Source organism: Volvox carteri (assembly GCF_000143455.1).
Source record: "Volvox carteri f. nagariensis unplaced genomic scaffold VOLCAscaffold_72, whole genome shotgun sequence".
NCBI classification, from domain to species: domain Eukaryota; kingdom Viridiplantae; phylum Chlorophyta; class Chlorophyceae; order Chlamydomonadales; family Volvocaceae; genus Volvox; species Volvox carteri.
Genome location: NW_003307615.1, coordinates 579,964 through 647,652, shown reverse-complemented (window position 1 = coordinate 647,652; position 67,689 = coordinate 579,964). Strand labels below are relative to the sequence as shown.

General features: G+C 56.9%; 7 protein-coding genes across 7 annotated transcripts in view; 2 read left to right on the top strand and 5 right to left on the bottom strand.

The window, feature by feature from the left end:
- Positions 1-21,615, bottom strand: part of VOLCADRAFT_119676 (uncharacterized protein) — a gene marked incomplete at both ends in the record, with an annotated part of 24,516 nt that extends 2,901 nt beyond the window's left edge. The window contains 31 exons of the mRNA XM_002957308.1: positions 1-1,141; positions 1,497-2,558; positions 2,776-3,681; positions 3,905-4,162; positions 4,590-4,750; positions 5,049-5,202; positions 5,396-5,458; positions 5,705-5,878; positions 6,203-6,367; positions 6,745-6,924; positions 7,106-9,019; positions 9,366-9,458; positions 9,682-9,759; positions 10,031-10,183; positions 10,604-10,747; positions 11,500-11,580; positions 11,931-12,002; positions 12,458-12,574; positions 12,778-13,470; positions 13,563-13,688; positions 14,127-14,234; positions 14,353-14,436; positions 14,807-14,851; positions 15,036-15,179; positions 15,432-16,781; positions 18,795-18,965; positions 19,485-19,598; positions 19,880-19,980; positions 20,524-20,602; positions 21,123-21,277; positions 21,580-21,615. The exon at positions 1-1,141 is cut by the window's left edge and continues 1,823 nt beyond it. Coding sequence (XP_002957354.1) covers positions 1-1,141; positions 1,497-2,558; positions 2,776-3,681; positions 3,905-4,162; positions 4,590-4,750; positions 5,049-5,202; positions 5,396-5,458; positions 5,705-5,878; positions 6,203-6,367; positions 6,745-6,924; positions 7,106-9,019; positions 9,366-9,458; positions 9,682-9,759; positions 10,031-10,183; positions 10,604-10,747; positions 11,500-11,580; positions 11,931-12,002; positions 12,458-12,574; positions 12,778-13,470; positions 13,563-13,688; positions 14,127-14,234; positions 14,353-14,436; positions 14,807-14,851; positions 15,036-15,179; positions 15,432-16,781; positions 18,795-18,965; positions 19,485-19,598; positions 19,880-19,980; positions 20,524-20,602; positions 21,123-21,277; positions 21,580-21,613 — 10,120 coding nt within the window. The remainder of the gene's footprint in view (positions 1,142-1,496; positions 2,559-2,775; positions 3,682-3,904; positions 4,163-4,589; positions 4,751-5,048; positions 5,203-5,395; positions 5,459-5,704; positions 5,879-6,202; positions 6,368-6,744; positions 6,925-7,105; positions 9,020-9,365; positions 9,459-9,681; positions 9,760-10,030; positions 10,184-10,603; positions 10,748-11,499; positions 11,581-11,930; positions 12,003-12,457; positions 12,575-12,777; positions 13,471-13,562; positions 13,689-14,126; positions 14,235-14,352; positions 14,437-14,806; positions 14,852-15,035; positions 15,180-15,431; positions 16,782-18,794; positions 18,966-19,484; positions 19,599-19,879; positions 19,981-20,523; positions 20,603-21,122; positions 21,278-21,579) is intronic.
- A 6,864-nt stretch (positions 21,616-28,479) lies between these two features.
- On the top strand, positions 28,480-28,707 carry VOLCADRAFT_36100 (uncharacterized protein; the record flags this gene model as incomplete). Its single annotated transcript, XM_002957347.1, has 1 exon — positions 28,480-28,707. A coding segment is annotated over one exon (228 nt), but the record flags the coding sequence as incomplete, so codon positions are not given.
- A 2,393-nt stretch (positions 28,708-31,100) lies between these two features.
- On the top strand, positions 31,101-34,202 carry VOLCADRAFT_68128 (uncharacterized protein; the record flags this gene model as incomplete). Its single annotated transcript, XM_002957346.1, has 6 exons — positions 31,101-31,184; positions 31,606-31,690; positions 32,165-32,305; positions 32,951-33,087; positions 33,335-33,433; positions 33,846-34,202. 6 exons carry the CDS (start codon positions 31,101-31,103, stop codon positions 34,200-34,202), a joined length of 903 nt encoding a protein of 300 aa, XP_002957392.1.
- A 4,534-nt stretch (positions 34,203-38,736) lies between these two features.
- VOLCADRAFT_107656 (uncharacterized protein) lies at positions 38,737-40,760 on the bottom strand. The gene is made up of 4 exons (XM_002957307.1): positions 40,565-40,760; positions 40,274-40,358; positions 39,941-40,107; positions 38,737-39,396 (listed from the first exon to the last, which is right to left on the bottom strand). The coding sequence occupies exons 1-4, from the start codon at positions 40,682-40,684 to the stop codon at positions 39,160-39,162; spliced, it is 609 nt and encodes a 202-aa protein (XP_002957353.1). The 5' UTR covers positions 40,685-40,760; the 3' UTR covers positions 38,737-39,159.
- A 5,144-nt stretch (positions 40,761-45,904) lies between these two features.
- VOLCADRAFT_107655 (uncharacterized protein) lies at positions 45,905-47,531 on the bottom strand. The gene is made up of 4 exons (XM_002957306.1): positions 47,360-47,531; positions 47,053-47,137; positions 46,735-46,901; positions 45,905-46,233 (listed from the first exon to the last, which is right to left on the bottom strand). Exons 1-4 carry the CDS (start codon positions 47,477-47,479, stop codon positions 45,997-45,999), a joined length of 609 nt encoding a protein of 202 aa, XP_002957352.1. The 5' UTR covers positions 47,480-47,531; the 3' UTR covers positions 45,905-45,996.
- Positions 47,532-49,889: 2,358 nt separating this feature from the next.
- Positions 49,890-53,087, bottom strand: VOLCADRAFT_107653 (uncharacterized protein). The gene is made up of 4 exons (XM_002957305.1): positions 52,916-53,087; positions 52,609-52,693; positions 52,291-52,457; positions 49,890-50,557 (listed from the first exon to the last, which is right to left on the bottom strand). Exons 1-4 carry the CDS (start codon positions 53,033-53,035, stop codon positions 50,321-50,323), a joined length of 609 nt encoding a protein of 202 aa, XP_002957351.1. The 5' UTR covers positions 53,036-53,087; the 3' UTR covers positions 49,890-50,320.
- Positions 53,088-56,401: 3,314 nt separating this feature from the next.
- On the bottom strand, positions 56,402-58,375 carry VOLCADRAFT_107652 (uncharacterized protein). Its single transcript, XM_002957304.1, has 4 exons — positions 58,204-58,375; positions 57,924-58,008; positions 57,139-57,305; positions 56,402-56,673 (listed from the first exon to the last, which is right to left on the bottom strand). The coding sequence occupies exons 1-4, from the start codon at positions 58,321-58,323 to the stop codon at positions 56,437-56,439; spliced, it is 609 nt and encodes a 202-aa protein (XP_002957350.1). The 5' UTR covers positions 58,324-58,375; the 3' UTR covers positions 56,402-56,436.
- Positions 58,376-67,689: the final 9,314 nt, after the last annotated feature.

The following is a 67,689-nucleotide window of genomic DNA, read 5'->3' as shown; positions in this document are numbered from 1 at the left end:
AGCCGTTATCACTGGATCTTGTCAAAGGAGCGGCAGTCGAAGTTCCCGCGGACGGCATGGAAAATCCGCGGAAAGCAGGCGTGTCGTCAGGAACGCCGACCCGGGCTGCGGGCCTGGTGACATTCACTGCTGACGCGTCGGACACTGCAGCTGCGGCTGCAGCTGCCGCAGAAGGCTGATGCAGAGGCTGGAGCTGTGACCGCCCGGACCGCGAGCCGCTCTGCATAGTATCCAAGGACGTCTGATGTCTTTCCCCAGCGCAGGAGGTGCCGCCTGGGCAGGGTTGAGCTGCTGCACCTGGCAAAGCGGGCTCTTCAGGCAAGACCTGGGCGGATACTGAAGGCCGAGAGTCAGCAAGCGGTCTGCGCCTGTCCGTCTGCGGGTGTACAGTAGCGCTGGCAACGGCTTCTCCACCGGCCGGGATGGTAGCAGCCGGCACTGCCGCTAGCCCGCTCGAGGTCCCCAGAGGCGCTGGCTCCCTGGGCCACAATATTCCCACCAACGCCTCCGCGCCTGCCGCCAGCGCTGCCGCAAGGTTCTCCTTGTGATCCACATTGCCAGGCCGGGGATACGAGTTCCCCTGCTTGCCAGCTCCCTGGTTGCCGGCATTGCCTGCCACAGCCAGGTCGGCGTCGGCGTCCAAGCCGTAGCTGTGAATGCTCACCGTGCCGGACCCGCCGCCGCCAGACTCGGTCCGAGACGGGGGCGGGGGCGGGAGCGGGGGCGAGGCTGGGTCCGCAGCGGCTATGAGGCGCCGCGCTTGCACAATCTTACCCCAGGTCGCTTCTAGCTGCCGCCGGTGCTGCGACAGCGCTGCCTCCATGTCGGCGGTCTCTCGCCCTCCCGCCTCTGCCACGACGGCTTCCAACTGCGCCACCAGCTTTAACGCGTCGCCCAGCACTGGGACCAGGTGTTCCAGTGCCGCCGCCGCCGCCGGGCTGCGCAGGAAGCCGTCGGTCCCCATGCCAAGGCTGCCGGGCCCGCCGCTAAGGGCGTCGCCAGCGCTGGGCGGCCAGGGGCCTGATCCGGGTGCCACTGCGTCGCGGTCTCCAAATCCGGACTCTGTCAATAACATCTCGTCCAGGACCTGGTTTATGGCCGGTAGGCGCTGGCAGTGGCGGGCCACCTCGTCGAGTAGGTCCTGACAAACGGCAAGGAACGAGCAGAGGCGAAGAGTAAGACGCGCTTTGTCCCAAAAGACGTGAGGGGAAATTATCTGCAGCCTCAGGAAATGTCAAGGACGTGGAGAGCAAGTGAATTGGTGCTTTACCGCAAGTGTATCACCGATGAGGCGCGCACAGGAACAACTCAGCGTTTGGCAACATACAGAGATAATGCAACCGGCCGTATAGCACCAGGTCACGGCGCTCGATTCGCCCGAAAGCCATCAGGTGGTGAAGACACTCGCCCTCGCCCGGTTAGGCTCCGTAATCATGTGGGCAACCTATTCCCGATCGTCTGTAAGAACCACCTCACGGACGCGAACTTCCTTGTACCTGTAACTGGGTAGGCGCCTCGTCGCCTAGTGGGCCATGGTGATGCGCCTGTTGCACTGCCAATGAAGCGTGTGGCAGAGTCGCTTGCTGGTGCGATTGCGCCAGTGGCGAAGGTGGTCCGGTATGGGAGGGGGACAACGATGGTGACGATGCTGCTGAACTCTCCCGCGATTGCACTGCAGAAGAACACAGCTGCCCTGGATTAGCCGGGACCTCGGCCGGTGGAGCAGTACCAGCAGGCAGCAACTCCACGGATGGGCGGCTAAGGTGAAGCTGCATATGGCGTCTGGAGCCGTTCGCATACGCAGCTTCGACAGCTGCAGCAGCGGCTGGGTCGATTTCATGAAGTCCGTCCATGCAGGCCGCAGAACCACCAATACTTGAGAGTGACGCAACCGGAACAACGTCATGACCGCTGCCGCCGCCACTGGGATTCGAGCCTCCCCCGCTGGAGATTACCGGTGTGGAAGCCTTGGATGTGGCGAAGCTGCCCCAGCCACTACCTGTCCCACTTCCCGCCATGCCTTTTCCGTTGCAGGAGGACTCCTCTTCACGGTTCGCTACAGCAGCCACCGCCGGCCGCTGTTCCGCCCCGCCGTTGGAGGCTGAGAGCCAGCCCGCGTCTATCACTCCCTGGCCGCCGCGCAAGCTCGTCACGCCGAGCTCCAAGCCACCTCCGGATCCAGTTCCTCGGGATCCGTCGTGTTCAATGTCTGTACCCGTGTCCCACCCAGACCCTCTGCCGGCGCCTGTGGCCCTGCGCTCGGCGGCGGAAGTGGAAGCAATGCCGCCCTCGCTACTGTCGCGCCGCCTGCCGTAACCAACATCCAGTGCTGCCCCTGAGCTGCCGGCGGTGGTGGCTGCACTACCGCCGCCGCTGCTGTCGCGTCGCCTGCCGTAGCTGACGTCCTGGGTTGCCGCGGAGTGCTGGAGCTCGAATACTCGCGCCTGGCAGACTCGCAGCTGGCAGCGAAGTCGGTCGGACTCCTGCTGCTCCTGAGATAATTGCTGCTCGTGCATTCGTGCGGCGGAACGGGCAGCCTCAAGTCGGCGCTCTGCGGCCTGCGAGACGGACACGGGGAGGCACAGAGGATTAGCGGTATGAGACTTGCGCAAACCATGGACCATTAAGTACCGCGTTATGCTTGCACTGGTCGGATGAGAGGTAATGTTGGTGTACAGCTGCGAAGCGTTGTTCAGGGCAGCTTACGTCAAAGCACAGACAGCGTATCTTGGTATTGCCAAAGGATACCCAGCGTCCCCGCCCCTTCGCTCATACCATTAGGTCCTGCTGCAACTCCTCGCACCGCTCCTTGGCCTGAAGCAGCTCCTGGCTTGCCATCCGTGCGGTGTCCTGCGCCTCCGCCAACGCGCCACGAGCCTCCACCAGCTGCTGCCGTAACAGCATTGCCGCGCCGCGCTCCTCCTGAGCCTCCGCCAGTGCACCGCGCGCTTCCAACAGCTGCTGCCGCAGCTGCGCCCCTGCGCCGCGCTCTGACTGCAATTCACATTCCGCCGTCAGCGCCCGCTCCTCCGCCTGTCTGAGCCCATCCCGTGCTGCCTGTAATTGTGTCTCCAGCGTCTGCACAGCCTCAAACTGTGAATCTGCAAACTCACGCGCAGCTTGCACTTCCGCCAGATGCCGTGCCGAATCCAGCTCTGCCGCCTTCGCTGCTGCCAATGCCGCATCCTTCGCTGCAAGTGCCTCGGCCCTTGCCGTCTCTGCCTCCGCCCGTGCCTCTATCGCGGCATTCTCCTGCCTGCGCGCCTCCACGAGCTGCCGTGCTGCCTCGTCCCGCGCCTTCCCCACCTCCGCCTCCGCGTCCGTCAGCCGTTGCAGCGCGTCCACCTCGCGCGCCTCCGCCGCCTCAACGCGCTGATGTGCCTGCTGCAGCTCAACCAGCGCCTCTTGGAGCTGCTGTTCTGCGTCGCGCAGCATTGTCCGTAGCCCATCCACTTCCTGCTGCTGCTGCCGTAGCTGGCCTTGCCGCTGCAGCAGCTGCTCCTGCAGCGCCTGTGCCCAGCGGTTGGCGGCGATCAGCTGCTCGGCGGTCTCTCTGGCAGCAACCTCTTGAGCGTCCTTCAGCTCCTGCAGGGCCGCTTCGTGGCGCTGCTGCAGGTCCTGCAGCTGATGTACATCGTGTTCGTGCTGCTCCCGCATCCGCGCCTCCATTTCCACCAGACGCTGGAAGCAGCGGACAGGGCAGGTGTGCGCATAAGGAATAGTCAGGAGAGGTCGGAAGGAAGGCGTTGCGGGGACGCGGGTTGCACGAGGACTTTCCTGATAGCGCTGTCCAACTTCAGGGGACTTAGGGCGCGCAACTACACAATTACCAACTGGTAAACTGGATATAACAGAATTGGTGTACTATTACCTAAGCCGAACGGCCAACACTGTCTTCACCTACCCTGGCCTCCTTGTCGCGCTCATCCACGGCGTTGATCACCCGCTGTTCCGCTGCCAACGCCTCCGCCTGTGCAGCGTCCCGCTGCACCTCCACGGCTCGCACCGCCTGGGATATGGCCGTTTGCATGCGCCCCTCAGTCGCCTGCGCCTGCTGCTCCGCTTCCACCCTCGCGCGACGCTCGTCATCCAGCGCATGCTGCACCGCCTCGAGCTGCTGTCGCAGTGACCCGCATGCGGTCAGGAAGCATTCCTTGTCGCCCTGTTGCTCGTGGGAAAGGCACACGAGTGGCAAGACGGGCAAATTGTCAGAATGCGTGCAGGGGCTCAGGGCATTGAACCTTGAGTGTGCACGGGAATTCCTAAGAAGAGCTGCAGCCTCAAGCTATTCTTGCGGACAAAATGTAACCAGGTTTCAATATTTATGCAATGTTGTATACAGTGTCTTCTGACAGTGTCTACGGCACGGAGCTCAACTCGGGACGGTAAAGCGGCGTCAGTGTGCCGGGACTCCAGTAGTGCAGGCACCAACCCGCAATGAACATTGTTGACGCAGACATGTAGCTGCTTCTGATGCGGACAGGCGGACGCAAAGGCTATTGGAGCCAGGAGGGATGATGCATGATACATGATCAGTCGTCGCGACCTTTTCCAGCCACGCAACGCATCTGCCGTAAGCTCGCACGCACCTGCAGCGCCGTCACCCGGGTCTCCAGCAGTTCTCGCTCCTGGCCAAGCCGCCGCACCTGCTCCTCCAGCCGTTGCTTCACCGTCGCGACTTCCTGTGCACCTGCGTGGACACGAAGTCGTGGCGCCATTTCGGCTCTGATTGCGGTGCTACGGCCTACATCTCCAGGGTGTGCGGTGTGCACGGGGGCTCACAGCAGAAGACGCCATTTTAGCGCTTCTCAGCCTGCGCTGCTACGCCTGTATAACCTGCGCTTCTCGGTCCTGGCGCGCGAACGCTGCGGCTCTAGCCGCGCAGCTGTCGAGCAACTTCGGCATCTTTGATTCCAGGCAATATGTTCCACGGTCCCTCATCCCCTGGCTTCCATTGAATGGAGGCCCCATGCCCTGGCCCAACCTTGTCTCCGACAATTAGCGTGAAGTGTTTCTTGACTAGCTTCATAATTACACGTCCCAGGTACCTTGTTCCCGCAGTTTCCGGAGCTCAGAGTCCGCGGCCTTGCAGCGTGCCGTCAGCCGGCCGATCGCCTGGTGCTGTGCTGCAGCGAAGGACTGCATGAGCTGACGGAACTCCCCGGCTTCACTCCTCAGCTCGGAGACAGCACGCCGGGTGGCCTGCAGGAAGGTGCAGAACCGGGGCTTAAGAGGTACGAAATAGGGGGAAAAGTGGATGGCGGACAATTATTTACAAAAGGGAATGCAAATTGGAGCAACCTGGACACGCAGGGCAAACGCATGGGTGAGGTACGGAGGTACGGAGCCCAAGTAATTGAGTAGGATAAGCCAGGAAGCATTATACCACACGTACCTGCACGTGGTCATGTTCTCGAATGGTCCATAAACCAAACGCTCGCTCCGTCGCCGCCAGTACCTTTTTAGGTGAGGGGCCACGGGTTAGTGGTTACGATGGTTTCAGTCCAGACCAAAAAAACTGCAGGGCAACAAGGATCCGCTACGCACCGCGGGGAAGCGAGCAGACCGGAAGGACTTGGACCTGGTGCTGTTCTTAGGGTCCACCGTCTGAAACCGCTACCCCACCTGTTCCCAGCAGGCCCCGCGGCCACCCATCCCTCAGCAAATTTCCTCCATTCTCTCTCGTTCCCCCTCCCATCCGCACCGATTTTGCAAAGTTGGCTAGGTCAGCCAAGTCCATGTGCTGCCGCATGTCATCCAGCAGCTGGCGAACTTGGAGCTGGAAGCTGCGCAGTCGTCGCCGCAGCACCTGTGCCTCCCGCTGCAGCGCCTGTTGCTGTGCCCGAGCGTCTACCAACTGGGAGGACAGCTGGGAGGCCTTGATGTCCCGAAGGAGGAAACAGGGAATGTGGAGGGAAAAACGTAGGGTGCGATCAAAGACGAGATGGCCACCCTTAGTTCGTTGGAGTTAAGCTAGTTGGGTGGAGAGCCAACGCTTGATCCGCAGGAAGCCGGTGGGAGGGGTGGGCAGTGGCACATCAGGCAGCACAAATAAGTAGATTATTGTGGTAGATTGGGCCCCAATGGAATGACGGCACACGTAGTGTTGGTTTACTGCGGCTTTCCGATGGTGGTGGGCCCCCGGGATGGAGGAAGCCAGGGGAAAACGGACCCACAGGCATCCCGCCTGCGCTGCATGTACCTGTGCCAGTGCGGCGTCTGCCGCGTTCCGGACAGTCGCTACCTCTGCCGCGTGAGCCTCCGCCTGTTGCAGCAGCTGCGACCTGAGCTCCTCCATCTGCTTTGCCGCCGCAGCGACCTCGTCCCGCGCTGCCGCGAGCTGTGCGGCTAAGGTAGCTGCGGCTGCCTGCAGAAGTAGGAAGCGAGCAAATGAAACTGTTTACCTTGACCCGGGGCCCTCGGCCGGGCAGACGCAAACGTGCGAAATGGCAAGGGGACATAACTTGGCTGTGCAGGGGTGCTAGGGGCTTGACCACTTGAGTCCCGCCGTGGACGACAGGGCGTGCATATGCAGCTGCCTCTGGTCCGCAGCTCTTCTTGGTCGCGCGGGCGGACGGACGGATGCCCTCAGGTATAATGGCGGGCATTCGTTCCGTTCTATCCGTTGGCTGCATCCGGCACTGTCGGATTGTAAGGTCAACAACCAATTGAATGGATTCCGCGGTGGGTGATGCGACAGAGCGACGTGTGGTTACGTCGTAGCGCACGGCCTTCCTCGCGTACCTGTTGTTGCTCCCACTCCTTAAGCCGAATGGGGTCCTGGAGCCCGGCTGCCAACCCGCTGGTGCCCTCCGGGCCCTCGCCGCCATGCCGCGGCAGCCCCTGCGCTTCCGCCTCCACTGTCAGGCGGGCAATATGCTGTCGGTGGCGCATGGCCCGTGCTAGTGCGTCCGCCAGCTCGTCCTGAATTCATCAATGAGATGAGCATATTCGTTAAGCAAAAAGCGGGTAAGAGGTAGCATGCGTGTTGACGTGGGCATCCAGGTTGCGCTAAGCAATCTAAGCTCCTAACGATTCGACCTTAAAGGGGTAGGAAGCTTGGCCCACGTATTGCAGCTTAAAGCCCTTCAGCCTTGTCACTTACCGCCAAGTCCTGATCCTGTCGCCGTGGCGCGCCTGCCAGGAGGAGTTGAGCCCTGGAGGCGGCCCCGTGGAGCAGCAGAATCACCGCATCGGCGCGGCGGGCCGCCTCTAGACACCTTGCCTCCCGGGACCGAGCCATCTGCGCTTCAAGGGTCAGCTGCTGTACGCGCATTCGCAGCGCCTCGGATACTGCATCGCTGGTTACGGCGGGCGCAGCGGATCTGGCTGGCCTGCCGCTGCTGCTGCCGATGCCACCAACGTTGCCAAACCCGCGCCAGCCGTCTCGGCTGCCTGGAGTGCGGCGGGCTCGGCGATCAGACCTGCCGCGCGGGCTGTCGCACAGCTCGCCAGCACTGCTGCTTGTGCCGCTGCTGCAGCTGACGGTGCGGTGCGCACTGCCACGCCGCCGCCGGCTAATGCCTCGACTCACTGCACGTCGAGTGTCGTGCCTGCCTCCGTCATCGTCATCATCACTGTACGAGCATGATCCGGGCTCAGTGTCGTACGGGCGCTGGCTGCCAGGGATACAGTGCGTGCGCTGCCCCCTGCGCTTGGGCCCCCTGCGTCCCGGCTGCTGGTCAAAATTGAAATTCAGATCCGGATCCAGGCCCATATCAAAATCCAGGACAGAATCCAGGTCTAGACCCCGGCCGATGTCCAGGTCTGACCCGAAGCCTAGGTCCCTTTCTGCAGATGAGCCGCGGCGGCGCCGCGACGAAGTCCTACATTGGTCCCGCCCTAGACTACGAGTGCGCTGGTGTCGACGAACGCGCTTAGCTGCTGAGTCGTAGTCTACCCCGCCTTGTTGCCGCTGCAGGAGGCGCTGTAGCTGCTGCTGGCGCCCACGCAAAGCACAATCCTCCAGCTTTCTCCGGTACACTAGCACTTCAGCCCGGGCCCCCTGCAGACTCCGTCGTAGCGCCTGAACCTCACCATCTACCGCATGTTTGGTGTCCAGCGACGCCGGGGAAGCAGCGCTCTGCTGGTAGTGACTGGGGTGGTGCTGCTGTGGCGGTTGTGGCGGCGGCGGCAGAGTTGTTGCTTGCTTTTGTTGTGAAGACAATGCAGCGGCGAGCTGTTCCCTTAGGCCATTGAGAATTGCCGGCATCGAGGCCGCGGCGTTCTGGCCCGCAGTGGCTGCCGCGGCCGCGGCCACAGTTGCTGCGGCTGCGGCGGTTACAGCCGCTGCAGTAAAAGATGGTGATGACGACGCCTCGTGGGTGGGAGACAGGGCCGTCGCCATGGGTGATGGCAACCAGGGCCGCTGGAGGGGTGATGCCAGCGGCGCACACACACGGGCTCCTGGCGGCGGGCCCCCAACCATGGCCGCGGCAGCGGCGACGGCGTCTAGGGTATGAGGGGGCAAACCGAGTTGCCCGAGGACCGCAAATACGCCCTGTAGCTGTTCGGCGCGGCTGCGTGCGCTATCCGCCTGACGCCGCGCCTCCTGCAGCTGCCGTTCCAGCTGCAGGTTTGCCGCCCGCCGCTCTTCGCAGCGGCGCTCCATCTCTGCCACACGTGCCCGCAGCTCCGCAACCTCTCCCTCCGACGGTGCACGCGCTGCCGCGCCCTCCAGCTCCCGTGCACGAGCTCGTGCCTCCGCTAGAGCTGCGTCCGCCTGCGTCTCCATCCGCCGCCGCACCTCCTCTGCCTGTGCCTCCATCCGCCGCCGCGCGTCCTCTGCCTGAGCCAGGCGCAGCTGAAGCTCCTTTTCTGCCTCCTCGTGTGCGCGCTTGAGGGCCGCCTCGGCTGCCGTGTGCTCCGCCGCCAGGGCGGCGGCGGCGCGGGCCTCCACCGCGGCGACGGCCGCCTGGTGGTTGGCCGCAAGCTGCGAAGCATAGACCTGCAGAGCGCTCTCTACACGGCCGGGGACGCTGGCGCGAATGGCCTCCAGCTCCTCCTGCAGCCGAGCGACCTGCGTCATCGCAGTACCCCACGAAGTCCTACGACACTTACAGCATTACGTGCATATGTGAAGATGCCTGACCTGTACGCGTCTGGGGGAAGCACTCACGAAGAAGTGAAGACACAAAAACATGGGCTGAGGAGGCTCTCGGCGCCTGGCCTTCCGGGCGGCGTGTTGGATCCTTGCCCGTTGGTAAGGGTGTCGTGCTTAAGGCCCAGGAAACAAAGGCTACTGGCTACATCAAGGCTGCTGAAAGCGCGGTCCCCGACGGCTTGCACCAGCACGGCGCTCTTACGGCCGACAGAGCGCCAGCGCCAGGAGCACGGGCTCCTGCGCAGGCGAACTCGGCACCCACCTGCTGCTCGCGGTGCGCCTGCGCCCGCTCCAGCGCCTTCGCGTGCTTCTTCTCCTGCTTTTCCATCCGCTGTTGGACCTTGATAACCATGTCCTGCACGGTCGAATATGATACATGTTGATACATGCAATACCTTCGTCTCAAGGTGAAGCGCATCGTTTGTCACCCCTAGCAATGAGAACATCGAGATCCCCTCGGCATCTGCTGAACAGTAAATGTAAAATGAACAGTACCGCCTTCGTTGAGGGCGTTGGACTGTGGAAAGAAGGGGTTTCACCCCCACGCAAAGGTTGGATGCGGCTATCGCTTCACATACCTGCAGCTCTGCAGCCGTGGTCACCAGCTTGTCCCGCTCCTGGGAGACCTGCTCCAGGGAGCTGCACAGAGAGCGGATCTGCAAGCCACCGTATTGGGGATGGGGTGGGGAAAGAAACTGCAGATTCCAGAACGCCAACAACTCATCTGAATGGAGAAGAGTGCTACGGTGAAGGCGCGGATGGAGCAGGAGGAGGAATGAGGTTAGCTGATGCCCTTCCTGTGGCCCAAAGAGCCCAGATCGGAAAGCTTCTCGTTAACCGACCAAGGCGACGTGCGAAGCCCCGTGTTTCCATATGCCCCAGGAACCCATGAATCCCCATGAAAGCACATTCGTGGGCCGGCCTGACCTCGCTGCTGCGGCTCTCCAGCAAGCCTGTGATCCGCTCCACCTCCCGTCGTGTCGACTCCAGCTGCACCTCCAACTCGTTCGTAAGCGCCTCGTTGGCGACGTTGGTGGCGCTTTGAACCTCAAGTAGCTTTGCTGCCGCGTCCTGCTGCACCTGCAGCACTCCAGGGAACAGCATGGGCAGGTGGGGTTCAACCCGTGTTGGTTTACGCCTCTATCCGATACATGCCAACGACCGCTTCGTGTCCACGGTGGCAAGATGCATTCGTACACTGGCTTGATGGGTGAGTGGGTTGCAGGGAGCTATGTGACCTAGCAGTTTTGGTACCCTTTTGGATGCGTCGATCCGCTGCCTTGGTAGATACGGTTCCATATGTTGTCCATATGGAGTACCTATCCCTAGCATTGGGATAAAAGCAGTGTCGGCCGCTAACATGTAGCCTGCGCACCACTGTTTTCCCACTACTAAAGCTGTCCGCCTGCATACAGGAATAGTTATGCATACTAGTACCCCATAACTGCATGCCCCCGCGCCAGCCCCTCACGGCCCCGCAACCACCCGGGCCCCACCTACCCGCTGCACAGCGCCTGAAAGCTGCTGCCGGTGAGCCTCCTGCGCCTGTCGGAGGGCCTCATCTACACGCTCCTGCACACGCCTTGGCGCCTCCTCTAGCCGTGCCTCGGCAGCCGCCAGGCGGGAAGCATTTTCGGAGGCCACCTGCCATGGACACGATCACCATGGAGCGACAAGCATGCGGGCTAAGGCATGGAGCGCTGCACTGTGAACACAGGGCATGAGTGTAGAATCAGTTCTGTCCTCGCCTTACAGATAGGTGGATTCTAGATAGGTGGAAAGCCTCCTGGAGTGACCTGTCGAGAAAGGACTGTAGGAAGACAAGCAGGCTGCTAGCCCATGACGCATCCTGCGGATTGGCCCCTTTCAATGCATGCACACTGCGCTTTTCATCATGCCAACACGGACAACGCATACGCAAACTCCTATGAAGTAGTTAGTATTTTGATGTATGGTACATCCGCTCGGCTGGTTGCGATTACAAGTATGGAGGAACAATGTTGTTGGCTGTGGCGCCAGGGCAGACCTTGCTGGGCGCAGTGCAATCCTGGCGCCAGGAGAACCTTTCTGGCCACGACCGCACCTGCATCGCCCGGCGTGTGGCTTCACGCGCGTCCTCCGCGACTTGTTGCAGCCGCTCAATCTGTGCTGACCGCACATATTCACGGAAGCGATGCCTTGCGTAAGAGCCACAGGGTTTCCTTAGGTAATGATGCGCGCAGGGTAGGACGGTGGACAACAACCGTGGCTTGCGGCAAGCCAAGCCCAAATGAAGGAAGCGAGGCTAGAAGAAACGGGAAGGCCTCCTGGGCTAGGCAGATGAGAATGCTATTGGAGTTGTCTTCAGGCCGAGCTTCCCATATGCATGGCGGTACCCGGAATCATCATGACCATACCTCCTGGTTGCGGGCTTGCAGCTTCTGTGCCGCCTCTTGCTGTACTGCGGCTGCCGCGGCTTGGGCTGCGGCCAGTGCAGCCTGTCCAAAAGCATTCACGGCGGAGCAGGGGATGCAGCTTAGCGGGGTGTGCCCGGAAGACGCACGAGCAGGATACGACAGCATCAGCCTCGCCTGCCCTTGGCTAGTGTACTTGCGAACTTATACCGCGTGGCAGCGCGCCAAGACGCCTGTGTGATTTCCCCGCTGCGCGGTGCGTCGGTGCAACAGGTGATGAAGGTAAATCAATATTCCATCATGGGCTGCAAACCCCTGTCGTAAATGATGTCAAGCCTTTCCAGCGCCAAAGCGCAAGACGTGGTGACCTTGAGACTGGCAATTGCGGCAACGATTGCTCGGCTCCCTGCCCTCTCCCCAAATCGCCACCTCACCTGCCCCGTCTGGAGCTGGGAGTCTCGTTCCCCCACGGCTGTCCGCAGGCTTTGAATCTGCAGTTCCAGATCCTGGCGCGCCACGGTGGTGGGGCCGTTACACAAGGGGGAGCTTGCTGTTATATAATTTGGAACTGACTTTGTGTTAGACAGCACGCCGAATACCTCCTTTAGTCTTCACAGACTCGTGACTAAGGCCTGTTGCGCGGCGGCCACATGCTAGTTGCCGCGGACGGAACCGAACCGGACTAGTCTGGGACAGCCCAGACAGCGAGCAAGCCGGTATCTCGCATGCCAACGGACTTGGATTAGCCAGCAAGGGAACAAGGGCAATAGAAACGTCCCATGTGCACAGGTGCCATGCTAACCCAGCTATGCTAACCCAACGTGGACTTTTCTCCTTATTGCCCCAAACCGTTCCGCGAATTCGTCGGACCCCATAGACCCTAGCCAGCCAGTATGCACGGACAAGTTGGTGAAGCCCTGAATAATGCGGAATAAGCTCCTCTGTGGCCGGAGCCACGCACCTGCAGCTGTGCGGCCTTCGCTGCCGCCGCTGTCGCTGCCTCAACACGCTTGGCCTCCACTTCAGCGAGCTGCGCCCCCAGGCTCCGCACTTCAGCCGCCCTGCGGCTAAGTGCGTCCTGCAACCATGTGCGACGGCATTCATCGCACAACAAGGTCTATGTTTCCCGCACACATACATGTGCATGTACACATCTACATATAAATATGTAATTTATACACACACATATACATACATTCAGCATTCAAGCACGGCGTAAGATAAGAGAGTGGCACGAGGTGAACGTCGCGATCCCGCCATATGGCCACCAGTCCCCCTCACCTCTGCTTCAGCTAGCTGCTTCACGTGTCGAACACGGTGCTCTTCCACCTCTGCCGCTTGCTTCTTGCGCGAGCCCTCCATCTCCGCCGAGTGCTTTGCACGTACGTCCTCCATCTCAGCCGTATGCCGTGTTCGCGCCTCCTCTATTCCAGCCGAAAGCCTCGTTCGCACCTCTTCCATCTCGGCCGCGTGTTTCACCCGCGTCTCCTCCATCTCGTTCAGGTGCTTCATCCGGGCGATTTCGAGTTCCTCCGCGTGCCTGCGACGTACAGCCTCAAGCTCCTCCGCATGTTGCCGCCTTGCCTCTGCCAGTGCTGCGTCGCGCGCCTCTATCTCTGCCCTCGCTGCTGCCCACGCTTCCTGCACCTCTGCCGCCGCGGACGCTGCTGCAGCTTCGCATTCTGCCCTTGCCTTCTGCACCGCCGCTTCTGCTGCTTCCGTCGCGGCTTGTGCCTTGATCTTGGCACGTTTCGCCGCCTCTGCCTCCGCCAGCTGCATCTGTACACGGGCGTCTAGCACTGCTTCCTCCGCGGCATCCGCTGTAGCCTGTGCCTGCATTTGAATGCGCTGGATTAACTGATTTGCCGCCTCGGTGGCGGCCTGCGCCTCCGCCCGCGCCTCCTTCAGGGCCGCCTCGTGTTGGGCGGCTGCGGTGGCCATCAGTCGCTGGTGCTCCTCCTTAGCGGTCGCAATCTGTTCGAGTCAGCAAGCGCAAGACCAAGTTGCAGATTGGCGATGTACGTGGCACAGGTACCAGATGGTGGAGTTGCACAATTGCTCCGTACCTTCTCCTCATACGCGGCCTTCATCGTGCGCTCCTTTTCCGCCACCGCGGCTTCCCAGCGCTCCCGATCCTCGTGGAATGCGGCCAGGTATGCCATTTTCTGAGATTGCTCTTCCGCCCTGGCAGCCTGAAGCCAAACGGGACAAAAGAGTGTGAAACAAGTTGCTTTGACAAGACCGCCCAAACCGCCCCAGCAGTACCGTAAGTTCATTTTAAGCAGCATGCCACGACGGACAGTTTTTGGGGGTTTCGGCAAAGCATCGTCTAAGTGGCAGCTCGCCTTTCCAGATGCTGGTAATAACTAAGAGAATCACAGCAATTGCCTGCACAGCACGCGGCCTCGCTATTGGCCACGGCCTCGGTTCTTAAAGAGGCATCACATCATCCTCTCGGCCCCACATAACCAATGCCATTGCACAGCGCCCAGCTATACCAGCTATGCCAATAGAGCTTTCAGGCTGGAGCACAGCCCCAGTCCGCAGGTAGCAAGAGGTCAATTGCCGTCCCGCATGCTTTCGCTCAGCTTGCGCGGCATAACCCACCCCTTACCATCGCCCAGACGTACCTCCAGCTTCTGGCGCTCCTCGACAATTTGGGCCTCCCGCCGCTGTCGCTCTGTAGCGAACTCACCCAGCATACCTGCCTGCTGCTGTTCCAAGACTCGGACTTGCGCCTGGGAACGGACGAGGGCCAGGTACATCAGTATAAACATGCATGATTGCTGGGCGCACTGCATCTATACAGTGTAGGGCTGGCGGAGAGGCGACATCCCAATAGCGACACGAGCGCACCTGTGCGACCGCGAGTTGCGATTGCAGAGACTCCGTTCGCTCACGCGCCTCGCGGAGCTTCTGAGCCGCGACCATCTTCTCGGCCTACAGATCCCACGCACAAGTCGTTGGGGGTAAAAGGGGGGAGGGTCCATGTGCATGTAACCAAGTGACGGACATTACTTGAAACAGCGACGGCATCCTGCAAACGACGGGATCACGCAGGCACATTGCGCCAAGGCGTGGTTGTGGGAGGACAATTTGGGGACATTTTCAATTTGCACTCTTTGCTGCATGTCCAGTTTGGCTGATATCCTTTCTTCACCCAACGGCGACTACCAGCATTAGCAACAGAGCATCCCGAAGCATGTGGTGCAGCGGACAATGCGACATGTTATGATGTGGCAACAATCGCTCCACGGGCGCCAACTCCCTATGTGATTAATGACCCCCTGCCCTCTCTCCGTCTGATTACCTGCGTTGCCGCCAGGAGGGCGGCGCTGTCGCCTGCCTTTTCAACCTGAAGAAGCATAGGCGTCGGGGACATGTTAAGGCAAGTGGTCCTTAGGTGACAGCATAAAGGGCGAGGGTAGGGCAGCTACTCCCAGGCCTAGCCAGCTGAACCCAGCCGGGGTCAAGCCGCTCGAGGCCCGGCCCGCGCCTTACTATGACCCAAACCCGTCCTGACGCCCACGGGACCCTACCTGTCCCTGAAGCGCGGCAACCTGTGCACCCAGCATTCCTGCGCGCCTCCCTTCAGACACCAGCCGCTCCCGCAATGTCTCAATTTCCTTGACGTACGCCTGGATATTGATCCCAGTGAGGAATGTCATGGTAAGCATGTGGAGCTGAAATGCGGCAAGCCAAATGAGTAGGGGCCAACAGAACTACCGTACATCAGGTTAGTACGGACAACGGCGCTGTGCGAGGACCCATAAGTCTAGTCCAAGGACACACGGGCGGAATGAACGCCATTGCATGCGATAATGTTGACACAGTTGTCACAGACAAAACGCTCGCACAATAACCCCCCCACACACACTCGTGCCCACACGCCTCCGCACAATTAACAAGGCACTGGATGCCCTGCACGGCTTTACCTGCAGCAGCTGCTTCGTCTTCCTATATTTGTTCCGCAGCTCCTCAGGGGGGGTTCCCGAGGTCCCGCCTGAGGGTCCTGACGCGGCGGTGCCGCCGTTACCGCTGCCTGATGGACCCTGCGACGATGATGCCATTGGTGACAGCCCCGCTGCGGGCCCTGTCATCGCCGCGGGCATGTTCGCGGAGTGGGCAGTTCCGGGTCCAGCTTGTTGCCCCGCATTCCAGGCCGCTGCGGCAGCCGCAAATGATGGCGGTGCTTGCAACCCTGTGGAGTTTGGTTGTTGCGGCATCTGCAGCTGCTGTGGTGTGCGATAAGCGTTCGGCCACGGGCCACGTTCCGGCGTATGGCCGTGCGGCCGTGGCGACATTGGTGAAGGAAACAAACCGCCGCCGGCATCGGCCGGCGAGCTGGCTTGCTCCGACCCAAAGGCTTGTGTTGGACCCGGAGCCGCAGCTGGGCCTACTCCGTTGTGCGGCGGAGGCTGTGACCAATGCTGGCTGTTTGCGGCAGGTGGCCCCATGGCACCGAAAGTCGCCGTGTGGCCAAATAGCGATGCAGCAGCGCCATGAGGTGAGATTCTGTGCAATGTGTAGACGTGTGGCGAGGCGTTCATTGGCGGAACGGCCGGGAAGCTGTCCATTTGTGCGCCGGCCTGGTGGCCGAAGTTGCTGATGTGGGTCGCATTTCCCTGCGAGTTCTGGTAATGCGTGTATGCTATGGCTGGGTCTGGATGAGCAAACCACGCAGGCCGGGTGTGCACGGCCGGCGTAGAATAGCGTGATGGCGGAGAAGCGTGTGTCACGCCTGGAGACGCGTCTGTTGGGACGGCTGGTGGGGATAGTCCGGGAAGGGGACCGACCCGCACGTGCGATGTTTGCGCCGGCGTGGGTGAAGACGGCACGGACACCGGTGCGGGGTTGGAACTGACCACACTCTTCCCCGAGGGCGTAGCGCTTTCAATAAAGGGACGCTCCCCGAGTCGGGGCGAGCTGGGGTGATCCGTGTTAATTGGCCTTGACATGGTCAGCACCGTGCCGTCCGAGAACAACTCCACGCGTTGATGGCTCATGGGCGGGCCAACAACACTAATCCGGTGGGAACCAAAAGCCAGATCTGTTTCCGATGGAGCCGGCACGTTGATGTTCATAGATCCCCCAGGGGACGGAGAGGGCTTGCCGCTGGCAGAACTTCCATCGTCGACTGGAGGAGTCCTGCCTTCGCCGATGGGCCGCTTGGCATGCTCCTGCTGGGCGCTATGCTCCGGGATGGATTGCGCAAGCTGGGGATGGCCTTCCGGTGGGTGATTTTCTGTTCCAGGTGATCGGATGCTGTGGGAACGGGATGCTAGCTGTGGGTCCCGAGGTGATAAGACCGCGCTGGCGGGTGCCCCGAGCATGGACAATGTGACTTGCTGGGAAGCGTTGCCCGCTGAACCTCCAAACAACGCCCTTTCTGTAGTCTGCCATGGATATTGGTAATTAGGACGCGCCGCGAAGTCACTGTTGGGGGAGAATGCTGAAGCTTGGTCGGAACCATCGCTTGCGGCAGCGCTGCTGGCTCCTGGCGAGGCCGCAAAACTCCTCTCAGGGTCATTCATGTGCGCTCATACATCAGCTCGTTTAGATTTCACGCTTTGGATGCAACTGTTGGACGCATGCCATAGAGCTGTCTCCATGGAAGTTTGAACAACACAAAAAACTGTTATGTGGGAATACCGCAGCTGACCTCCCGAGCAAGATGCCATATGTAGGGTATACTCAACCTTCTTAGTAATCTACTTTACCCGACCCTGTGTAACACGCAGTCGGTTCAGGGTCGTGGACGCACGGCACATGCCGTCGCAGCGCATCCCGGAAGCACACATACGTCCCTGAGATTCCATGAAATTATAATTGCACATCCAAGTTTTGTGAATTGGATTTTTGTGCATCCTTTAAGTTCAGGCCATGCACCGTGACTTCCGAAGACAGTCACCCAGAATGCCTGCGGCCGCTGGCCTTGTACGTGCGTATACATGAAACGTGAAAATTTAAGGGTTTCATACGGTCATGAATCTGTCAAACGTAGGCGAGCACCCAAGCGAACCCTTCGTGCCACACGTCTGTCCTTGTATCCACACGCTCCACAATCAGTGGACGCATGGACGGCTGCTCACTGCAAAAACATTAGCAGTATAGCCTGGAAAAAAGGATCGGAGTCCTCTCAGAAAGTCCACTGCCATTTTTGTGACCCGCGTTCCCGGGCCGCTTAGCTTACCCTTGCATCATGGCACATCTATCCAATGCACACCGTGTAAGGTTTAAATGGACTTCAAGTGGACCTCTGCTAGACACCACACGCATACGCTATTTTCACACCACACACGGTTGTACGATTTTTGCTCGTGCAGCTCTCTAGGCGTGTCACAATGACTAAGATGCAGGGATTCCCGTCGACACAGCAATAAGTAGGGTCATTCGCGACTTTTACACATCGTTCTTCATACCCAGGAGGCACACAGAAGCTTGCGTGTATGTCAGTTCATACGAAAAGTAGGACCGGGTGGGATGCACGCCGCGGAAGGCCAGACCTCCATCTCTACGGCACCTCCCCGTACTTGTTTCCAACATCTATCAAACGAACCGGGCGTGATCAAGCATTGACAATCAGGCCTCGCGCCTCCTCTTATGCACAGAACACGCAGCTATGCCCAACAAACCATCAAACTTCTCACCACGCAACCAGCAGCGCGGCCAAAGCGGGTGCACAGGAATGGGGGATGCAATAACAACTGCGAGGCACAACCCTACTCTTCGTACTAAACACTGGGGAAAACAAAGTACCACACAGTAATGCAACTCTTCACCAAGTCAAGCATCCGATCACACAAGCCTCCCCGAACCACGTTCTTCGGGTCACCAATCCCACGTGAGAGGCATGATGTCAACTCCAGGGAAGACCCGCAAACAGGGTCTCCCGCACCGCCTTGGGCAGCTCAGGTCAGAACCCTAGAGCCCTCTCGTCGGTTCGGTCAGGCCTGGCAAACCCACACACCAACAATAAATAGTAAAGAAGCTACCCGAATATTCAACGAGTGTAAAGCTACAGAATCACCCCAGAATGTAATGTCCGCGAATCCAATCGCCACCTGCCAACTCGTGTACCCCCACGCTCCCAGGAAGAAAGGCCATTGACCCTCGGATTCATGCTGGGTGTACGTGAGCCCGATGGGTCTAGCTTCCCGAGCCTTGAAAGCTCATACCGAATCTTCCGCAGCATCGTCGACAGAATCCGGGTTCTTGGCCGGCTGCCGCTACTGCTGCTTCTGTTGCGGCCGCGGGTTACTCTCGCTGCAGTGTTTGCTATGGTTTTATTGCTGTACCTGCTGCTGTTGATGCGGCAGGTGCAAGGTGGGTATGGTGGCCCCGTTTTCCAGGTCGTAGGCGCCCATGCGCCGTGCGGACGCCTCAAACTGCTCCACCGCGTCAAGCGTGTAAGTCACCTTGAACAGCTTGGAAGCCACGGAGGGGGAAATGGTGAACGTGTCGCAACCCTGGGGGGCAGGAGGAGCAGCGCCAGGAAAGGGTCTAACACAGCAAGGATGCACCACCTTTGGCCCCACCCTCGGGCTCATCAAGTCAACATCCCACGCGTGTTCTGGATTACGACTTCCCGCATCTGCCCCATCAGCTCTGCTCTCCTACTCCACCATCCGCCAGCTCCGGATAGAACTCCACATAAAGTGCTGCTGGACGTCCCCGCTGGTATTGAGCGCCGCTGTTGGCGTGGAACGTGGAGTGCTGCTGCTGCTGCTATGGGTTTCGCCACTAGAGTCGCAAACTTTAGCAATCACCGCGTAAGTAACTGGGTTGGTGTGGCGAGGACGGTATCACTGGGATCCACATGGGTGGTCTGCACCCGCACTCCTGGCCCCTCATCGCACCCTTGACTATCCGCTTCCTTACCCAGTTAATGGACTGATTGGGTACCTCGCTCGGGTCCAGTTTCTTCCCCTCTTGGTCCATCCCTACCTTTCCCCCTAGCTACCCGCCTATACCTCTCCTCCGCTTACCTCCGCTGCGAGGCTTGCCATGGTGAAGGCGTCCCGTATGGACGCCACTAGCAGCCGAGTACGGGCCTTCTGGGCGCTTAGGATGCGCTGCATCTGAACTACCTCTTTATAGCCCTGCAGTCAGAGGACCACGGCCCGGACGGACCCACGGGGGTCACGACGCAACGTGGTAGGTTTGGGTCGGTGGGTTGGCCTTGGCGTGGAGGCCGGAGCGCAAGTATGCTGTTATACGCTCGTGCCCTCCAGCTATGCAGTTTGGCCTGGTTGCGTGTAAAATGAGGCGTGTCACGTGTTCCGAGCTCAAGGAGAGCGGTCCAAGGGGGGGAAGAGAGGCGAGCCGCGTGCAAAGACAGGCTCCGAAGACTAAAAGTACACACAGATTTCGGTTGCCGTACCTGGTTGTTGCCATATGCGTCGTTCATTCGGCCCAGATACGGCGCGGCGTACTCAGCCCCCACGCACTGAGCCAGAAGGACCTGGGAGCTGTTGTACATAGCTGTGGGAAATCGGGTGGATAGGTCACGAGAGTGATGAGTCGGTTGAGAAGTTGGTTTGGCTGCAGGTTGGCGGTTGAGTAGTAGTCGGCTTCAAAGTTGGTTCGGCAGCTGGCTGGGAGGGCAGGCTGGCCATTGCACATGGCTTGCGATCGGGACCCATTGTCACGGAAAAAGGGTCCGGAGGATCCCGGGTAAGCGGCGAGGCAGCAGGGGCTGTGTGGCCCACAAAGTCAAATGCTCAAAAGAAATGAAACGGATAAAGGAAAAGCAAGGAAGGGCAAAAGGAGGAGGCGGGGACCCCTGCTGTTGTCTGTAAGCCGCAGAAGGACACGGCTGTGCTTGCCTCCTCAACCACAGGCCAAAAACATCGGTGGCGCCATCCACCCTGACAGCTGGGTGAGGGTATGTTCCGTCGTTGTGGGCCATCGGCGCGGAGTAAACAGCGAAACCCACGTCTTCGATTCCATTAATAGCTAGCCACCGTCGCGGTCCGGTAGTACTCCCCTCTACCCCTCATAGGGACCGAAACCCATATCACCCACCTGTCATGGTGATGCGGACGGCGCTCTCCCTTAGCAGCGCAGCCGCTTGGAAGCCCTCCAATGTGGAAGGCAGCTTCACCTGCGCCAGCCGGCGGCATTATCGGACAAAAGCGCATGATGCGGCCCATTGGAGATCAAGGCGGGCACCACACCACGCCATGCTGGCTTCTGCCACTGCACAATGTGACATGGAACAGCTTAACCTGTCCGAGCCCGACCCAGATTAGCACGGCGCCGCACAGGATAACCTTTCCTTTCCTTTCTTCATATTGAGGAAGGGCCACCCAGCACCCGCCTATCCGCCAGCCAGCTAGAGACGCGCAGGTCAGGTGCTTGGGTCAAAACTCGTGACGGACAGGGCCGGCCGGGCTAACTGCAGATGCAAGAGCCCTCCTTCCTTTTCCCCGGCGCACGCGGCTAGGACCCCGTCCAACAACCAGCCTAACGCGACTCCCCGCCAGGGTGCATCTAGGAGATGGGGCCCTCCTGGCGCAGCCATTACGGTCACGATCGCCACTGCGTCCATGCCCCAATCGCTCGGCCATTTGCCCTTGGGTCGTGGATGAATCGGCGAGTTTTCTTTTCCCTGCCACGCTTACCACCACCAGATTGGGGTTCATGCCGAACAGATCCAGCGCCACCGACACCATGCTCTGCGCGCTGTCACCCCAGGCCTGGAACTGCATCTCCTGTACGCCCATGTCCTCTCCGATGCGACAAAGCCGATTGAGATTAGACAGCGTGCATCGCTGACCTAAAGAGCCGGGGGCGATGGGTGTGGTGGACAGGGGGGAGTAAGAAATGCCGCTGGTTGCGATGCATGACAGGGGGGCGTGGGGATTACGCATGCGGGAAAGGGGGGCCGTAAGGCCACTGTGGAAAGTGCTCATGATCACATGGGCTCAGTTCCCGGAATAATAATAAGCATTTCCTACGTGATAACGATGATAACCGTCGCTCTGCGGTCGGATCTTCGCACGCAGCCCTCACACTGGCACGCTAGCAATAAATCAACACAGTAGAGCAGGAAGGTAAGTGCAACTGTGAGGAACTTACTATCTTTCTCTAGAATAGCGGGGTTTGTCGTTATGCCTGCGACAACCGGGGAGGGCGCCAAGAATCATTTGGCAATTAAGGATACAGGAAGCCAAACGCAAGCTTCGCACCGTAGAAAAGGTTCGTTGATAACCATAATTCCCATTGAGTAACATTAGCGCTATCTATGAACAACCGCAAATTAGTGAAGGGTTTCACGGATGGCTTGTGACTTAAAGCTTGCGATCCAGAGTAGCCTCGCTCGCAGCGGCATAGCGGCACTCGTAAACGCTCGCGTATTGGGGCTAGTAATGAAGGGACCCGTCTGTTCCCTCCGCATAACGGCGAACCTCTTCGTGACCATGAGCTATATCGGTACATCATTTGATGTTGCATCTCAAATCAACGTAAGCAATGAGCCTGCTAAGAAAAAACATCTCATTTGTGAGAATTGGTAAGTTACACTTGGAACCGTTAGAATGCTACGGCAAATGACCGGAAGATGAACCCTAAGATTAACCAAAGTTTCTTTTGCATATTGAGGAATGTGGCATGCTTGTTTGCGAAACTAGCAGCATCATACATACGGGGGTGTAGGTGAGGATCAGAGCTCTGGTGCAGATCATGACGGTACGGCTGGGTTTCGCAGTACGTTTCATTTCTCCTGCCAGCTTATGCGCTGATGCTGTGACACCTCAACTGGAGATCGCCATGTCAAGGTTTGCGTATTGCACCTTGATGCTGTAATGCACCTTGACAACGTCCTTCTTCTTATGGGCAGCCTCACGGCCTTCTTACATGCACCATAGAACCTGGTGGACGAATCCTCTACTTGACCGAGGTTGGCCCCTTGAGTACTTGGCTGGGCTGATGGACATGCCGTTATACGGCGGGCTCCATCTTGCACATGTTACAACTCTACATACGCGATGATACCTCGGCTGTGTTCCCTGAAGATCCTCAGAGTTAGCTATGCATTAGTACTAATCGCGTTACTACATATAAGGTTATGTTACCAACTGACATTTTGACGAGGCATTCTGCTAGATTCCTGCCAGGTTTCTGGTTGTACGATAGCTTGACCTGTACGAAAGCTGGGAATGGGAGGTAGGACTGTCAGCCTTAGGTCGATGAAGCTTACTAAGATAATTCATGTGTAATTACTAGGTGGAAAAGCTGCAAGCTTAGTGGGCATAAACATGTGGTTTTTCAGGCCCCAGACCTTTCACGAACTTTCACTTTCGTGCTGCCTAGCAACTCTTTCTTTAGAATGAGCACACGTAGACCACCTGTTGCTCCAAAAGCTGGCCAGCAACCTATTGGGCCACTAGAGGGACAGCAAATTGTCCTTGAGAGTCACACGCCATCACCCCGTAAAGGCTTTCTTTCTGACTATGGATCGCATGGTTCAATACGTCCACGATCCCCTAAGTAGGTACCTTGAATCTTGTTCCGCACATGCACAGCCCGAATGTGGAACGTTTAGGTTATGCATGATTGGGAGAATGCCTGGTGGTAACCTGCGGTTGTAGAGTCTATACGTTGATAGGTTTAGGGTCAAGGTTTTGTCGCCTTCTAGTCGGGTGGCAATCAATTACATCCGGCCACCCTGGTTGCGACCCTCGTGCGCAGACCTGCGGAACTGCGCAACGCTGCTGTCGCAGAAATGGATGGAGACGGAAGGGATTTTGCCAAGGTGCGCCACCATATGTCAACTTCACGAGTTACCGGCTGCGAAAATCCATTGGCTAGCTGTTAGCTGAAAAACCTTCCATCTGAACTTCATCCTCACTTTTGTCATGGCAGCATATAATTATGTTATGCAAATAACGCTGCCTTCTTAACTTTCTATAAGGCCTCTCTCCAAGCTTACCCCTGTTTGCCGCACGGTCCGGCGTGCCTCCCGTTGATACGCGCACACCCCAACTTTCTCTCCCGCCGTCCTTCACACCCCTTTCCTTCCACCTCAGCAGCAGAACAGGGCCGTGGCTTCCAGTCCCGCTTCGTCCCCCAGCCGGCGGCGTGGCGGATTGGGCGGAACCGGCGGGTCGTCCCTCACGATGTTCACGGCGCCTCTCAATCCCCTCTCCCCGCGCAACTCCATTCTCAACCAAAACGGCTACAAGACCATAACCTTTGGGGGCGTCAACGGCTCTAGCGCTGCCATCGCAGTCGCCAGCACGCGTGTCTTGTCCGCCCTAGAGGAAAACCGGACATATCTGGGCAGCCCGGTGGACCGCCTATTTAGCAGTGAGCAGTGGAATGAAGGGAGGCCTGAGACACATGGGACGCCTCGCTGCAAGATGGGCTAAGGGCGGGGTGGGAGGATATACCGAGGATTAGTGACCAAACAGAGGAGACGCGGGACGTAAGGGAAGGCCGGGAAAAGGGGCGCAGCATGGCAAAGAGGGCCCTGCAACTCAGAGACCTGGGCTCACGTTTCCGGGATTCATTCGGAGAAGGCCATTATGTTAAATCTGGTGCCTGAGGCACGTGGTTCGAGGTCAAGGATGGCGGGGGCGTTGCAGCGCGGTGCGGAGCCGAGACGAGGGGGGAAGCCAGGATGAACTGGGCTGAGGGCCTTGAGGCCCTCCTGCAGGCGCCCTACTGTCGCCGCCTAGAGGCTTTGTAGCGTGTGCACCTGCGGCCTTACCCTGCCATGTCAGCGTCCACTCCTTGCCGACTTCGTTGACCCCGTGCCAGCTTTTTATGGTGCTCTCTTCCTCCTTTGCTGCACGTACATACGCCATCTGGGTTGGGGAAATCCGCAGCGTTCCTTTCATTTCATTCCTTTGCACACAACAGGCCAGTCGCCTCCGTTTTGGATCCACCAAACTCCTACCAGGATGCCTGTGACCCCTGCCGTGTGACCAGTTGTAGGCCGTCTGATACCCTAGGCCTGATACCCTAGGCCAGGCTTTGGTCCCGTCTGGGTCAGCGGTTCTTCCTCAAGCTACCCCCATATGCGTCCCGCAGCTGCTTCCTTGCCCTGAACCCCCTGACACACGCCCCGTCCCTCGCTTTCTGCATGCTCATGCGTTTGTTCAGCGGCGCCGTTGCCGAGTACACCGACGCGCAAGTCCACCTCAGCGCCTGACTCGCAGTCCGCTCAGGCGCACCTCCGTACACTTATCTGCCCCTGGAGCAGCGCCCGGGAGCACTTGGCACCACTGCACCCCCCACCGCCATCAGGGGGAGTGACGATGGGGCATTACGCGTCGCCCGGCAGGCTTCGTGGCATTGCGCCGCCGTCACCGCCGCTGGTGCAAAATCTCACCTACCCTTTGCAGCCAGCGCCGCCACCGATGGGGTACGCTGGGGCTGCTGCAACGGCGGCGGCGGCGCCGCCGCTACCGGTGCCGGCGGTGGGCACAGTACGGCAGCGGCGGGAGAGCATGTCGTCAACGGACAGCCACAGCCCTGGCCTGGTACGAGGGGAATGGCTAGCGGGGTGGGGGATTGGTGACCCGGGGCTTGGGGTCCAGACGTGTTTCAGGAGGGGTACGAGGTGGAGGCGTGTGGGCACACTTTAGAGGATAAGGGATATTGGCCGTTCCTTAGACCCATGGGTCACAAGGCGGAGTGTGGATGTACAGATACGCTTGTCCTGATAGCTGATGCACGTTGTGCGATAGGCAGGGGCCGACTGCCCTTAAGCCATCATCGGCCGGTCGCAGGCCATGGGCCGCAGCAGCGCTGCGATGCCTGCACATGTCACAGCCTACTGCGAACCACGGTTCTGTAGGACCACACGTAGACCCCCCCGGCCTGCGCTCATACACCTCACATGTTACGCCCTCCATGCAGATCACTGCTCTGCTGTTCTTCGTCCTTTCTTCCCGTGGCTGACCGCAGCCTTGTGTGCCCTCCTCGCTTTGCGTCCCCCGGATTTGGGTCGATGACTTCACCGCTTAGGACTCCCTAGGGCAGTTTCGGACTTTGGACTTATGTTGTCGGTATATTGCTTGGATGGGACGCCGTGGCAGATCATTTCTGATTTCCTTGCAGCATATGATTTTCGCGCTCATTGGTCCTCTGCCCCAACCTCTGAAGGTGTACGACCCCACGGGTACCTCGTTTGGCGGCTCCTCCCTGCGGTTAGCGACACTGTGCCGTGTGGGATCGCCCAACTCTGGCCCCTCCACCCCGAGCTCCTCCCAGCCACACACACCCGTGGGATCCAGTCTGAGACCCAAGCCACCTCGTGAGCATACCAGGGGGAGAGCCGGGGACCGCGGTGTGTGTACATGCGTGCACATGCGTGCGTGTGTGTCTGTGTGCGACGGAGTGGACGTGGAGGTTGGGGCACGTAGGGATCTACGTGCTCGGAGGCATCTTTGTTTTTGGTCTTGTAGCCTTTGGACCTGTAATGAGAGAACGACGCGATTGGCTCTTGCGAGCAACAGATGCCCTGCTAAAGTACCTAGCTTTGTTGCTTAGTCAGTAACATCCCGTTGCTGCTGGTGTCATGGTGTTTTTGGTATTTCACAGCATGATGTGCTGCTGACCTCCCTTATCCGGGTCCCCTCGTCCTGGCCATCTCGACCCTCCTTGTCTCCTCGTAAACAGCCGCAGATAATTTGTCTGTGGCGACCAGGGCCGGCTCCCGTAAGATATCCCACCTCGCTAGCCCCGAACTTCGCCGGTATCAGCAGACCTCAACGATGACCACCACCACCTTCGCCACCACGACAACCGTGGCTGCGGAGCACCACCACCAGCAGCAGCAGCAGACGGATGGCGGCGCAGTGGGCCCGTGGGACGGACGGCACCTAGTGCACATGAACACGGCCCCGGGGGCTGTTCAGTTGGTGAGTTGGCCGTCCACTCTTGAGGGGGTGAGTCCGTAGGGACGATGACCGTTGGCCGTTGGATGTTGGCAAGATTCGGGTTTGGCGTCGGAGGGATGGAGTTTAGCCTGTGCTGGTGCCATGGGCTGTATGCGGAATGGGCCCTCGTGGAGCCTTGGGCGAGGATAGGTGGGAAGTTAGGGTGTGGGACAAATCCCCGACGAGCAAGTCGCCTATTTTAAGAGATGGGTCGCGAGTGCCTAGCTGCCCCGCGCGGTCGCCTGCTTCTTTTCAGGCGTGTGGCTGTCATGGCGGCCATCTTCCGCACGTCCTCTCCCATCGCATCGTGTTCACAGCGGCTCTCCTAGCAGACCCCGTTAGCCCATTTGATGGCTCTTCCCGGCCCTTTCCTTTGGCCCCCCAGGACGACTCGGCGTCTGCGCTGCAGGTCGTCCACCGCTCCCTCAGTGTGGGTACGGGTCCCGCACCAGGCGGCCTGCCGGCCCGTGACGCCAGCCAGCCTGACACGCCCACCTCCGCCTCCCGGCCCAATAGCGGCCGCTGCACCCGGCAGCCCGTGGTGATGCTGGTGGATGCGGTGCGGTCCAAGGATGAGGGCAAGCTGGCGGAGGTGCTGGAGCTGCTAAGGGGCCCGCAGGGCGTGCCGTTGGGTGAGGCGGGTGGGAGGGTGGCGCGGTTTGTGTGGGTGTGGGCACGTGCATATGGAAAGGGTGATAACCGACAAGCGGGCGTGTGTCAGTTATCTCTGTCTGGCGATGGGATTAACGGGTAACTTTTATAATCTAATCATTTTCTTAATTACGCCTTTCGAAACAGGTTATGAAAAAGGTCATTAGCCATAAAGTAATGGAGTCCGCGCAATTGGACAAGTTTGCGAAGAAATAAACCCTTATGAAGCTAGTGGAAGCGATGGCGCTTGGAAAGCCTGTAGGGTCAGTGGGTGTGTGGGTGTGTGGTAAGGGTGATTATCATACATTACCTGGGTGGAGTCTGGTGTGTGTAGGAGGTGCGGGCGACTGAGGAATTCCAGGTCTTGTATGGGTACAGAGTGTGAGAATGGGCGTGCATAGGTTTGTTGTGAGGAGTTGTGCGAGCATGGGTGTTGTGCATGTGTATGTATGTCTGGGGTTGTGCGGCAGCACGGGTGCGGGGGTCCGCGGCGAGGGCGAGGCGAAGCGAGGGATATCTGTGACTGAAATGCTACGTTTTCATCAAGTCAGAAGTGTGAACCGCAAAGCGAAGCATCGCGCTGAGTCTTGGCGATAGGGAAAGGGCCAACGCGATCTCGAGAGTTACGGTGGAAAGAGCCCCCATCCAAGGCCCCCTGTTTCACCGCAGATGTGCTTCTGCACCGCTTTCGTCTTTCGCTGTCCCTTGTAGCACATTGCTAATGAGCACGAGCTCAATGAGTACGAGCTCAATGAGCACGAGCTCCGCAATCTGCCTCCCTTCCCCTTTCTCCAGGCCCCCCTCCCCGCACGGATTGTACCCTCATGCACTATGATTTGCACTGCAAGCTGGACATCCCCCTGAGGCAGCTCACTTTTCCTCACATACCCTTATCACTGCCATGCGGTCCCCTCTTCCCAGTTTACCACCTGCCACCGCCTCACGCCTCTCGCCACACGGCACTCGCCTCACGCCTCTCACCGCAGGCATTAACGAGCGGCACCCCATCACCGGCCGCACCCCCCTCCACGAGGCCGCAATGACCAGCAGCGCCAGCATGGTGGCGAGGCTGCTGCAGGCGGGAGCTGAACCCAATATTGGCCACGATACACAGGTACGTCTTGAAAGTTAAACAAGGAAGGAAGCTTTCCCCTTCCTCGGGAAATTTTGACACCAGAACAGGTGATTGGCGGTTGGCGGTTTGTGGTTGGCGGTTCCGTCACGCGCTGCAACAAAGAAAGGCCCTCATGTGGGAAACGCCCGTGGTGGCATTGCGGACGGGACGGCAGTAGCTGGAGGGTAGCAGGAAGCCGTCCATTTTTCTGACCTATGGTACCCACATGCCGCCTGTCCAGATCCGTTGTTGTTGTCCGCTGAACCGTTATTTTGATCGTTGAGCATCCTCCGGATCTTATTTGTCCTCACCCAGGGACCTCCGCTGCTCCACGCGGCGGCGTACGGCGACGTCGACGTGATGCGGCTGTTGCTGGACGAGGGCGCGGACGTGAATGCTGTGGACGCCCAGCGGGAAACCGCCCTTCACCTAGCCTGTGTGGGGAGGCATGTGGAGGCGGCGCGACTGCTAACCAAGTACGGGGCGCTCTGGAGCGCCGTTAATGACGATAACCAGACTCCCGTACAGCTAGCACCGCCGGAGTTTATGAGGTTGTACACGTACGACCGGTCGCGGACGCCGCCGCTGGCGTCGCCGCCGCTAAACCATGGTCATGGCAGCGGAGCCGCGGCATCGGTGGCGGTGACAGGTGCTTTGTACAGCGACCCGAGTTACAGCTGCGTGGACATTGCGCCTAGTCCGGAGAGGCCGTCTTCGATGTCGTCATCGCGGGCGACGTCGGCAGCGACGACGCCGGCGGCGCGAGCGGTGGCAGCGGCGGCGATAGCGGAGGGCGTCAGCTCCAAACGGATGGTGGGAAGGCCGCCGAGTGGCGGGCCCCCCGGTGCCGCCGCTGCCAACGGCAGCCCCAACGGTGGTCCACCGACGAGCCCGACTTCCCAGCTCGATATTGATATCTGCAGCGGCGGCGGCGGAATGGCGTCTCAGCCTGCCATTGCTGGCGGCGCCAGCGGAGCTTGTGCTCTTCGTCCTGTGCCGCCGCCGGATCCCGCTGGTGGCGGTAACGGCGGTGGCAGCTTTCGGTCACGGCGGAACAGCAGTAGCGCCGTCGGCGCTGCCGCAGGATTGCCGGCGCCTGGCGGCAACGGCGGCAGCAACTCGCCGCCGTTGCCTCCCGGATTCGCTGCTGCTGCAGCAGCGGCGGCGGCAGCGGCCGCCGCTGGCAACCGGGCTGGAGCCCCCGCCAGCCCACAGCTGCCGGAGAGCGAGGGAGTGCCGGCGTCGCCGCCGAAGCTTCGGCTGCCTGGCGGCGTACGCCGGCAGCTCTCCCGGGGTGCCGGGGAGGGCGACGTCCTGAATGCTTTCCATGCTGAGGACGCGGAGATACTGCGCAAGTGAGGCACCACGACCCGGTTAATGGATTGATACGATTTGAGGGGTTCTCTCTGCTTCTGGATAGACTCGGCCAGGAGAGTTGATAAGCGGAGTTTAACACCTATGCGTCGCGAAGGAGTTGGGGACGTTGAGCAGGAAACCGCGATTGTGCGTTTGTGGGGCTGCACAGATAGCATCGTGCCTTGCGCCAGGATCTGCAGCTCTCTTCCGGCCTGCCCTGCCCCGTCTCTGTCCTTGCCCCGCAGTCGCAGTCGCGACCCCTTCCCCACCTGCGTTTCCCCCGCTGCTGGCTGCAGGTCCCTGTCAGGGCCCCCTGTAGCTGCGCTGGACGGACCCGCAGTAAACAAGGAGAGCTCGGGTGGGGATGCCGCTTGTGGTGCTACAGCTGGTGGCGGCGGCGGTGGTGGTGGTGGTGGTGGTGGTGGCACTCCTAGTGCGTACTGCGGCGCGGTGGGCTTCTTCCCGCCGTTCCAGTTGCCGCCGGGCCTGCCCCCGGGGCCGTCGGCGGCGGCGATGAAGGGCAAGGCCGCCGTGGCGCACGGCTCCGGGGACAAGGACCCCAGCATACAACAACAGCATCATCAGCATCATGAGCCTTTTTCCTCCTCCGCGTCAGCTTTACCGTCGTTATCGCCGGCGCCGTCGTCACAGCCGCAGCCGCAGCATCTCCGGATCCAAGTGCCCGAGACATCTGTCATCCGTTTCGGTGTGCGGCTGCAGGTGCATGGCTCAACGGAGCCTTGCGAGACGCCCACCGTTGCTGTCCCGTCGGCAGCTCCAACCACCTCCACGTCAGCAACCAGTTGTACATCAGCGGATTCGGCCACCCCGAAATGCAGCGTCACCGCAACGTCCTCCTCTTGCCTTTCCCCCGCCACCTCTGCGGCCTCTGTTGCCAGTACGGCAACCAGCGGTGGCGGCGCCATCGCCGGTGTTAAGAGCGCCGAAGGCGCTGACAGTGGTGGTGACAGCGGCGGCGGCGAGGCCACCTTGACTCACGCGTCGTGCGGCATCCCCCTTTCCGTACCGTCGTTCTCAGCGGGGGTGTCACCTGACGTTTCAGCGGCGGCTGCTGAGGCGGTTGGGGTTTTTGTGCCCGTGCCGGCGACAGGCTTCACGCCGCCGCTGCCGCAGGCTGTCAAGCCGACCGGCGGCGTAGCCGCTGCCATTACCGTCCCCGCCACCCAAAGCCGTCCAACCGTTACCGGCGATGACGGCGGAACTCCACCGCTGATGCGAGACAGTTCCCCAGTGCGGGATTACCGAGCATCTAGCGACGGCGGCGGCGGCAGCGGTGCCGCCACGGGAGCCTCCGGAAACGGCGGGCGGGCGAACCCGCAGCGGGCCAGCATCCTAGCGGCTCAAGCCCTGAAGCGGATGAGTCCTGTAACTGCCAGCAAGGACGCCCTCGAGGTGCGTTTTACTGTACTCTTATTGCGGTAGCTTGTAGATATCTTATCGTTACCGCCCGTCGCCATTCGGCTCTTGTTGCCTTGCTTCACCTTGCCTTGCAACTGAGTTCCACCTCGCTTGGCACCGCCCCTTGCTGGTCCCGTATCGGCCCCCTCCGAAACCAGGTACGCGCTGCCAACATGTTTCGTCAGAGCACGGATTTGCGGACGGGGGAGATTGAGTGGACGCAGGGGGAGCTGCTGGGGGAGGGAGCATTCGGCAGGGTACGTTGCATTGCGAACAGGCGACACGGGAATGTAGGACATCATGAAACGCTTGTACGGAGCTGCACAGATAAGCTTTACATTGCTCAAACCATCACTTTAGCCCAGTATAGGGCCCATTGGGCCATGGGGAGAGGGAAGGGAATGACGTGCGCGATTGTGTTCCGCTGATAACTCATCGTGTTTGTGCTTCTCTCAACTCCCGATCTCCCCACCTCCCTACTCGTCCTTACCACCCCCCGGGCTTTTACTGACACACCCGCGCGTGTGTGCGGAACGTGCGGAACTTGTAACCTACTCCGGGAATATTGACGTTTCGGCACGTCGGCAGTTGTGCCTTTTTTGACGTTTGCATGTGGCTTCCCCGCCTGCCCGTACCGCTGCCCCCACCGGGGCCCCCACCGCGGCCCCACCTCCCCAGGTGTATGCGGGTCTGAACCAGCAGACGGGCGAGCTGATGGCGGTCAAGGTGATGCAGCTGATCAGCCACCAGCTGAACAAGGAGGGTGAGAAAGGAGGAGGTCATGGGGGGAACGTGGCTCTTGGAAGCTGTGCTTAGGAACACATACATACACGCACACGGGTGTGTGTCTGTATGTGTGATGGAGGGTAACCGCTCATACACGTCCACTTGGGTCGTTCGCGTTCGAAGGCTGGGGAGCATGTGTTGAGGGAGTGGAGAAGTGAAGGGATTCCTAGCCGTGTTGGGCCCCTAGCATCATCAGTCGAATTCCTCACATATGTCCCACGGAGATCTCCGACCTGCGGGCATAAGTCCACGTGCCCAGCTATCCTATCGCTCTCCGGGAGTTCCACTTGCCCACAGCCCGGCCTGGGTCCTTGGGAGCCCGCTTTCTAACCGCTCCCAATAAATATTGTTTGGGACCTTGTCCGTTGTGCAGCCAAACGTAAGTTTTGTTGTTCTATGGTTGTTCTCCCGCCACCAGCCCACCCCATCCCCCCGATCCTTCCCTCCGCAGCCGCGTACCAGCAGCTGAAGGACCTGGAGAACGAGATGTCGTTGTACAAGAAGCTCCGAAACAAGCACGTGGTGGGGTTCATCGACGCGCGGTACGACCCGGAGACGTCGGCGTACTACATCTTTCTGGAGTACGTACCTGGTGCGTTATTGGAGGGGGACATGCCCCGATGTGCGTCTGTATGTGCGTCCGTGCGTGTTTGGACGTGCGCCTGGGTGCGTGGCTTGGTGGGGAAATGGGGGGGGGTGCTGAATAGTGGTATGAATGCCGCACCGGAACACCCCGAATCATCATCATTACAACCCATCACTACGACTTACAAGTGCGGGATGGCCGTCCGTGAAAGCCTGAGGGGGCCCCATGGGCGGTCAATTGGCATTATTGTGGTGCCGAGTGAGGACGTTGTCGTCCTACCCCGCAACCCTGGGCTCGACGCGCCTGAGATACACCTTGTGCGTCCCGAGCAGCGCCCTCAGGCATCCGTTCGCCGGCCCTCTACTCCCTACGTCCGTGCCTGGGTCGCCTGGGTCCCCAACACGCGCACACAGCAGCTTGTTTGGGCCACCCGCGTATGGCCACTTGACCCCGAGGGTTCAACGGCATCACAATCACCCATGCGTCCAACAACCTTTTGACAACATGTGCACGAAACACCCCAAAACGCCCTGTAACTTAAAGCCCTGGTTTATCATGGACACGCAACCACACGGTCCCACACGCGTCCAAGCCATGCTGGCTTATGTACCCTCAACCGTGCCGCGCCGCGCTGCGCTGCGCCTCCCTTAGGCGGCTCCATTGCCTCCATGTTTAAGCGGTTCAAGCTGCAACGCTTCTCCGAGGACCTGGTTCGCAACTACACCCGCCAGCTGCTGACTGGGCTGGAGTACCTGCATAGCTGCAAGATTGTGCACAGGGACCTCAAGGTACGTACGGCAGCACAGAAACGGCTGAGACTGGATCCTGGGATGGATCCGAAGGTGGGGGGTTTTGGGGTTCCGTCGGCGCTGAGCTGTTTCTCGGCTGCTGGCTGCGCTGGCTCCGTTCGTAGAGGGCTGCTTGTTAGAGGACTTCGGACGGTAGGAGGGCCTATTGCTCTGCACTCCGTTGTTCCTTAGTCGTTCCCATTCCCCTCCCTTTCCCTTGCCTTGGCCCCCTACATTTGCCTGCCAGGGAGCCAATGTTCTGGTTTCCCGTGACGGAGTTGTCAAGCTGACGGACTTTGGAGCGTCCAAGGCCTACCGCGACCAGACCATCAAGGAGTGCATGAAGGTGGGGGGCCTATCTCTGAAGCTGTGCTGCGGTTGGCGTCTGGCGTCGGTTTGTCGGCTATTACTTGGCTATGACTTGGTTGGGTCACTTAGATTTGCTTGGCGTTGAGAAGGATAGGTACCTCGCCAGGCATGTAACTGCGGGTATGCGGCGACGTCCTTTGGTCGTGTGTGCGGTTGACATCACACCACCAAATCAAGCCGCTCAACACCTCGGAACACCGAGCTACTCTCCGTCCTGGTCCTGACCTCAGAGAGCCCTGGACTCTTGATGAACTAAGGACTAATCAGCTCCCTCCCTCCTCCCCTCCCTCCTCCGGGGCCCTTACCCTTCTTTCTCCCACTCCTCGACGAATGGACGGATGGATGGATTCGGGACTACTGCGCATCCACACAACCTCCCAATGCCAAAGTCCGTCCGCGGCTCCTTGTACTGGATGGCTCCCGAGGTCATTCGTGGCACGGGCTACGACAGGCGAGCCGACATCTGGTCCCTTGGATGCACCGTCATAGAGATGCTGTCGGGCACACACCCCTGGCCCAATCTGGATAACCAGTGGACCGCCATGTTCACGATCGCCAAGACGGAGGAGGGACCGCCGCGGCCGGTCAACATATCACCCGAGGCGGCACGGTTCCTGGACCGCTGTCTGCAGTTCGACCCCGCCAAGCGGCCAACCGCCACGGAGCTCCTGCAGGTGCGTGTGCGTGTGTGCGCGTGTGTAGATGGTAACGCTGCTGTCGTCAGGGCGTGTGTTTCAATAAGTTGAGCGGAAAGGAGGTGTAGCGGGACAAACGGTGCGTGTGGTTCGGGGGGGGGGGAAGGGTCGTTTACACAACAGAGACCCAACGTGCAATGCTCCGTGCCTCCATGCCTCCGTGCCCAAACGGCATGTGGGAGTGCTAATGCTGGTATGCGATGCTTGCGCATCGTCGCGTTTTCCATGTATTTGTGTATTTCTGCAGGACCCTTTCGTGGCGCAAGCAGTGGCATGTCCGGCGGCCTCCTCCGCCATAATGGGCAACAGCGACACGGGTGACCGTCTGCAGCACTCGTTCTAACTGGGGACACCGCAGGAAGTGCACCGTGCAGTGGCCAGGGGCCCGCTGAAATTACAACACTAGCAGTAGCCGGATCCCGGCAATAGCAGCGAACGGCAGTATCTGCGACAGACGGACAACGTCATCGGTTGCGCGTACCAGCCTTCGCCACGCATCACATCACCAGGAATTCTTACATGTTAACGGCAGCACCGTGAGCATCAGCATCTTCTGCAGGAGCAGCAGCCCGCACGTGCACAGTGACAGACGACAGCAGCACCTGCGGATTGCTGCGACCACCGCTATTTGTCAACCGGAAGCAGTGATGGCGGTGCGCAAACTCGAAGCCCAGAAGGCGTCTTTTGCGCACCATGGGGGTGCTTTTCCTTCTTTTTTCTTCTTTATTTCTCTGCGCAATAATTGCACCGCAGTCACAGCGGTCAGCGCAGCCACCGAATCAAAACATGTCCAATGACCGACACGCAGTCCGCGCAACGCAGCACCGTCCCCACCAACTCTCCGCTCCATCCATGCCGCCTCCTCTTCATGTCGCGTTGCTGTGTTACATATTCGCCGTCACACCATGCCACCGAGTGCCAGCCGGTTCGTCCCTGGCACCCTCCTGCCCGCTCACCTCACCGCGGTTGAGGTGGCGTGTACCCGGGCTGTGGTGGGCGAATGGCGAATGGGGACGGAAGAATGTACAGCATGTCTGCCCCAGAGAAACTCAACTCGCTTAGGGAACCTACAAGAAACTTCAATTCGTTCCTGACTTCTGACTGGACTTATGTTGCCAAGTAAAATGCGGACAGCACTAGCAATTTATGGAGTGTGTTTTTTCGTGGTTCAGGAAACTCTGGAGGCAGGACCAGGCTTGACGCAATCCAGCAACGGGGCTGACGCGTGCCTCAAGTCGTCCTGTCGCCTATGGCGTGGGATAGGGGGACGATGTGCCGCCTGGTGGTAGAGGGGAAATGTGGGTCAGCACAGGACATGTGGTGATTGCTTGCACGACTTTGCGCCGCATGGGTGTCGAGTCGAATGCCCGGTTAACTCGTGCACCCATTAATACAGCGACCACTGCTGATGCAGCTGAATAATAACTAGTAGTAGTGCAGTGAGTCGTACATGAGCTGCGGCTTGTACGGCGACTTATGCTAGCGTGCCTTAGACGTTTGAATTTGTTCAGGGTTGGGACGAGCAAAAAGGCTGTAAAGCCTTTTGGGTCATCTGCCGCCGAGGACTTCGTGTCTAATCCAGGACTTCCAAACTGATTATTTCCACAGACTCCTCGTCTGCGATGTAACTGAGCGCCGGCCATTCTGCTGCTTCGCGGCGACTTTTAGTTTGCCGTGATGGTCATTTTGCGGCGGTTTCTGTGCACGTCTGGTTGGGGCTTGGTTTGTCGAACTACTTCGTGCCGTATATGTATGTTTTGCAACCTTTGTATTTTCGAGTGTTTGACTCACTCCGTCTGGGTGATAAGGGATAGACTTGTCACATGTGTCATGCATACGCCTGCTGCTGCTAAACGACGGCCGCGGCCACGGCCGCTGCTGCGATACCGCTCCCTGCCTTGCCGGCCTATCCCACATCCTGCACCCTACCATATTTCCGACACCGTTAACAAGGGATCGTTTCGCCCTGGCATCTAAGCACCTAAGCAGTAAGGAGGCAGGGCAGGTGGGTCGTCGATCGCCGACTGATGTATGTGGCCCCTTTCCTGTCCATGCGGATTGGAGCATTGCGTCTGACGTTCATGGATTGTCCATGGGTTCAGATGCCGGGTTGGGCTTTTTGCATTTGTGTCTGTACTGCTCTGATTTGCGGTGAGCTTCTCCTTAAAGTGGGAGTATCGATGTGAAGTGGCGGTGCGACACAGCGACGGATCAGTAGGCACGCCTTGGCTACGTCGCCCTTCACCTGGTGACCCATGGTGTTCCCAGTCCTGACTGACTGACGGTCCGATACTGCCTTCGTAGCTAACTAGGTCACGCGAATGAAGACGCTGGTTTCGCGGGTGTGACAGCGGCGGATATAGACTTTGGGGTGGATGTGAGAAGGCATCTGCTGCGAGGACAACAGCAGCAACTCCTGTGAGGGTGTGCATGTATGACGATGACGGGCGGGTGGATGCTGCTGATGTTTGACCCGCGTTCGAGCCGCGTGGAGTGCACTCCAGCGGCGATCAGCATGCCGGGTTCCTCTAGGCGGCTCTCTGGTGCCGAGTCTTGGCACACCTGGCAGGGGACGGGACGAGACACAGGACCTGACTGACTTGCGCACTGACCTGATGTGGCGGAGTGACCACGTAGTCTTGGGTCGTGTCGCTCTTGACATTATGGAGATTATTATGTGGGTAGATAACTGATATATGTGAATCAACTAGCAAGTCTGATGATTGTTACTGGAGGTTTGTGGCTGCATGGTACCAGAGGACTGCATGAGCGAGTGACTGCTTGCCGGATGCTAGGACGGCCGGGGACGGCGGGAAGGACCCATGTACGGATACGTCGTAGCTTTAGTACATCTGTATGTGTGGACGTTTCTGGTCGTGTTAGTTTGTATGTGTCGTTAATGCTTGCAGTTATTCTACCTAGAAAAGTCGCTCCCGCTGCGAATTTAGGCGTGGGTACGGACGACAGTAGTGATTCGGCTACGACTGCAGCAGCTGCTATAATTGACGTCGTTTGTTGACTCTGCGCGAAGGTTTGATCTGGTGCGTTTGCGTTGGGCGGTTAAGGTTCGATGTGTATATGTGGGAAACGTGCACTCGGGCCCGATCGGGGGTCGGGGTTCCCATGTCTCATGCATGCTGAACCATGCATGCATGTTCACGTACAGATGGTAAATGGGCATCTGTCGAGAATGCCGTGCTTTTTGTGCCCACGCTTTGATTTGTGGTAGGCAGAGCGGGACTTAGCAATGGGGTACTAGAACTAGGAATTGCTTAGGAACGAATCCTTGTGATTGTGTACCCGGGTCGAAGAGTTTCACTGACCGGGCTTCAGCTGCCGACTGCGGCCACCATGGCTGACCTCTCTAATCTGCTCCACCTCTAATTTCCTCAGCCTTCGCTTTGCTTTGCTTTGCTTCCTTGCGAACTCGCAAGGCGGGGTCCTTGGAAGTGCCCCCGGGTACCGCCGGACTTTCTGGCGGTGGACCTACCACTGTAGTGGTACATGCGACCTATTCGCGAGGAGCTCATGAGGAACCTGAGCCGCGCGCTCATACATGCATACATACAGATAGACCGACGTAACGCGGCGTAGGGGTTCAGGAGTTTTCCAGCAAATCGGGGGTTATTGATACGGGGTTTAAGGCTGGGTGCTTCCGGGGTTGACCACGCATGGGGTGCTATGCATACATACATACGTGTACACACGGTAGGTGGACTCGCCACAGGAACAAGGGCCATAGGTCGGTGTTCACGCCTTGCAACTGAGCTAAGACGACGTCATTAACACGTTCGTTGTGTTACGTTGGCGCTGCCGATGTGTTTCTCAGCGTGTGTACTTTACGTGTGCAGTCTCAAGGAGTGACAAGCGGTGGGTCAGCAGCCCTCCCCTCAAGGCCCTCTCTTCCTGTGTCGGAGAGCGACTAGACTGCTGGCGACTGCTGCCCTCCGTCAGGGCAGGGACCCTACATCCCTGGTCAGTGTCAGATCCAGTAGCTGCCCCTTGGTCAGGTATCAGAACCCGGTTAGGTGATGTAAAACACACATACACACGCACACGCACCCACCCAGTCACACCCATACACACGCACGCACATACGTACATGCACACATGCACGTGCGCACTGCCTGGGCCCCTTCCTTTCGGCCTACTGATGCTCATGCCAGTTTGTGGCATCGTTCACAGACGTGCAGTTCAGCCTACGTGCACGCCGCAGGACTAACTGCACATTACTGCTGCACATGGCTGTAGCCGGCTTGACGACAGCCGACGACGGCCGGATTTCACATCTTGCCATCCAACTGGCCAGAACGCAGCACCTTTCCTTTTGCTGACAGTTCATATTTCGGCTTACGCTGCCCAAATCTTCCCTGGTTCAAATTAGACGCCGTTATTGCCGCAAAGGGCACATCGCCTGTCGCTGTAATAGACACAGACATGGAAAGGAAGAACAAGTGGTCCGGCATGCAGCAAGCTCCGCTACGACTACGACCAGGACTAACTCGGTGTGCTGGAAAGAATCCCTGCCTGCTTTGGCAGCCAAGCGGAGAGCATGCTTGTGGGAGATCAGGCAGCTATTGGGGGTAGAATTGCGTGTTCATTACAACGGACAGCCACCAAGCCACGAGTTTGCTTGTGTTCCAGAGGAAATTCATTGATGACCACATCACTGTCTTCAGGTGATGACTCCAGCTCTTCCCACTCAGTGCATGCAGGTGGCGCTGTACCATCCGCCTCCCGACAGCAACTGACCCGATACTAACCTGCACTGAGTCCCCCGGGCCTCCCCATGTGCATGATGGCCTATGATGCTCTACTGACTTCCGCCATGTGTAAGACCCTTACCGCCATACACATGCTTGCCTATGATCACACACATCAAAAGAGAATGCATATGCGGCTTGACCATACAATTAAGCCTCACATCCTGGCAGCTACGTTCATCCACGTCTTGATGTACCGCTAGTAGAAACGAAGGATCACCACCATGTGCATGTGTGATATGCGATTAGCCGCAGAAATCGCAGTACTTGGGCTTGTCGTGCTTGCCAGCCTTCTTAGCAGCAGTGGCAACCAGGTCGCGGTCCTTGCCGTTCAAAGTGGGATAGATGCGGCAGGCCTTGTTGCCCTCGTCCGTATCCATGCCGTCACAGCCGGGGAAGTTGTTGACGAGGGAGACCCAAGGTTCGATATCTCCCACTGTGACGGTGGAGGCGTAGTGACTTCGGACGTCCGACGACATACCCTGCATGTATGTACGTCAAATACAAAGCACGAATGGAGCCAGGAAGGCCAAAAAGTACGCAAGCGAAGGGTGGGTGAACCAGTTGGCGCCGGTTACATTTTTGAATGGCATCGAAGGAAGATGGTCAGCTTGGGTGGGTAGCGTGGGCGCTGCGACCGCAGCCGCGACCCCTGGCATTAATGACCAGAAACAACCAGATTCCGGTGCCGTACTACAAACATATAAACGAGGACACAGATGCGCGCCATTTGCCGTATCACGGTACAGCACGCGGCATGGCGAGGCCCAGCTACGCCCGGTCAATCCACATCGTCCTAAATCCTTCCTGATTGGTTTGTAATCGTAAGTAGTCAGGGCCCTTTGCATCAGCATCTCGAGGTCTCATTCGCCCTAGCTAAACCTAGCTAAACCTAGCTAAACCTAGCTAAACCTAGCTGAACCTAGCTAACCCCGAAGGGAAATACATTCCCTTTAGGGACAACGGGGGCTGATGAGGCGGCCTCACATTAGCCGCCATCACCCGCACACAGGGCCCCCCACACACCTGCACCTCAATGCGGAAGCTCAAGCCGACAAGGTTAAACTTCGCCCAGAGCGCCTTAGCGATGTCAAGGCAAAGGACTTCAGTGAATGCGTCGCCTGGGATGCCCATGCCACCGGCAGGCACGAACTTCAGAATTAACTCTTCCGCCTCACGGAAATCGAATGCCTCTGCAGTAGACGAGCACAGCACAGCGCAGCACAACGCAGCGCGTTGCAGCACGCAGGAAGGCAAAGCATTCGGCGCGCAGCGCCGCTGCCTCCGAATGGAGCGAAACGCGGCCCCCTGCCTCGTCCGGACGGCTTTGTCAGTTCCCTGCGAATGTACTGCACCCACCAGAGCTGCTGGGATAGCGGTATTTGGTGAGGAAGTTGTAGCGACTGCCGTTCTGCCGGTTGCTGTAGATGTTGCGGAGCTCAAACTGCAACGCATGAACATGTGGGGCCCCGGTTGCGTCGTGCATGTATTTTTTAGTGTGATGGTGTATGTGTCCTAGGGGGGAAGGGGGCATGGAATGGCGAATGAGGGAGTGAGGCGACGGGGTCAAGTGGTAAAGGTTGGGTACATCAACCTTACCTTCCTAACTATCTATTTACCTATTTCCGATTTACCGATCTTCCTATGTACCTGAAAATCCTCCTTCAACTCCGTGGGCCAGCTGCGCCCCTGGTCGCCGTTTCCCCCCGCTGCGGCCTGCTGCGCCATCAACGCCAGCAATAGAATGCCAAACACAACCCTCGCAGCCATTCTCAATTATAACTCCAGACCCCAAGCGGATCACTGCAAAGATTTATCTGGAAAAGAGACAATTCTAATTTGAGAGTATGGGGCAATTGCACAATAATATGTGGCATCCTTCGCTTAAATCCCCCATTCAGTTGTTGGTTGGATGGTGCGAATTTCTCGACTGATTCGTGGTGCGTTCCGGGACTGTGCTATCTGAACCTTGCACTGGATGGGACGCCGGCACAGAAGCCGTCTACACGCTAGGCATCGTCGCGTCTAACGCTGGCAAGCTGATGAGGGGTACGTGTTGTATCCTGTATGCTTACTGTTAAGCTCTAGGCTCGGTTGCCTAACGGGCATCTGACCGTTAGTCCGTTCAGTTCTAACACTGTTGTTATTAACTAATACCTGTTTGTATCCGCCGTCGTTGATCACAGGTTTAACTTATACTTATATCAGTTTATTGGCGGCTTGCGACTGCTGCTAGTCGAGTTCGCCGTCCAAATGCCGCACTGCTGCGGAAGTCCATACCGGCGTATGGGCGGGGGCTTTACCTTTACGTAAAGCTGGAATCTGCGTTCCTGGTTCGTCTGCTTCACCGGACGAGAGTAGTTCCTGTGAACTATGGTAAACTGAACATCGCACCGCCCAGTCGTACTGGGAACTTATCGGCGCGAGGCCCAAGTGGATGCTACAACGACTATTTATTCTTTCAACTTGTGTCAACCGGCATCTTTCGATACCACCATCCATGGTTGTGTCATCTTGAGCATACTACAGTACGGGCAATGCCGACATTCGCCACCATTATAATAAATGGGTGAGGTGGACTCGCCACAGGAACAAGGGCCATAGGTCGGTGTTCACGCCTTGCAACTGAGCTACAGACCACGTCATTAACAAGTTCGTTGTGTTACGTTGGCGCTGCCGATGTGCTTCTCAGCGTGTGTAGGATCATCCCTGGCCTGGTCTGGGTTGACACTATTGCAATTAGCGGTTTAAAGTCCTGAGTTCGATTTCCCGGGGAGAAGCCGAATTAGTCGGTAAAGCGAGATTAAGGCTAGTCGCTGAGATGAGGAGATGAGGTCATAGATGTTTGCTACCGCTCATTATTGCGCTCGCCAATGATCGGCCAACTTAATCTAATGCAAATTTACAATGCCATAAAAACGAAAATGTAGGTAGTGTTGTTACGCACTTTTCGGCGGCGGCAAGATTTCGCACGGCATCATCGCACGACCGATCTGCGTCGCTGTTCAGCCAGTAATTAACCCAGTACATAAATAACAAATACTTTGTATTAGATATGACTTCTTCTTTTCACAAATTGTAACGTTAGTTTGGCTTCTTTTCCTTCGCCGTTATCGTTGTGATAGACTGATCCTTGAGTCAATACATTCATTAAAGCCTTGGACTGCTAGTGAATATAAAGCTAGTAATTGTTGTCATTGTAGGTACAATCGCTGACGTTCAGCATTGTGGTCCTGCTCGCCATGACCACGACACACTATGACGACGGGTGATCGCCTTAAGTCCGCGTTAGTTCGCGTTAGTTCGCGTGACGGTGCGAATCTTAGAGTTAGGTGCGAATCAGCATATTTTTGTAACGCAAAGAGCTAACGCACAACGGCTAAGAAAAAGCAGAAATCGGCCCTCCTGGCTAAAATTTTTAAATTTTATAATTTTCAGATTATAAAGGTTCATTTGGAAATAAACTTGTGTCGTTTTGGTCGACTTGAGCAATTCATCCGTGCGTATGTTGAAACGCGAAGCATACGCGCATGTGTAGCAAGGCGATACGCATGCGATTTCATATTGCGATTCGTGCGTGTGGGGAGACAATGCGTAAAGCAATACGCGTCCAATCGCACATCAAACGCATACAGTCCGCAAGGCTATTCGCATGCGAATACATGTTGCGTTTCATGCGTATGAAGGCTGATTGCGTAAAGCTTAACGCGGCCTAACACACACCAAACGCACACATGTCGCAACGCAATTCGCATGCAAACAAATGTTGCGTTTAAGGCTCGTTGCGTCAAGTTTACTGCGGCCTAACGCACCAAACACACACCAAACACACACGATTTACTTTGATTAATCGCATGACATAACAATTCACATGCGATGTTTTATGTGTTGGTCGCATACTCAGTTCGTGAACCTTCACGCAGTCTCATGAGAGAATAACATGCTTGGCAGCACTCAGGGGGCCCTTCCGCAAACGAGATCGCATCAGGCGCAGCCTTACATCGCACAACGATTCATCATACCATCAATAGATGCCAGAAAGGCGGCGGGACATATGCCGCATGCGAACGCGCACGCAATTAGACCCCCGCTGGCTGTGAGGCAGTTGTGGGGACATGCCTGGGAGGCTGAAAGGGCTTCCGGACGCATAAATCGCATCAGGCACCGTCTTACACCGTGCCAACGATGTATGACGCCATCAACTATTTGCCGGAATGTGGCGGGGACGCTGCATCCAACACGCACACAATTAAACCCCCGCCGTGAGATGTGTCGGTGGCTGTGAGGCAGTTGTGGGGACATGCCTGGGAGGCTGAAAGGGCATAAATCGCAGTAGGAGCCATCGTACGCCGCAACAACGATGCATCATACCATCAACTAGTTGCCAGAAAGGCGGCGGGGAACACGGCTTGATCAGTCATGCTCGCTAGGCAACCATCATGGGGAAGGGATGTAAGGGTGTCCTCCTCTCGGATGGGTCGAACTACTCCCAGTGGCTCGGCGACTTAGGCGATTTCTTTGCAACATCCAAGTTGAAGACTACATCAACACCCGTCGCCTCCGGGCCGCAACGCCCAAGACGCCCTGGAGGAGGACGCACAGGCGCTCGGCTACCTGCATCTGTCCTGTGAACTGCCCATCAAGCAGTTGCTCAGGAATTGCCAGACCATTCTCGCCGCCATGCAGCTCTTACAGCAACAATTGCGTTCTGCATCCCAGGCCCGGCTGAGCCTGTTGGAGCCGCAGAAGCAGCTGAGCATGCGCGATGGGAAGACGACCACTGATTCGTTCAGCAGGCAGAGCAGCTCCGTAGCAATATAATCGTGGCCGGCGGCCAGTGGGACGAGAGCACGATGCACCACGCCATTCTCCATGGCCTGCCTCCGCAGTGCATCATCACCGTCGAGTTCACGATGTATCAGCCCAGCTTAACGACCCCACAGCTCGTGCTCATGCTGCGTGAGAAGGAGAACAACCTTAAGACCCAAGCAAGCAAGACAAGCCTGGTGGGAGCTGTCGGCCCTGGCCGTGCTGCCAGTGGAATCGGCAGCGCCGCCGGTGCTGCAGGCGCCGTGGGGGCCGGCGACACCTGCTACTACTGCGGACAGCCTGGTCACTACGTTCGCGAGTGTCCCGTTAAGCAGGCGGACGAGTCCGTCGGCCTTCACCGCAGCAACACATTCGAGCAGCTGCACGCCGCCGGCAACATCAGTTGAGGCAGCTGCAACCGCCACCGTGACGGTGGCGGCAGGGGCACTGGCAGCGGCAATGGCGGTAACAGCAGGGCCGACGGAGCACGTGAATGTGGCCGTGCTCGATGCGGCAACAGCCACCGCAACGGTGGCGACACTGCAGGCGGCAGCAGTGGCAGCGGCTCGGGCAGCAGCAGAAGCAGCCCACGCCAGAGCCGTGCCCCAGTGCTGGTCATCGACCGCAGTGGAAGCAGCTCACGAGTCACCTTCGACTCAGGCTCACCATACCACCTCACGGGTGACCGCTCCCTGCTGCACAACCATGTCCCCGCCGGCGCGCCACGGCTAATGGGGTGGGGCAACATGTCGTGGGAACAGGGAAGCTGCACCTGCATACTCGTGATGGACACAATGTCCGGCTGCACAACGTGCTGCACGTCCCCAGCTCGGTCCTCACCCTGACGTCTGTCGACCTCGTGAGAGGTCGACAGACCTCATGACACGCGGCTACTCGGTCACGTTCAGCATGGACAAGACGGGCTGCTAGTTCTTATGCATCAGCCTCCTGCACAACAGCCCGTCTATAACCGCATGGAGTGAGCGTGGGCACTATGCATGGACGTGGACCTGCAGGCGCCGACCGACGTCACCGTCAATGCCCTCAGCACCACGGGCGACAGAGCTGGCAGGGGCCAGGCCGCAGGTAGCAGCGCTGGCGGAAGTGCCGCCACCATCACCAGCACCCGTGGCGGCAGCACCGCCGGCAGCCACACCGGTGGAGGCCAACCGAACGGCGACAGCAACGGCAAAGGGCAACTAGGCAACGGCAGCCCCGGGGCCACTGAATGCTCAGTCGCCGAACTTGCGGCAGCACAGCGCCTGCACTGCCAGTACGGTCACCTCGGTTACCGCGTGCTGAAGCAGCTGATCAGCAAGCAGCTGGTGCAGGGGCCACAGGTCACTCCAGCGGCACTATGACAGGCGGTGGAGGCCGTCTGCGAGGCCTGTGTCACCGTGAAGGCCACCGCAACCGCCCACCCCAGCCGCGGCAACCGGCCGTAGCACGCACTGGAGGTCGTACACTCTGACCTGTGTGGCCCCATGCCGACCATGGGCCGATGGGGGTGCACGCTACTTGCTGACGCTGCTGGATGGTGCCACCGGTCTGTCCGCCGTCCGCACGCTGGCCAGCAAGAGCCAATGGGCGAAGTGCTGCAGGACATGGTGACACAGCTGGAGGCCCGCCATCCGAACCACGCACGGGTGCACACGCTGCACAGCGACAACGGCGGTGAGTACGTCGCCAAGCAACTGGAGCAGCGCCAGCACGGCACCGCACACACCAACTCGGCGCCGTACGACTACGACTACGACTAACTCGGTGTTCTGAATCCCTGCCTGCTTTGGCAGCCAAGCGGAGAGCATGCTTGTGGGAGATCATGCAGCTGTGGTACCTAGACAGAGAATTGCGTGTTCATTACAACGGACAGCCACCAAGCCACGAGTTTGCTTGTGTTCCAGAGGAAATTCACTGATGACCACACCACTGTCTTCAGGTGATGACTCCAGCTCTTGTGCAGCTATACCCATGCAGGTGGCGCTGTACCATCCGCCTCCCGACAGCAACTGACCCGATACTAACCTGCACTGAGTCCCCCGGCCTCTTCCCCCATGTGCATGATGGCCTATGATGCTCTACTGACTTCCGCCATGTGTAATACCCCTACCGCCATACACATGCTTGCCTATGATCACACACATCAAAAGAGAATGCATATGCGGCTTGACCATACAATTAAGCCTCACACCCTGGCAGCTACGTTCATCCACGTCTTGATGTACCGCTAGTAGAAACGAAGGATCACCACCATGCGCATGTGTGATATGCGATTAGCCGCAGAAATCGCAGTACTTGGGCTTGTCGTGCTTGCCAGCCTTCTTAGCAGCAGTGGCAACCAGGTCGCGGTCCTTGCCGTTCAAAATGGGATAGATGCGGCAGGCCTTGTTGCCCTCGTCCGTGTCCATGCCGTCACAGCCGGGGAAGTTGTTGACGAGGGAGACCCAAGGTTCGATATCTCCCACGGTGACGGTGGAGGCGTAGTGACTTCGGACGTCCGACGACATACCCTGCATATATGTACAAGTACAAAACTCGCACCGAGCCAGGAAGGCCAAAAACGTATGCAAATGAAGGGTGGGCGAACCAGCAGGCGCCGGTTACATGTTTGAATGGCATCGAAGGAAGATGGTCAGCTTGGGTGGGTAGCGTGGGCGCTGCGACCGTTAAAAGGCGCAGGTCGCGACCCCTGATATTATTACTTACCAGCAACCCAGAATCCGGTATCGTACTACGAAATAAATAAACGCCGCAAGTCCTCGAAGGACATAGATGCGCGCAATCTGCCGGACCACGGTACAGCACGCGGCATGGCGAGTCCCAGCTACGCCCGTTCAATCCACATCGTCCTAAGTCCTTCCTTATTGGTTTGTACTCTTACGTAATCCTGTGCATCTGAATCTCGAGGTCTCGTTCTTCCAGGCTAACCCTAGCTGAACCTTATCATCGGGGGCTGATGAGGCGGCCTCACATTAGCCGCCATCACCCGCAGACAGGGCTCCCCCACACACCTGCACCTCAATGCGGAAGCTCAAGCCGACAAGGTTAAACTTCGCCCAGAGCGCCTTAGCGATGGCGAGGGAAAGGACTTCAGTGAATGCGTCGCCTGGGATGCCCATGCCACCGGCAGGCACGAACTTCAGAATTAACTCTTCCGCCTCATGGAAATCGAACGCCTCTGCAGTAGACGAGCACAGCACAGCGCGTTGCAGCACGCAGGAAGGCAAAGCATTCGGCTCGCAGCGCCGCTGCCTCCGAATGGAGCGAAACGCGGCCCCCTGCCTCGTCCGGACGGCTTTGTCAGTTCCCTACGAATGTACTGCACCCACCAGAGCTGCTGGGATAGCGGTACTTGGTGAGGAAGTTGTAGCGACTGCCGTTCTGCCGGTTGCTGTAGATGTTGCGGAGCTCAAACTGCAACGCATGAACATGTGGGGCCCTGGTTGCGTCGTGCGTGTGTGTTTTAGTGTGATGGTGTGTGTGTCCTAGGGGGGAAGGGTGCATGGAATGGCGAATGAGGGAGTGAGGCGACCGGGTCAAGTGGTAAAGGTTGGGTACATCAGCCCTACCTCCCTACCTACCTATTTACCTATTTACCTATTTTCTATTTACCGATTTACCGATTATCCTATGTACCTGAAAATCCTCCTTCAACTCCTTGGGCCAGCGGCGCTCCTTGCCTCCGCTTCCCCCCGCTGCGGCCTGCTGCGCCACCAACACCAGCAATAGAATGCCAAACACAACCCTCAAAGCCATTTTCAGATATAGCACCAGACCCCAAGCGGATCACTGCAAAGATTTATCTGGATAGAGCTGAAATTCAATGTATGAGTAAGGGACAGATGCACAATAATATGAGGCATCCTTCGCTTAAATCCCCCGTTCAGTTGTTGGATGGTGCGAATTGCTCGACTGATTCGTGGTGCGTTCCGAGACTGTGCTATCTGAACCTTGCACTGGATGGGACGCCGGCACAGAAGCCGTCTACACGCTAGGCATCGTCGCGTCCAACGCTGGCAAGCTGATGAGGGGTACGGACATTTGCCACCATTATAGTAAATGGGTGTGACGAATACAACCGCTACATATTCGCCCGGGGGAGGAAGGTGTTGACGTGAGCTCACACGTCATACATCATGTCGTCGTGGATAAGTTCCTGGATGGGACCACGACCGGCACGTGAGTCAATCGACGTTGTGATCTAACGGTGGAATGGATGCTCGGTAGTATCCCGGGAGAACCCCGGATACCCTCCCGCTTTTTGTACGGTTGGCATAGTCGGGACCATGCTAACCAAGTTATTGTGATCCCCCACCACACACACAAACACACCCCTCATCAAGTTTTGCCCCCGTCTATCGGCACCAGACGATTGATTGTGGCGACTTGTTTGTGTGCTCCACGCACCTAGGAAATGTTGAGTCACATCTCTGGAGGAAGCTGGTCTCCAGCCGGCCTTTGCAAATTACCCAGAGAGGTGTGACAGGCCCGTACGAGCCAGAGGTCCAAGAGCCTAAGAGCCACAAGTTAGGTTAGGGACATAGTACAATGGAAACGTTCTAGTACTCAAGAATATACACGGAAGAGACAAGTCGGGTGTCGGCTTCCTTGAAGCTGGAAATAGGGCGGGGGCCCCGCGGGGGCATCCGTACAGGCCGGTGGCTAGGGTAGTGTCAACGTGGTGTGCTTCTCGGGCACTCGGGCCCGATCGGGGTCGGGGTTCCCCGCATGCTGCACCGTTGTGCATATGCGTGTATGCACATGTCTCATGCATGCTGAACCATGCATGCATGTTCACGTACAGATGGTAAATGGGCATCTGTCGAGAATGCCGTGCTTTTTGTGCCCACGCTTTGATTTGTGGTAGGCGGAGCGGGACTTAGCAATGGGGTACTAGAACTAGGAATTGCTTAGGAACACGAATCCTTGTAATTGTGTACCCGGGTCGAAGGGTTTCACTGACCGGGCTTCAGCTGCCGACTGCGGCCACCATGGCTGACCTGTCTAATCTGCTCCACCTCTAATGTCCTCAGCCTTCGCTTTGCTTTGCTTTGCTTCCTTGCGAACTCGCAAGGCGGGGTCCCTGGAAGTGCCCCCGGGTACCGCCGGACTTTCTGGCGGTGGACCTACCACTGTAGTGGTACATGCGACCTATTCGCGAGGAGCTCATGAGGAGCCTGAGCCGCGCGCTCATACATGCATACATACAGATAGACCGACGTAACGCGGCGTAGGGGTTCAGGAGTTTTCCAGCAAATCGGGGCTTGAGGAGTAGGTGCTTCCGGGGTTGACCACGCATGGGGTCCTATTCATACATACATACGGATTAGGGTGCCCCTCTAGCAGGGGAGAGCAGGGACTGCCTCGGGAAAGGGGGCCGTTGGCGAAGTTAACCACCCTGTAATAACATACGTGTATACACGGTAGGTGCACTCGCCACGATGGGGTCAGCAGCCCACCCCTCAAGGCCCTCTCTTCCTGTGTCGGAGAGCGACTAGACTGCTGACGACTGCTGCCCTCCGTCAGGGCAGGGACCCTGCATCCCTGGTCAGTGTCAGGTCCAGTAGCTGCCCCTTGGTCAGGTATCAGAACCCGGTTAGGTGATGTAAAACACACATACACACGCACACACACACACCCAGTCACACCCATACACACACGCACGCACATACGTACATACACACATGCGCGTGCGCACTGCCTGGGCCCCTTCCTTTCGGCCTACTGATATTCATGCCAGTTTGTGGCATCGTTCACACACGTGCACTTCAGCCTACGTGCACGCCGCATGTCTAACTGCACATTACTGCTGCACATGGCTGTAGCCGGCTTGACGACAGCCGATGACGGCCGGATTTCACATCTTGCCATCCAACTGACCAGAACGCAGCACCTTTCCTTTTGCTGGCAGTTCATATTTCGGCTTACGCTGCCCAAATCTTCCCTGGTTCAAATTAGACGCCGTTATTGCCGCAAAGGGCACATCGCCTGTCGCTGTAATAGACACAGACATGGAAAGGAAGAACAAGTGGTCCGGCATGCAGCAAGCTCCGCTACGACTACGACCAGGACTAACTCAGTGTTCTGAAAAGAATCCCTGCCTGCTTTGGCAGCCAAGCGGAGAGCATGCTTGTGGGAGATCAGGCAGCTGTGGTACCTAGACAGAGAATTGCGTGTTCATTACAACGGACAGCCACTAAGCCACGAGTTTGCTTGTGTTCCAGAGGAAATGGAAACTGATGACCGCATCACTGTCTTCAGATGATGATTCCACTCAGTGCAGCTATACCCATGCAGGTGGCGCTGTACCATCCGCCTCCCGACAGCAACTGACCCGATACTAACCTGCACTGAGTCCCCCAGCCTCTTCCCCCATGTGCATGATGGTCTATGATGCTCTACTGACTTCCGTCATGTGTAACACCCCTACCGCCGTACACATGCTTGCCTATGATCACACACATCAAAAGAGAATACATATGCGGCTTGACCATACAATTAAGCCTCACACCCTGGCAGCTACGTTCATCCACGTCTTGATGTACCGCTAGTAGAAACGAAGGATCACCACCATGCGCATTATCGCATGATATGCGATTAGCCGCAGAAGTCGCAGTACTTGGGCTTGTCGTGCTTGCCAGCCTTCTTAGCAGCAATGGCAGCCAGGTCGCGGTCCTTGCCGTTCAAAATGGGATAGATGCGGCAGGCCTTGTTGCCCTCGTCCGTATCCATTCCGTCACAGCCGGGGAAGTTGTTGACGAGGGAGACCCAAGGTTCGATATCTCCCACGGTGACGGTGGAGGCGTAGTGACTCCGGACATCCGACGACATACCCTGCATGTATGTACAAGTACAAAACTCGCACCGAGCCAGAAAGGCCCAAAAAGTATGCAAGCGAAGAGTGGGTGAACCAGCTGGCGCCGGTTCAGTGTTCGACACCCCGTACGGGGCCCGTAAGTTTTTGGCCTTTTTTCGGTATCCCCGTACGGGTCCGTAGGACTTTGCGGTGGCTCCCGTAAAGATTTTGGGGCGCGAAGCGCCCCGTACGGGGCCGACCCCGAACAGGGCGAAGGCCGGTTACGGTGACTCCCGTAAGAAATTTAAGGATTTATAAGATGCCTTACGGGGCCCTGTAGGGGAGAGGACGGACCATATAAAGGATAAGGCCCCACACTTGGCAGGCATAATTCATATTGCAATATGTAACTACACTTTTCATAATATTTTTATAGCTTCTGGTCTGTAACATCCAGCGATGGCAGACAATAAGAGGCCTTACGGGGCCCTGTAGGGGAGAGGACGGACCATATAAAGGATAAAGCCACACACTTGGTAGGCATAATTCATATTGCAATATTTAACTTCACTTTTCATAATACTTTTATAGCTTCCAGTCTTTAACATCCAGCGATGGCAGCGTATGATGCGTTTGGCTCAAGTCGCTACAATCCTGCCAACACAGACGGCATGTGTTGAGCGCGGATTTAGCCGGCATCGTATTATTAAGAATCGCCTGACGAACCGGCTAAAGCTGGATGTGGGCATGTTGGGACCTGCTGCTGATACCGGGGCGAAGCCACTGATTGATCAGGCTACTGGGATCTACTCGCGTAAGGGTTATACAGGCATTATTCACAAGTTGTTTTCTGACGTTAGCAAAATTAATTTGAATCCATACGGAGAGGATGATAACGAGGAGGTTGCGACGGACCCAGAGATTGAAGTACTGGTACAAGCAACATATCCCGCTAGTGACGATGAGGCTTTTAGTGACAGTGACTACGAGACCGACGTAGAACGAGATACCGATGAGTCGTCCGTGGATGAGGATTTTGTTGATGAGGAGGAGGACGCGAAAGAGGAGCAGAAGGGATGGGCGGCCGCGGCGGCCAAGGCGCTTGGCTTTCGCTGAGTGTGCCGTGCCCCCGTGTGTAATGGTTCACGGGAAAATAACATAAATAACGATTTACAGGGCAAAAAATGCAAAGTGTCACTTTCCACAGCGTTTTAGCCAAGGACAGTGTCCCCGAAAAGGTTTTGCGGGGTTACGGGGGCCCCCGTAAGGTTTTCGGCCAGTACAGGAGCCTGGTACGGGGGCCCCTCCGTAGGGAAAATTTGGGAGGTACGGGGGATCCCGCAAGTTTCAGGAAAGTCAGTGTCGAACCCTGCGCCGGTTACGTATTGATTGGAATTGACAGGGATGGTCAGCTTGGGTGTAGCGTGGGCGCTGCCACCGTTAAAATTTGTGGGCGCAGTCGCGACCCCTGATATTATTACTCCGGTATCGTACTACAAATTAAATAAACGTCGCAAGTCCTCGAAGGACATAGATGCGCGCAATCTGCCGTACCACGGTACGGCACGCGGCATGGCGAGTCCCAGCTACGCCCGTTCAATCCACATTGTCCTAAATCCTTCCTGACTGGTTTGTAATCGTACGTAATCCTGTGCATCTGCATCTCGAGGTCTCGTTCGCCCTAGGTAAACCTAGCTGAACCTTATCATCGGGGCTGATGAGGCGGCCTCACATTAGCCGCCATCACCCGCACACAGGGCCCCACACACACCTGCACCTCAATGCGGAAGCTCAAGCCGACAAGGTTAAACTTCGCCCAGAGCGCCTTAGCGATGGCGAGGGAAAGGACTTCAGTGAATGCGTCGCCTTTGATGCCCATGCCACCGGCAGGCACGAACTTCAGGATAATCTCTTCCGCCTCATGGAAATCGAATGCCTCTGCAGTAGACGAGCACAGCACAGCGCGTTGCAGCACACAGGAAGGCAAAGCATTCGGCGCGCAGCACCACTGCCTCCGAATGGAGCGAAATGTGGCCCCCTGCCTGGTCCGTACGGCTTTGTCAGTTCCCTACGAATGTACTGCACCCACCAGAGCTGCTGGGATAGCGGTACTTGGTGAGGAAGTTGTAGCGACTGCCGTTCTGCCGGTTGCTGTAGATGTTGCGGAGCTCAAACTGCAACGCATGAACATGTGGGGCCCTGGTTGCGTCGTGCGTGTGTGTTTTAGTGTGATGGTGTGTGTGTCCTAGGGGGGAAGGGTGCATGGAATGGCGAATGAGGGAGTGAGGCGACCGGGTCAAGTGGTAAAGGTTGGGTACATCAGCCCTACCTCCCTACCTACCTATTTACCTATTTACCTATTTTCTATTTACCGATTTACCGATTATCCTATGTACCTGAAAATCCTCCTTCAACTCCTTGGGCCAGCGGCGCTCCTTGCCTCCGCTTCCCCCCGCTGCGGCCTGCTGCGCCACCAACACCAGCAATAGAATGCCAAACACAACCCTCAAAGCCATTTTCAGATATAGCACCAGACCCCAAGCGGATCACTGCAAAGATTTATCTGGATAGAGCTGAAATTCAATGTATGAGTAAGGGACAGATGCACAATAATATGAGGCATCCTTCGCTTAAATCCCCCGTTCAGTTGTTGGATGGTGCGAATTGCTCGACTGATTCGTGGTGCGTTCCGAGACTGTGCTATCTGAACCTTGCACTGGATGGGACGCCGGCACAGAAGCCGTCTACACGCTAGGCATCGTCGCGTCCAACGCTGGCAAGCTGATGAGGGGTACGGACATTTGCCACCATTATAGTAAATGGGTGTGACGAATACAACCGCTACATATTCGCCCGGGGGAGGAAGGTGTTGACGTGAGCTCACACGTCATACATCATGTCGTCGTGGATAAGTTCCTGGATGGGACCACGACCGGCACGTGAGTCAATCGACGTTGTGATCTAACGGTGGAATGGATGCTCGGTAGTATCCCGGGAGAACCCCGGATACCCTCCCGCTTTTTGTACGGTTGGCATAGTCGGGACCATGCTAACCAAGTTATTGTGATCCCCCACCACACACACAAACACACCCCTCATCAAGTTTTGCCCCCGTCTATCGGCACCAGACGATTGATTGTGGCGACTTGTTTGTGTGCTCCACGCACCTAGGAAATGTTGAGTCACATCTCTGGAGGAAGCTGGTCTCCAGCCGGCCTTTGCAAATTACCCAGAGAGGTGTGACAGGCCCGTACGAGCCAGAGGTCCAAGAGCCTAAGAACCACAAGTTAGGTTAGGGACATAGTACAATGGAAACGTTCTAGTACTCAAGAATATACACGGAAGAGACAAGTCGGGTGTTGGCTTCCTTGAAGTTGGAAATAGGGCGGGGGCCCCGCGGGGGCATCCGTACAGGCCGGTAGCTAGGGTAGTGTCAACATGGTGTGCTTCTCGGGCACTCGGGCCCGATCGGGGTCGGGGTTCCCCGCATGCTGCACCGTTGTGCATATGCGTGTATGCACATGTCTCATGCATGCTGAACCATGCACGCATGTTCAGGTACAGATGGTAAATGGGCATCTGTCGAGAATGCCGTGCTTTTTGTGCCCACGCTTTGATTTGTGGTAGGCGGAGCGGGACTTAGCAATGGGGTACTAGAACTAGGAATTGCTTAGGAACACGAATCCTTGTAATTGTGTACCCGGGTCGAAGGGTTTCACTGACCGGGCTTCAGCTGCCGACTGCGGCCACCATGGCTGACCTCTCTAATCTGCTCCACCTCTAATTTCTTCAGCCTTCGCTTTGCTTTGCTTTGCTTCCTTGCGAACTCGCAAGGCGGGGTCCCTGGAAGTGCCCCCGGGTACCGCCGGACTTTCTGGCGGTGGACCTACCACTGTAGTGGTACATGCGACCTATTCGCGAGGAGCTCATGAGGAGCCTGAGCCGCGCGCTCATACATGCATACATACAGATAGACCGACGTAACGCGGCGTAGGGGTTCAGGAGTTTTCCAGCAAATCGGGGCTTGAGGAGTAGGTGCTTCCGGGGTTGACCACGCATGGGGTCCTATTCATACATACATACGGATTAGGGTGCCCCTCTAGCAGGGGAGAGCAGGGACTGCCTCGGGAAAGGGGGCCGTTGGCGAAGTTAACCACCCTGTAACAACATACGTGTATACACGGTAGGTGCACTCGCCACGATGGGGTCAGCAGCCCACCCCTCAAGGCCCTCTCTTCCTGTGTCGGAGAGCGACTAGACTGCTGACGACTGCTGCCCTCCGTCAGGGCAGGGACCCTGCATCCCTGGTCAGTGTCAGGTCCAGTAGCTGCCCCTTGGTCAGGTATCGGAACCCGGTTAGGTGATGTAAAACACACATACACACGCATACACACACACCCAGTCACACCCATACACACACGCACATACCCACACGTACATGCACATATGCACGTGTGCACTGCCTGGGCCCCTTCCTTTCGGCCTACTGATGCTCATGCCAGTTTGTGGCATCGTTCACAGACGTGCAGTTCAGCCTACGTGCACGCCGCAGGACTAACTGCACATTACTGCTGCACATGGCTGTAGCCGGCTTGACGACAGCCGACGACGGCCGGATTTCACATCTTGCCATCCAACTGGCCAGAACGCAGCACCTTCCTTTTGCTGGCAGTTCATACTTCGGCTTACGCTGCCCAAACCTTCCCTGGTTCAAATTCCTTGCAGTTGATGCCTCATCAGGACCTTTCCTTCTATTAGCCTCCAAAGTCAGTTTCACCCTTTTTCAGTTGTGTTGGCTATATATAGGAGGCGTCGTCATTCTCCTAAGTGCGCTACCTCACTATTCTAAGTGCACTACCTCACTACTCTCCAAAGCCGAGGCACCAGTAAAAACAAACATGCAACTTCCTGGACTTCGTTGAACGACGGTCTGCTGCATTGCCTGCTGCGGTCACGGCGGGGATGCCATCGGATGCGCGAACGACAGTATGCGCGAACGACAGTATCAGCGGGAAAAGGTGGGGAGGGTGTCAAGGGGGCGTAGCAAACCATCCATATCTAATATCATCTTGGTTACTGTTTCCTTCGTTATCATAATAATAATTATTATGATTACCATCTGCGATAACAGAGACACGATTTGCTTGTCACGTACGTGACTGCATTACTCAGCTTCATCCCCTGGCCAGGCTTTTGACCCGGCTGTTGTTATTATGTTGTTATTGTTGTTGTTATTACATCGGGCTGCCAAGGTTCTATACTGTAATGCAAAGAAACCGAGCCAAAGGGCACGTCGCCTGTCGCTGTAATCGACACAGGCCTGGAAAGGAAGGACAAGCGGTCCGTACCGGCACGCACAACACCTCAGCAAGCTCGGCTACGACTAAACCTACGAGCAACTCGGTGCGCTGGAAAGGATAGTAACAGCGATTCTTGCCCTGGCTGCTTTGGTAGCCAAGCGGAGTTATGTTCAGCTTGTGGGACTCCCATCTCGGAGATCAGGCAGCTGTGGTAATCTCCAGCCATTAAACGGACTTTTACGGGCCACGAGGTTGTCGCTGGTGCCAGAGCAAACTCACTGATGACCACATCACTGTGCTTAGACTCCAGCTCTACCCACCTAGTGCAGGTAAACCCATGCAGGTGAGCCGATAGTAACTGAACTGTGTCCCCCGTGCCTCCTTACCCATGTATATGATGCTCTACTGACTTTCGTCATGTGTAATACCCCTACCGCCGTACACATGCTTGCCTATGATCACACATATAGAACATAATAATGCACATGCGGCTGATCATACAAATTTAAGCCTCACACCCTTGAAGACATGTCCTTCCACAAATCGTTCAACACGTCTTGATGTACTGCTATAGTAGATAACCAAGGATCACCACCATGCGTATGTGTGACATGCGATTAGCCGCAGAAATCGCAGTACTTGGGCTTGTCGTGCTTGCCAGCCTTCTTAGCAGCAGTTGCAGCCAGGTCGCGGTCCTTGCCGTTCAAAATGGGATAGACGCGGCAGGCCTTGTTGCCCTCGTCCGTATCCATTCCGTCACAGCCGGGGAAGTTGTTGACGAGGGAGACCCAAGGTTCGATATCTCCCACGGTGACGGTGGAGGCATAGTGACTCCGGACGTCCGATGACATACCCTGCATGTATGTACAAGTACAAAACTCGCACCGAGCCAGAAAGGCCAAAAACGTATGCAAATGAAGGTGGGCGAACCAGCTGGCGCCGGTTACATGTTTGAATGGCATTGAAGAAAGGCGGTCAGCTTGGGTGGGTAGTGTGGGCACTGCGGCCGCAGCCGCGACCCCTGGCATCAATGACCAGAAACAACCAGATTCCGGTGTCGTACTACAAACATATAAGCGAGGACACAGATGCGCGCAATCTGCCGTACCACGGTACGGCACGCGGCATGGCGAGTCCCAGCTACGCCCGTTCAATCCATATCGTCCTGCTTGGTTTGAAATCGTAAGTAGTCGATCCTGTGCATTTGCATCTCGAGGTCTCGTTCGCCCTAGGTAAACATAGCTGAACCTTATCATCGGGGGCTGATGTGGCGGCCTCACATTAGCCGCCATCACCCGCACACAGGGCCACACACACACCTGCACCTCGATGCGGAAGCTCAAGCCGACAAGGTTAAACTTCGCCCAGAGCGCCTTAGCGATGGCGAGGGAAAGGACTTCAGTGAATGCGTTGCCTGGGATGCCCATGCCACCGGCAGGCACGAACTTCAGGATAATCTCTTCCGCCTCATGGAAATCGAATGCCTCTGCAGTAGACAAGCACAACACAGCGCAGCACAACGAATGAGGCAAAGCATTCCATTGCATAGCGCCGCACAGCACGGCGCGCAGCACCACTGCCTCCGAATGGAGCGAAATGTGGCCCCCTGCCTGGTCCGTACGGCTTTATCATTCCTGTAGCAAGCTACATTTCCCTTAGAATATTTCAACAAATACTTTTAACAATAACTGTTAATTCGTTAACGATTCGTCTCAAGTTTCGTACATGTTACGAGCTTCGTCACATGTATCGAACATGGCGGTTGTTCGTAAGCGAACCTAACGGGCTGGGGCCCCGGGCCCCACCAACATTATCCTAGTACGGCAAGACCGTGGTAGGGAATCTCCGGCAGGTAGGCCGAGATATAAGCTACCCGGGCGGGGTGCTCTGGCCGGACATTGACGTATCACATTACTAGGTGTTCGGAGTTCAAGACCCCGCTGCCGCCGTCCCTGATTGTTTCGTACACGTCTATGTACGCTAGTGCTTGCCGCTGGGTTGGACTTCTTCCTGCCTCGGTGAGGTCAACTCTACGCTTCCGCTAAGTCAGTCGACCCGCCAGGTGAGCGACTGCTACAGTTCCCTACGAATGTACTGCACCCACCAGAGCTGCTGGGATAGCGGTACTTGGTGAGGAAATTGTAGCGACTGCCGTTCTGCCGGTTGCTGTAGATGTTGCGGAGCTCAAACTGCAACGCATGAACATGTGGGGCCCCGGTTGCGTCGTGCATGTGTTTTTTTAGGGTGATGGTGTGTGTGTCCTAGGGGGCATGGAATGGCGAATGAGTGAGGCGACCGGGTCAAGTGGTAAAGGTTGGGTACACCAACCTTACCTTCCTACCTACCTATTTACCTATTTCCTATTTACCGATCTTCATATGTACCTGAAAATCCTCCTTCAACTCCTTGGGCCAGCGGCGCTCCTTGCCTCCGCTTCCCCCCGCTGCGGCCTGCTGCGCCACCAACACCAGCAATAGAATGCCAAACACAACCCTCAAAGCCATTTTCAGTTATAGCACCAGACCCCAAGCGGATCACTGCAAAGATTTATCTGGATAGAGCTGAAATTCAATGTATGAGTAAGGGACAGATGCACAATAATATGAGGCATCCTTCGCTTAAATCCCCCGTTCAGTTGTTGGATGGTGCGAATTGCTCGACTGATTCGTGGTGCGTTCCGAGACTGTGCTATCTGAACCTTGCACTGGATGGGACGCCTGCACAGAAGCCGTCTACACGCTAGGCATCGTCGCGTCCAACGCTGGCAAGCTGATGAGGGGTACGGGGGAGGAAGGTGTTGACGTGAGCTTCCACGTCATACATCATGTCGTCGTGGATAAGTTCCTGGATGGAACCACGACCGGCACGTGAGTCAATCGACGTTGTGATCTAACAGTGGAATGGATGCTCGGTAGTATCCCGGGAGAACCCCGGATACCCTCCCGCTTTTCGTACGGTTGGCATAGTCGGGACCATGCTAACCAATTGTTGTGATCCCCCACCACACACACAAACACACCCCTCATCAAGGTTTGCCCCCGTCTATCGGCACCAGACGATTGATTGTGGCGACTTGTTTGTGTGCTCCACGCACCTCGGAAAGGTTGAGTTACATCTCTGGAGGAAGCTGGTCTCCAGCCGGCCTTTGCAAATTACCCAGAGAGGTGTGACAGCCCCGTACGAGCCAGAGGTCCAAGAGCCTAAGAGCCACAAGTTAGGTTAGGGACATCATACGCCGTCAGCACAGAACTCAATTATGAGGTACGCGGCACCTTTGAGATTAAATCTAGCCCGAGAGGCGTTGATGTGGCTTTGACCTCGGTCAATGGAGGCAGCCATAGTTGTTTGTGCTCATACAATTTTTGTTGGCTACAGGCGAGATACCTTGCGATAGAGGATTCTATATAGTACCAATAACGCGTTTCAGCCGGGCGAGATATTATGTTTGGTCCGTTACACACACACGGCCACACGCATATGGGCAATCATCATACAGGGCGGGGCCCCCTGGGGGCTTCGCGCTGGGGCCCTGCCCAAAAAGTCCATCTGTCAACTATGACCGCCTGTGTTGAGTCGAGCACGTAAGCCAAATGCTATGTACCAGGTGGGCCAGGTTCGTTTGCTCGTTGTCCATTACAATCGATTTCATGTCGGAATCATGGGATCATGGTTAAGTCCGTGCACTCGGAAAAGGTTGACCAGATTATTTTTTTCAAATGAAGAGGACAAGTCGGGTGTTGGCTTCCTCGAAGCCGCAAAAAGGGCGGGGCCCCCCTGCATCCGTACAGGCCGGTAGCTAGCGCGGCACGTGTGACAATTGATGGGTAGTGTCAACGCGGTGGGAGGTATGCTTGTTGCAGCAGTGCTGATGGTGTGGGAGCTAAGCTTGCACCGGCGGAATCGTCAGCAACGCCTGCGGGCTCCACGCGAATCGCATTCATCCCGGTGCATGCCGCATGGACAGTGCGGCAGACCGCAAGTCGGAATGCCCGTGCGGGCAAATGGTAACGCAAGCTGAGTGAAGTTCGGTGCTGTCTGTGATGTTTATTCCCGAAGCGCCAGCGGCCTCAGCAATCCGCCCCACAGCCGCGAGCTTCATCGCGGCACACCGCAAGTCTCCGGAGGCCCGGAGCATTGGCTATAGTAAATGTACAAACGAGCATCTTGCGTTTTTCATAGAGAAATGAAAGCAAATTTGTCGGCCTGCTGGTGGCAAGTCGGAATGCCCGTGCGGGCAAATGGTAACACGGCCTGGGTGTTCAAGTTATCATACACTATCATCTCAGAATTCAATTATGAGATACACGGCACCTTTTGAGATGAAATTTAGCCCGAGAGGCGTTGATTTGACTTTGAGCTCGGTCAATTGAGGCAGCCAAAGTTGTTTGTGCTCATTTGTGCTCATACAATTTTTGTTGGCTACAGGCGAGATACCTTGCGATAGAGGACTCTATATAGTACCAATAACGCGTTTCAGCCGGGCGAGATATTATGTTTGGTCCGTTACACACACACGGCCACACGGCCACACGCTCACACGGACATGGGCAATCCTACAGGTCGGGGGCCCCCTGGGCGCTTCACGCTGGGGTCCCGCCCCAAAATTTATGGAAGAAACGTACATGTTAACCATATCATAGCACTTCAATGCCATGGATACTATTAGGTAGATCACACCCTCGAGTCAACGGGGAATAGGACTGTTTCTGACCGGACCAAACGCTGCAAAATATTCTGATTTAAAGCAGGCCATTAAAGCAGAAATCAAGCCATTCGCGACGTTGATGAAGACGGCGTAGAAGTCGTAGGCAATGTGAACGCAATGCTCCGGTTGTCAACAGTGAGCGGGCCAAAAGTCAACGTTTGTCATATGGAGGCAACCGCGATGGGCCAGGAAACACGGGTGCCGAGGGTAATGGCAGCAGCGACCCCGGCGCTGCAGCGAAGACTCCTAACCCCACACTTTGCATCATTGCTTTTGATATCTGGAGAGTCGTGCAGTGTTATCTTTCAACGTGATGCAAAACGAACGACGGTGAACGAACTCTATTCGATCAGTGCTGGAGTAGGGGTTAACTGGTCTGTGTTTGCTTGGGCTCTGCAAGCCCTTGGAAACAGCACTCGCCGTGCAATCGGGCTTCCTGTCAAAGCGTCTAAGTGCGCGCCGCTTCCTGGCGCGATAAGAGATACCTTTCTGGAGAGATTGTGGTGTGTGCGTGTTGCGAAATTCCCCAAATCCGGTGTTTGTACAAACTAAACTGTACTCATGGGGGGGCGGAGGGCCCCCCAGCGCCTTACGGATTCGGAACACTTTTATTCCCGCGACTAAAAAATTATTCCCCCGTTCGGACTGGAAAATTGACGGGCAAAAATGAAAAAAAAACTGATGAAACTGACAGGGTGGTGCGCACATACCGGTTAGAGCCTCAGTACTAAATCCTTCCCGATCACATCCATTGGTCTGGTCTGGATTGACACTATTGCAATTAGCGGTTTAAGGTCCTGGATTCGATTCCTGGGTAGACCCCCGAATTAGTCGGGAGCGCGAGATTATGGCTAGCTGCTGAGATGTGGAGTTGAGGTCACAGTTGATGGACCAGATTCGCACGCTGGATTGGTGGCGATTGCCGAACCCTCCGTCTCTTCGGGTGTTCGGGTGAATGGATGAGGAGGGGTCCCTGAAGGCTGGATCCGCCGCCTTGGACTTGCAGTTCGTATGGCGAAGTACAGTGTGGTGGTGGTGGATGGTGCTATAAGGTGATAAATGATCTAGAACTGACAATGTGATAAAGTGGCCCAGAAGCCTCCCACTCTGTAACATTACATTACATTACATTACATCCATTGCCCGTCATCAATGCTGCGACACGATTTCGTGGTCTCTCCGATATACCTCCATAATACTCGGGGATCAGTACGACATTTGCTGACAAACTCCCGAAACAGCCGAAGACAGTATGCAGCACTTCCTCTTTGTCACGTGGTACACCCTCCGAGCATCACGAAATGTCTCCCAACCATATAAGATGGAGAAGTCCCCATGGGTGCGGGTGCTTGCGCTTTTCCTAGCTGGTCTACACCCCTGTCTTAGCCCCATGGGCTGTTATGACGGCACGTTGAGTGGCCCCTGGTTTGGACACGTACCTCCCCCATCTGGAGGATGTTCAGCAGGTGGTCACAGTGCTGGAGGCCCTTTCCCCCCTGGAGGATATCGCCGATGTACCGTTGGAGCCGGGACTGTACTGCTGCAATGTCCCCTTCCATGTGTTAGCCCGTTGCTTCCACACAATGGGGATGTGCCTTACCATATGTGCGCTCAGCCAGAGGTGGAATATCGGCATGAGGCCCTTTTGGGATGTCGGGGACAGTTAACACGAGGTGATATCTTGCATGCGCGTAACAACATTGTTACCAGTATCCTAAAGGAATTTGTGCGGAACGATGGCAGTAGAGTTTGCAGTGAGAGGGCCAGGACGGTACAGCATTGCTTGGACCCTGTGACAGATAAGGCACGTCTGTATCCCCAAGCCCCGAAAATTGCATGACTGCATGGGTGCTGTGGAGGACCTCTTAGCAGATATGTACCATATCCGTGGCGAGCGGAGGCTTTTTAATCCATCGGCCCGTCAAGTCAACTGCCCGCAGGTGCGTCTTCTCCCATACAAGTTGGACAACTCCTTATCAGGAGGTGAGGTTGGGAGGCAAGAGGAAACTTCAGCAGTTGGTGGAGAATAGAATCAACACTTAGCCGCCAGTAAACAGCCCTTCATGTACATGGAAGTTTTCCAAGCGCGGAATGCCACCAACAGTAAGGCACCACCATGCTTTCTTATTTCCATTGTCCCAAGGCAAGTTCGACCAAGTACGACGAAACGCTGAAACTCATAGAAGAGGCACGGAATTGGCCGGAATGGGTTCTGTCTCTACAAGGTTAAAAGTATCCCCTAAAAGTAACCGATGGAAAGGTTGGGATTACGGTGGGGCACATCACCCCTTCTTGCGAATTGCGTCAGGCAAATTGTTATGCTCACGGGTGCGGTCACCAATGGACGATTAGCTATCACCTATTTTTTGTATTCTCTTAATTGGAGGACTTTTGAGCAGGGTTGGACAGGACCTTCCTGAAATGGTCGGGTTGCCGGTTTTCCCCTTCCCATGCAAGTCGGCCCCACCCGATAGCGTTTTTGCATATCTTTCAATTTCTGTCGGGTGCCCCGATAGCCCATCCCAAAACCTGTCGGGTGACGCAAGAACGAAATTTCGCTGTGTGCCGCTTGAAATTACATTTATTCGTATTTTATATGCGCAGTTTCCAGTTCTCAGTTTGCAGTTCACAGTTCTGATATGCACGAACACACACACACACACACACACACACACACACACACACACACACACACACACACACACACACACACACACACACACACACACACACACACACACACACACACAGCAACACATGCACGCCTGCACGTCTGCCTGTCAGCATCACAGCCCGAGCTCTTCAAGGAGACCCTTAGACACCGTAGGACTGGAGAGGAACATCTCCTCGTCCTCCTCTTCGTCCCCCTCATCGGCAACCTCACTGCCAGACTCACTGGACAGTTCTGGATCCCCATCACTCATAAATGCCTCGCTGGCCTCCTCTTCGTCATCTTCCCCCTCATCAGCAGGCTCCTCATCGCTCTCAACATCACTATCCAAACATGGCACTGTAGTGCATGAAACCCCCCTAACCCTGTCGGGTCCCCTGACGGGAGCCCTCCGGGTACACTCCTGTTGCAGACTTCCAGATGGCACGTACTCATCACCATCCCCAAACAGGGACAAGAACTTTGAAAAGTTTTCTTCTGCAGGACAGGTGGACACGAAGGCAGTACACGATGTATTCGTCATGATAGTATGCTCTGCATGAATGGTGTGTGTGTGGTTGTTACAGTGGGCTCCAGACTCACGAAGAGTAGAGCCAGCGGGCCGTACACTGCACTAAAAACTAAATATACAAACTAGGCTACCACCCAGATGAGACAACGCAGGTCAATTAGACAGCCAAACCCGCGACCAAAGGTAAGGCTCACGACCCAGAATTATTATTGACCTAAGCCTCAAAAGTCCTCCAATTAAGTGAATCCCAAAAAAATAGGTGATAGCTAATCGTCCATCGGTGACCGCTCCCGTGATGAATGTGCGGGGAGAAATGCGTGAATCCTACACCGCGAGCACGGATTAGCACTGAATGTTGCTATCAAGCATAGTTAATAACGATGAACCTTGCTGTTGTTGATGAAGAGAGTTATTAGGTAAAGATGAGTATAATCAAGCGGAGTGGCGGCAGCGGCAGCGCGGAGGCAGTGTCATGCAGGTATAGCTAATAAAATACAAGGACAAGGAATTTAATGCGTAACTAACTTTATATCTACGGAAAAGCATATGAAAACAAAGACGCGCGGGCAGGAAGGCGGCGCCTGCCTGATCGTCGCTCAAACTTCGCCGCGTTTTCTGAATTTATCCTACCTGATAGATGGGCTGCAAGGAATCTTTCTACTTGAATGTTAAACGGCTCCTTCACTGAAGCGGGCTTTTGCGTCGAAGGCATTAGTTGTTGCTCCATAGGTAAATGCCATTTTCTGTTACAAAGAATGAAAGAGAGAAAAGGACTGAGAGGCCCGAAGAAGACGGGCCTTACGAAAACGGCGCAACGCGACGGGCCGCTAGAGGGACAAAGGACGCGAGAGCTGCCAGACAGGCACACACACCGACACGAAATAAAGCTCCCCAAGCAAAACGCCTCAACGACCTCCAAACGATACTCCAGCAGCAAGGACGGCGTACACGCCATCTCTACATAGGCAAAAGAGCGAACAAACAGAACGCTGCCAAAACCACAAGGACGAGGTCAAACCAGTGCTCTCCAACCGCGCACAGACTGACCCACCGGCCACAAACGCGACGGATCCCTCAACAAACGCTGACGGACGCCCACTGAAGGAATGGACGATAGACACGCGAGAATGCCAAACATGTGCCCGCTAAGGGTTGACTAAACGGCCAACTAGGGCTTGAACTGAACACCGGCTCTGCAATAACGACCGCTCCACGCGCCCAGGGCACTGACAGCAGGGATACGGATGACGAAACCCAGCACGACAAACAGCAAGGTCGGGCCACCTCCGAACCAACAGGTACAACGACCAACTGTTCAAATCTTCCACACAGCACCTGCAATAACGGCCAACACAAAGAGAGTCTGACAGAGCCACGGAGTGCTGCAAATGCAACCAACTACTGTAAAAAAAAACGCCGCCAGCAGGGGCTGCCTCCAGCACAGGGCGCTCTTGGTTAACCGAGCAAGACATACACGGAGCTCACGGAGTTCACGGAGCTCATGGCACTGAAAATAAGGCTGAGCAGCACGGGCTGGGATAAAGCTCTTGGCAGCTAGGAACTGACCCCACAGGAGCCCGACATAAACGGAGTCAGAAAGAGCCCCAGCCTACCGCGACACAGAAAACGCACAAACACAGCGATGCAAAACTGCCAGGTCTTAGCACCAACCCTGGGACAAGGTAACCTGGCAACCGGCAAAGACATGCGGAATGGACCAACCCTAGGCCGGCGAGCGACAGCTGCGATACCAACAGGTTATCAAAGACCGGGGATGTCGCAACGGACTGCAGATCCAGCGAGAAACCGGGACCTATTCCGCGCCAAAGGTACTACTCGAATCTAGTCCCAAATCCAGCGGGGTTGGAACCAGCGGTACCACCGGATACCAAGCAAGTGAAACCGCTCCGAAATCACGAGAAACCAAACGCAGGTTAACACCAAGCGACGAAAAACCAACTACCTGCGCGGTGCCTAAGGAGCGCACACACGACAAATCCCTACCTATTCGCTCCACATAACTGCATAACTGCTCCCCTGGCGCAAAGCAACTACGGCGTTCCCTCAAAGATGGTCCCACGGCCCCTATAACAAATAACGCGGCCCACGGGGAAGGGTGAAATGCTAGGAAAGCGCTCCCAGCGGGGCACACACGCGAACCGAACTTGCAGCGCCTCACGGAACGACCGAGTGCTAAGCAAAGCGCCCACATGAAGATTGCACTCGCACTGCTACGACCTGCCAGGAAGGGGGTGGTAGATAGGTGCTCGACCCACCCTCGCCCGGCGCAAACAGCTCCGTATTCGACGGCAGGAACACAAGGTCAACCGCCAACTCCATCAATTGTTGCCACCAAGGTTGGGCCGTCCAGTACGGCACGACTAGGGTGAGGCACGCTCCCTCCTCGCGCACTTTCTGCACCACAGCGAGCAAGAAGTCGGGGTCCAAGGGTGGGCAGCCATATGCATTAAGCCCTGCCCAAGATTGCAAGAGAGCATTGACCCCCGACGAACCCGGACAATGGTGGCGAGAAAAGAAAACCGGGAGGTGCGTGTTAATATGCGTGGCAAACAAGTCGACATGGTGCGGACCGAAGCGGTGCTCCAAAAGGCGGAAAAACCGGGGATGCAAGCGGTAATCATCACGGTCTACCCAACGCGAGGCTTCATCTGCCTCGTTGTCAGCACTAGCCACACGCTCGACTTGTAGAACAATACTATGCTTCTGCATGAATTCCCATAATAATTTTAGTTCGGCATGCAGAGCTGCCGAGCGCGAAGAAAGACGCCCTAGCACTGCTTGCGTGCACGTGTTGTCCTCCCTAATTAACACAACACGCTGCTGAACGAACGGGAGGAAGGACTCTAAAGCATGACGGACAGCGCGCAACTCCTTCCAATTGATGTGCTCGTAGAGCTCTGGTGCCGACCAATAACCGCGCGCCACACGACCATGCAGGACCGCGCCCCACGAATGGCATGATGCATCCACTGAAAGCTCAACTGCAGCAGGCCCCTGGTGAATAGCCGCCGAGCAGTGGTGGGTAGGGATGTCCGCCCACCAATCTAAGTCACGTAACGACCCACGGGACAAGCGAACTCGACCGGACCAGCCAACAGGTTGCTTAATGTCGTCGTAAAAATTGCGGAGAAATAAAGGCGCTGGGGTAAGGGCCAATTTGACACTCTGCGCAAAACCACAAAACTTAGCCAGCTCACGCTTCTGTACAAGACGCCGATTTTTCTTTGCCGTGATCCGCAACCCGATCGCGAGCCGCCGCAATTTGGCGAGCTTCTGCTTAGGCACCTCAAACACACCAGCTGCCGTATTGATCGTAATGCCTAAATGGTACACTGACTGCGACGGCTCCCACTGGCACTTGGTGGGGTGGCACGACAACCCCAAGAACTCGATACTCTCACGCACCCAGCGTGCACCAAGACGCGCTTGCTCCTCAGAACTAAACACGAAGAGGAAGTCATCCAAATACGGCAGCACTCGCGCACCCGGACGAGAAGGACGCCCTGTCCGGGAACCGGGAAAAAACTGGTGGGGCGGGAGCGGGGGCGAGAGACGCTTGCGACCTTTACCCGACGCAGCCAAAGGATCCCGCCAAAAACGCACCACATTGCGCATGATTTTCGTAAACCAATACGGGCTATTTAGCCACCCCATAGGCAGGGCGTTCATCTCGTACAGAACACCACAAAAACGAAAAGTGAAGAAACGCCGATCCGCTGGGCGAATAGGGATGTGGTAAAAAGCGTCCGCCAAATCAACCTTCACCATCCAGGAGCCCTCGAGGCCCATACGCCGCAGAGTGCGGAGGGTTTCATACCGGCACTTGTAAGCTTTCTGCGCTACGTTCATCCTCTTCAGGTTGACGACCAAACGCCAAGAACCACTGTCCGGTTTCGGGACACAAAAGGCGTTCACCACATGATCAACCGCACGGGAGGGGTCTACCCGCGAGATGGCCCCGA

Excerpts from the sequence above, each read along its gene's own strand:
- VOLCADRAFT_107653 (XM_002957305.1), bottom strand. The coding sequence starts at position 53,035 with ATGGCTTTGAGGGTTGTGTTTGGCATTCTATTGCTGGTGTTGGTGGCG. Across the intron at positions 52,694-52,915 it reads AGTTGAAGGAGGATTTTCAG|TTTGAGCTCCGCAACATCTA; the intron begins GTACATAGGATA and ends CATGCGTTGCAG. Across the intron at positions 50,558-52,290 it reads GCTTCCGCATTGAGGTGCAG|GGTATGTCGTCGGATGTCCG; the intron begins GTGTGTGTGGGG and ends ACATACATGCAG.
- VOLCADRAFT_107655 (XM_002957306.1), bottom strand. The coding sequence starts at position 47,479 with ATGGCTTTGAGGGTTGTGTTTGGCATTCTATTGCTGGTGTTGGTGGCG. Across the intron at positions 47,138-47,359 it reads AGTTGAAGGAGGATTTTCAG|TTTGAGCTCCGCAACATCTA; the intron begins GTACATAGGATA and ends CATGCGTTGCAG. Across the intron at positions 46,902-47,052 it reads CCGCTATCCCAGCAGCTCTG|AGGCGTTCGATTTCCATGAG; the intron begins GTGGGTGCAGTA and ends CGTCTACTGCAG.
- VOLCADRAFT_107656 (XM_002957307.1), bottom strand. The coding sequence starts at position 40,684 with ATGGCTGCGAGGGTTGTGTTTGGCATTCTATTGCTGGCGTTGATGGCG. Across the intron at positions 40,359-40,564 it reads AGTTGAAGGAGGATTTTCAG|TTTGAGCTCCGCAACATCTA; the intron begins GTACATAGGAAG and ends CATGCGTTGCAG. Across the intron at positions 39,397-39,940 it reads GCTTCCGCATTGAGGTGCAG|GGTATGTCGTCGGACGTCCG; the intron begins GTGTGTGGGGGG and ends ACATACATGCAG.
- VOLCADRAFT_107652 (XM_002957304.1), bottom strand. The coding sequence starts at position 58,323 with ATGGCTTTGAGGGTTGTGTTTGGCATTCTATTGCTGGTGTTGGTGGCG. Across the intron at positions 58,009-58,203 it reads AGTTGAAGGAGGATTTTCAG|TTTGAGCTCCGCAACATCTA; the intron begins GTACATATGAAG and ends CATGCGTTGCAG. Across the intron at positions 57,306-57,923 it reads CCGCTATCCCAGCAGCTCTG|AGGCATTCGATTTCCATGAG; the intron begins GTGGGTGCAGTA and ends TGTCTACTGCAG.